The following is a 72,089-nucleotide window of genomic DNA, read 5'->3' as shown; positions in this document are numbered from 1 at the left end:
GAAGAATGCTCGTCGAACCACACCTGAAAGTTACGACGAGGAAATAAAATATAATAATATTTTACATAAAATAAATAAATGAAATGGGGTCTCTTTTGATGAACCAAAAAGTTTGTACAATCATTTTTCTATCAGTTTACCTAAATGTAAATTGCAGTGCATATTCACTTCGAAATTAAAAGTAAAAGGTATATCATAATGACCAAGTGTATTTACGGCCGCAATCTTATTTCTAAAGTGCTGGGCTCATAAAAGGCTTACTGGTCATCGGCCTTAATGCCCTACTTAATATGTTCCATTGGAACACTAAGATAAACGTTTAGCTGACATATTATGTATATTACATTGAAAGTTCTTAATAATACGATACGAAAATGAGCTGTTTTAAAAACCTGGAAAAGAGCTTCGATATCCTCGGGTCGCTTGATTTCACTCTTGAATTCAACATTACCCAAGCCAACCCACCACTCAAAGAAGTCATTGGATATCTGAAAATTTAGTAAAGTATAGTAAGGTATTATTATATAATTAAAGTGTAGCAAAACTTAATAGTTATCCTCAACTATATTACGAGAACTAATACGCTCATGCGGTACCCCCACACTTCTGTTTTCGTTGATATCTAAATTGTTCCGGAATGACCAAGTTTGGCGAAAACTATGTATGTATATTCTACGTAGTAAAACATGTTCTTCTAAAAATCTTAACAATCTGGACAAACTTACTTGTTTAGTCAAAATTTCCGCCCTCTTACTAAATTCATCGGAAGCAGACACTTCGAAAGTCTTTTGTTTGTATTTCGACTTCCATTTGATCATGTCTGTTTCAGATTCGTTGCAGTACAACATGTCAAAAAATGGATTTCCTCCCACTCGCGGGCGCCGATATCTGAAACGTAAAGTTGTCAGTTGATTAGCTTCTTCTGTGTCGGTACATTTACAGACTTTTTTTTTTGGAACTATATATTCATTTAATGTAGAGGTATAGACACAATCAGTTTTTTGTCAGTGCATAAGTGGTGTAATTTAATAAATTTAATAACATCTTCGAATTTAATCCGGGTATACTTTATTGGGCTGCTAATCGGATTCGAAAAACGAAATTTTTGACGCGATGGAAATCGACGAAGCTAAGCTAATTGATCACATTGTGCGCGAAATAATCTCCAAAGACGCATACTAATATGAATGCTAAGAAAATTCACAATGTTTTCGACATCCTGTTAGACTGTGTGTAGTATTTACTTACAAGACGTCCATAGCGGTTCCAGGACGCACATTCATGTCATCACTGGTGTTGGCTAAGGAATCTGGGATCGTTATTGAAGATTTTTGAGCAGCCAATTTTTCCGGGGCAGATTTTGCTGACTGCATTATCTTTGATAAGAATCTCGAGAAAGATTTGGACAACATTTTGGATACCGATTTCGATACTGTTAGTGATCTGGTCGATGTAAGGGATTTCATTCTTTTTTCTTCACTGACGTGGCTGTGCTCTGTACTGACGGTCCACTCGGATTCCTCTTCAGGCTGTATTTCTTCCTCCATTGAAGGTTCTCCTTCGGAGCCCATAGCAGAAAATAAACCTTTGATGCCTGAGAGCAAACCATGATATGATAAAAAAAATCTATGTTATCAATTATAAAAAGCGTGCAAGTATGAGCGCAGACTGGAAATGGAAGTTTAAGATATTCACGTTACTAACTTTTGAAACAAACAAGTCTTCGGACTTGACTTCCAGTGGAACATCTTCTGGTGGCACATACCTTCTCTTCCTGCGGCAGATCGAATATCTTGGCAATCCGCTGGAAGATCACGGGGCCCACCAAGTTGCGTACTGTGTCACAATTTGTATCCCAGAACTGAAAACAATGTATTGTTACAAAATCGGAATTAAAGTTTTGTTTCTACGAAGCCAGCATACATTTTGTAAGTGTTCATACCATACTTATATTTTGACTTTGACCATAAATAGAAATAATAAGAAAAATAAACATTTTGATTAGCAAGTACTTACTGTCTACTTAATATTTTTGAGCTGAAGAGTTTGTTTGTTTACAAGGACCCCCTAAGACGACTCACTGACTGCTGCATTTACAATATTTAATAAGGTAAGGTAAGTAATGATGGTCAGAATTAACAAAAAGCGCCTGCAGTGCTAAACTGCTTCCAAGGCTTCAAATTAAATGTTCTTAACAATTACCTGTTCATCTTTGTAGGACATTTCCAACTCCTTGATAACATTTTGCCAATGTACTTTAACGCAATCCAAAGTTTGCTCATATCGAGATGGTGTAATAACCCTTATGCGCCTAGGCTTGTCCCAGGTTTTGACAAGGGGTCGCTTCCCGCAGGGCATGGCGAATTATTACTTTAATATTTTTACGTTTTTATTATGTCCACTTGAGATGACAGGGTAAAAGAAATATGTTCTTTCAAAATCTTTTATTTTAACTGTCAACTATTTCTAAAAGATATGACGATGACAAATAGGAACTTTTTTTTGTATAATAATATTTCAACTTATTTACTAGTACATCATTTCATATCATGAAGAATAATATTTTAACTTATTGCTAAATAAATATCCAAAGTTTAATTTTATAGCAAATTACTAAACAACGCCATCTATTATGTTTTTCCAACATCACTCAAGCCCGTAGCGGCGTAGCGAGGTAAAATTTCTACTGAAAACTACGTAGCGGCGATCACGGTGACACACTACGCGAAGCATTAACATTTCGAAATGAAACGTAGAGGGCGCTGTTCCACAGCTAGGTGAGTATTATAAATATAAAAATGTTTTAATATGAAATATAGGTATTTTTAGGTAAATATATATATTTTTTAGTTTTTACCAAGGCGCTCTGCGTCTTCAATTGTATCTGGTACTTTTTGGCCAAAAGTTTCAGGTTGAGTAAGGACTAAAATAGCTGAAATTATCGCTGTACTTGCAAACATTATTGAAGGTATACCTGACCAGTAAATCATAAGAGCTGGGGTAAGTGGTGCCACTATAGATCCTATGCGCCCCAGCATTGAAGAAAAACCTAAAAATGAATGCCTGTACCGAGTAGGATACAGTTCGGCTGTGTACAAGTACAAAGAAGTCATCACTAAACCTATACAGAATTTTCCTATCAAATACAGGATCAGAGATAAAGAGTACATACTTTTTGGAATAAAAGCGAAAGCTGCACAACAGACTGCACAGACCATGAAACCACAGAACAGTGTTATTCTCCTTCCCATCCTGTCTAACAACAAGACTGCTGTCCAGAAGCCGGGTATCTCGATAGCAGCAATTGCAATGTAATTCAAGTACATATTTCCTGATAAACTAACTGAATTGATTGATAAGCCGTAGTAAATGAACACAGTTGTCATCCACATTATTGGCGTAGAACAACATCTCCGCAACAAGACGGGAGATTTTATTACTTTGAAGAAAAGACTCTCATCGTTAATCTGTTTATTTTCTTCCACCTGTTTGTGTATCGTTGTCAACAAGAAGTTCATGTTTTTCTCAGATATTTGCTTATTGTTCAATCGAGCAGCATATTCTAAGGTAGCTTTTCCTTCCTCTTGCTTATTTTCACTTAGTAACCAGCGGAAGCTTTCAGAGAGAATCCAGTAGTAAGAAACTAAAAGAAACACAGGTACATATAGCACCAGTGTGAGAGTTTTCCATGCAGGTATAGCATAGGCAAGTAGGCCAAGAACAACTTGTCCGAGCGCGAACATGCTGGATATGGTGGCGCTCGTTCTCACGCGGTACTGCGGCCCCACTATCTCTGCAGCCAATATGTAGGCAGCGCTAAATGCACCTCCGCCAATTGCAGTCTGCATAAATTGTAACGCTGTGTACATCGCAAAATTCACAGAAAATGCACGAATTACTCCTACTAAAGCAATATTGAACGAAAAGAAAACTATAGACATTCGTCTGCCGAGACGATCAGAAATAAATCCTGCAAGTATAAGAGCTACCATTCCTCCTGCACTGTTCAGCGTGCCAGGTAAAGTTCTCAACCACTCTTGGCATTCGATGTTGAAATCATACACGATAGTGTTTGTTCTCTCGTATACGTAACCGTCACATGGTACGATTATATCTCTGTCGAATAGGCTTGCAGAACAAAGTCCGTCGGGCGATATGACAGCGCTGCTGACGTTGGCGTATCGGTGACAGTTATCAAATCCGGATTCGGTGGTGGGAACTGCGTATGATAGCCAATCCGGTAAGTACTGCGGGGCTAGTCCGTCACACTCCGGCACCGCACACCGAGTGGGCAGGCTGCCGGCTGTAAATATGTAGTCTCCAGCCATGAAGGCACATATCAGAGAAGGTATAGCCAGTAGACCGATGGTTAGTAACTGATATTTCCCGAACTGCCCCACTTCACGGTACAACACAAAATCGAAATCCTCTTGTTTGGGTTCACTTTCACCGTGCTCCTTCTCCATATTGACAGATTACTAATGCATATGCTAAAAATATGTTAATAAGGTAATCTGAGACTTCTTACTGTTTTATATAGGCTATGATATGATCGTTATCAAGGAGGCAAATAAATGTTATCTGCTATCTAGTGTGACTTCACAGTTAGACGACAACTTATTACAATACTGCTATGAAAACTATGCATATATTTAATTTATCTGATACTTCATATAATGAAGTAGGATTAAAGGCTTAAAGAGACGTTTCAAGTTCCTTGTTATGCATATTTTATATGTATTATGTAGGTAAATATTATGAATGTGTGCTTCTTTATACAATAGTCTTTTTACAATGAGCATTACACAGCTGACGGAAGTTAAATATTAAATATTTTGTTATAATCGCACATACCTACAGCACTATTTTCTTAAAACCGTGGTGGTTATCTAAAGTTTTATATCAGACATTCACTAGACATTTAAGTAACTAGGGCCTTTGAAGGGTAATACCTACGCATATTGCTGTATCTAATCTTCTAATCATGAATCATTTTGTCGTTAGGTGAAAATAGCATAAAAATCTGCCTGCAGGGGACATTTTATTTGTTGGTGTGTAAGACGAACCTATTATTAGGGATATGGAATATTTAAAGCAACAAAGACTGGAATAAGTCATTAATTTAATTACGTATTTGTTGATATCAGATTTAACACAGTCTATTTTGAAGCTCAAGGCACGGATGCAAAACCATATACGTAGGTAAGTACCTCTACGTTCATTCCTTTTAAAATAAGATTATTTATTCTAATGTATAAGTAATATGCTTTTTTATCTAATGACTACAAATGTTTTCCAAAAGTTATAGAAGTGATAGTTCTAGCTAGCTGAACTCAAGAGATTGGCAGCGATCGATAGATATAACATGTTGTACAACATTGTATGATTAGATTAAAGATAATGTTGATTGTCATCTGTTTACGATAATTCTGCCAACTGCGATAATCGTTTACGAATATTCTCAATTGGGGCTTGAATGTCGTGCAGGGAGCCAGTAGGAGTCGTGGGCTGGTACTCTGCTTCGAAAGTAAGCCTTGCTTCCAAGACCGCAGGGTCAAAGAGGCCGAGGCTGCTCAAGTACGGAGGTCGTCGATGTTCGGGATGTTCGATCATCCACCGGCAGTATTCCTTCACACTCCTGAAATAATAGTTTTTTATCGATTTGGATTCGATTTTAGATAATCGTGAACTTGTATTGTCCTATAATTTTTATCTTATCTAAATCTGGTTAAATTAATGCCCATAATAAAGATTCGGACAAGATGTAACAAAGCAGGTGTGCTTTCGACCTATTGTGCAATCACCAGAATATCCACCTAATGCTCTAAAATCAAATCAAATAAAACAATAGGTGCTTAATACAACCACTCAATACAAACCTGAGGTTAGTAATTCCTTCCCAAACGGTTTTAAGAGTTACAAGTTCTTTAGGCACGTGTCTAGCAGTGCGCCATAGTTTCTTCGTATCATTCCGTGGTGCGTGATATTGGTCCTGCATGGGCAAACTCTGGCCAAACGCCATCACATTGAATGGTCGTCTTTCTGCTTGAATATCTTTAGAGATTTCGCGATCTAAAACTGCGTAGCGAGACAACTGTAAGAAATACGGCAATTATTCATAGTGACAGTGTAAGTAACATCTTTTCAATATGACACATAGATGGCGTTAATGACCACAAAACAAAAGCATCCTTGTAATAGAAAATTAAATAAACGTTGTTATTGTATAAGTATAAACCTCGATTATTTATATGTTAAAAAAACGTATGAATTACCTCAGGATTTCCAGTTGTGTTAGCTATTTTATCTTCAATACACGGCAGTTGTTTTGGAATAACTCTCAGACTTCGTGATACGTGAGTATCAAACTCGATCTGGAAAAAGTTGTTTGAGTGTTTTGTATAGTACCTAAAGAATATTAAAAAGCTAATTATTTAATTCAAATATCGAGATTTAATTTAATCATTGTAGCGAAAGAATCTTACTTGTGAGATGACGGCCCCAAACAAAATAGAGATAAGTTTAGGAGAATTATGTTGGTGAATGTTTAGACTTACTTGGAAGAGCTCCTTGATAGCTTTAGGAGTAAACAGTTTGGACTGCTGGTCGCCTCCCAGTTGTTTCATATATTCGCAGAACTCGTTTGCAATCTGTACAAGTTTTAATCTATTCATAACTTACTTCCTGATTGCATAATAATAACGGGGTATTTTAAGTTACAGTTCAACCTGCGGTTGTTAGAAAGTTTGCAATAATAACGCAAAATTTAACATTCTACACAATTCTACACGGATTTAAGGTAAAAATACCTACATATTTTCTTTTGTATGCGTATTAATATAAATTAATGCATTTTCGGCCACACAGTAAAGTAAGTTGTATTTTATTATATTTTTAGATTCAATTTTATTACATGACATTTGAGGCATAAATATGTATCCTAAACATTAAATTACCATTTAACATATTTTTTTTTTGTTTAGAGGTATACTTACCCGGTCGGTGAGATCATCAGCTTTCTTAACGAGGCTCTTCTCGTCTTCCTTCTCCGGCTGCAGGTAGCGCGTGGCCCATGTGATCTGTTCACGCACCGGCTTGCTCAACAACTCCAGGTGAATATTTGGCTTGTCTTCATCATCACTAAAACACCATTTGTCAGAAACCCACGAAATTACATTTTTAATCACATAATTTAATAACATTAATAAGTGAAATTGTTTAAAACAAAGGGAATCCTATTATGGGATCTAGGGCTCAAGCAACGTTCTTACATTTATTTCATGTCTTAAATAGTTTTATTTTCTCTTTTAAGCACCATGCTGCAATTCATACAAGTTACAAAAGAGGGTATCAAATTCATGACTTGCCGTTGGACAAAATACGTTCACTTATACTTAGATACTTAAAAAACAACCAAAACGTTTTTACCTACCTAATTTAAATTTAATATAAAAATAAGTATAAGATATGTGGGTAGTTTTCTAAATAATGTACCTGGGAGTATATTCTACGTCAGTGTCCGAGTCCAACTCTCTGTTTATGTACAGACATTTTCTGGAAGATATTTGCGGCTCTTTTATCAAACGTCTCGGTAGTTTTACTGAAACATAAAATATTTTGTACGATTTCGGAGAATATACTCGTATATTTAGAATAATATTTAGCCTATCTCGTGAAATAAGGGCTAAAAATTAATATACACATAAGTTACTTACCTTTAATATTTTCAGTTTGTTGTTCATCAATCTCAATTTTTGGAATCTTCAATGTTTCACAAACTCTGTCGTACAACTCTTTCGGCAGAACATCTGCTAACGCCTTACTTTCGTCTTCCTAGAAAACAAATTTAAATTAAAACAATATTTTTACCACAAACTAGGGAGAAGCTAGACTCACCGGTGTCTTTTTGTAATTATCCATTTGATTAAAAACTTCTTTCCAGTATTTCCTATTACTCCGCATGTAATCAGACGTTGTTATTCCATCATTAACTTTAATAAGCTTCCGTGGTTTTCTTTTGCTTTCTGTTCGAGCGCTGTTCATATTTACTGTTATTTACGAAGTTCGTGTGTCAATGGAATCCGCATAGATTTAATAAAAAGCTGTCGCCGTGAGCGCGGCGGCCGCGTCAAGTGATTTCAGTGTTCGACGCTACCGGCGAACAAATGCAGACTATTTCTCCACAGACTATGTAATTGGTTAGAGATGGCAAACTCCTATTCTTTTTTGGGCTACTTTTACAGTATACTGACATTGCATATTAAAGGGCTAATATCAAGTTAATCATATCTTAGTAGGTAAGTATGTGACATATGATATTTTATTTGAAACTAAATGTTTCCAATTAACACATTTTTTATGTGACCTTTAGTAAGCTTTATCTGGGTTTCTATAAAAAAACTGTGCAGTGAACTATTTCTGCAAGCTTTAAATACAAATTTAATGATGATGGATGTCAAAAGTGGAGTCTAAAAATAGCATTTAGAAAAAATCTAATTAAAGTAACAGGGATATAAAATAATCAAAACCTATATAAAAACCCTTAAATACAAATATTTAAATTATGTATTTACTTAGCTAAGGAAAACTACTATCTTTTGATTTTATTGAAATTTTTATCAATAGTTTATACGTCTCTAAGCTATTAGTATGTCTATGAATTGTTGACTCGTTTCCATGGGCAGGTGGCTATCATATAAGCAAGCGGAATTTGTTCATTCCAAAGTGATTCCAAACATACTTTCTATCAGATAAATTACGAATTAATTGGCAGTTGTGTCAAAATCTTCACGTGACTTCAATTTTAATAATTCTTCAATACATTTTGTTATCATCAAATAACGAAACTTCCAATTAACTTTTTTTTAAGTATTTACATTGTACTTTTTGTAATTTTAAGCCAGTCATGTTCTCATGAATCTTTTCTCTCGTTCACACTGTAGGGTAGGTAAAAGTTACATTGGCACTTGCCTGTTCTGGAATCGAACCCGCGCGCACTCGTACTTTTTAAAAAGCAGTAGCTCTAACCACTGAGTCACCACGACATAAGTATTAACTAATAATTGGTAAACTTTTATTTATATTTTTATAAATAAGTTCATGTTACTGTTTTGTACCTACACTCAATTGTAACTAAATATATCTGTGTTCAAACGAATACTATGCATTTATACCCAACACGTGGACCGAGAACTTAAATATACGGTTGTTTTGAACAGAGAGAAAAATAAACAAACATATATAACGCGTCTGGGTGTATATTTCAACGTGTAAGATTTAGTAGTGCAGTGTCGTGTAGTTTGATCAATAGTCGCTACTCGCTCGCCCCCAGTCGCCCCTCGCAGCTACCGATGTTACACTGTATGGGTTTCCCTAAATGTGCTCTATGATCATAATTCAATATGCTTTTGCCCCTTTTTATGAAGACTATATTTTGTTTTTATTTGAGTTGCAAGTTTTTAGAAGTGAACGTTAAAGTTTTAAAATTATTAGGTGGCTTTGTTGGCTGTATATTAATATTAAAGTAACTAGTGCACTTTTGTATTTATCTGTGTTTTTGAATTATCTGAATGAAGTTTATCCAAGCAGTTTTTTAACGGCGCAAAAGAAGAAAAGAATCCACAAGTTAAAATTCATCTGAAGTGCACAATTAACCTCAAAGCATTTTATCATTCGTTATCATAAACGTTGCTACATCGCGCAACCGACTAAAAGTAAATTAAGTTGAAAAGTAGTTTATATAAAATAGAAACAGAATCAAAAGATGAATGAACTCTTTACGTAGAAGTTGGCAAGTTTATTCAGACAGTGCAGTTGTGTCAGATTTCACGGGAACTGGCGCTTAACACAATATTATGGAATGGCAAAACGTCAACTTAGCATAACACTGTTTAACTTCGCCCGGCGATAGTAAAATTGGAATAAAAGTTACAGCCCGAGCAGCGATGACTAAGACTTTACCACTTATTCTGTAACAAGCTATATTCATTTATCAACTATCCACATTGCGCAAATTATGTTAAAAATAAGAATAACAAAGCCTTTAATTCAGAAACAATTAGGTATAAACCAGCAAAGTGTTTCGTAGGACGCTTTAATAAATAATTTATCGTCTCCAAGTTCTTTAGAAACTGAATTGCTTTTCGCTTGTATCGATAAGTTTAAAGTGAGACGCTTCTGCTCCGTAATATTGAAAGTATGCATGTACTCGCTGTAGCTGTGTCGGCAGCTCAAAGGGGCTTGTTGACGCCGTGGCCGATCAACCATTGTCGAAGTGAAATCGAACAGCAATTGATACAGATACCAATTATCTATGATATAACGTAAATGCTTTATTTTTGTTCATTGATCTGCGGTAAAATCTTGATTATAATGTTTAGGAAATTCACTCCTTGTCACTTTTGTTGCGTGTCTGTCGCATTTCTGAAATACGATAAAACAACTCCAATTGATACAATGTATTTACTACAAAGTAAACATAAAACACAAACGTAAAACCAAGTCAAATATTTAAATTGAATTTAATTACGAACCACTCTGTACAGCACATTTATTTTGCGCTTTCGTAATAAGGTTTTCATTTAATAATACAATAATGAAATGATACGACGACACGAGTAATGTTATGCTAAATGCTCGCTACGTTAGGAATGCGAGTCATCGCAGCGCGTCGCGTCGCCTCGCGTCGCGTCGTCACGCTGACGACTTAATAAGTTAACTTGTTACGGGACTTGTGTAAATTTACCTTTACACCCAATATACCCGTGCTCACCCGTCCCTACATTATTCTTAACTAACGATCTAATTTATATCATTGTAGAGTACATGTTTGTATAACGTTGCGTAATTGTAATATCTCCATGTATGTTTTTTATTGTGATGGGAAAAGTTTGATGCTTTTCCTATGCTATGCTTCAACTAGAATTTCACATAGATTGTAGAGTTTTACCATGGTTTACCTAATGATTTATAATTTTATGGTACTTAATAAGCAATAAATCATTTAATGAAAAACCGTTAAACCCTAATCGTAGAATTATTTTTAATGATTGAAATTGAATTTATTAATCGGGAAACTTTACGTATACTAAGTGCCAAACTTCGTGAACAGATACGATATAGCAAACAAGAACAAATGAATAGAGTTTAGCGAGTTACCGCAAAGATACATCTAGTAATTTGTGATCTCCGTCAGCAATATAAACTCACACCCGGTTCAATTAGATCTACGTATTGTTTATATTGGCGCGGAGATATATGCTAAACCCTTATTGAACTCCGTACACTAAACTTAAGTCATTAGCAGAAACTTAATAGTCATTTATTCGAAGTAAAATGGTTAACAATGGTTACAAGCTACATAAAATGTCTTGACTATTTTATTGTGTAAACAAAATCAAAATTTTCATCCGTGAACAATTTCAGTAAGTTAGGATGCTGATTTATTACTCTCCGGACCGAGTCTTGGCGTTTCATAATTATTTCTTTAATCTCCCTACTCTCAGACGTCTTGGGTTCAGATTCAGTCGCCTTCGGATGTTCTGGCATTTCACCTAAACACGGGCATATGATGTCAGTAGTGAGATCCTCTTGGCTAGAATATTGTGTACCCGTGTGATGGAAGCGCTCCTTGGTTGCAGCAAAAGGCAGTTCTTGAGTTGTCATGACTCGAGGATCAATAAGATCAGGCGGTGGATCTCTTTCTGGTAGCTTACCCAGTATGGTCTTTACCCTTTCATAATTCTCTTCAGTAAAATCCAAGTAATTAACCAACCATGGAAAACTGTATTTCTTAGCCCAATCTTTGCAACGTCTTACGGGACATTCTTGAAGTATCTCAATATTATCCATTAGTAAAGGCTCATAAACTTCTTCAGTTTCCACTTCTTTCTGTGGTTCTGTTGGTTCTGGTGGTATTATTACAGATTCACTCGATTTGGAAGAAGATTCAGGTTCAGTTTGTGAGTCTGCACATGTGCATTTTTGTGATTCAAGGAATGCTCTAACTTCATCCATTTTCCCACATTTGGCATACACGTACTTTCTGTCAAGTCTTATATATGGAAGATCGACATTAGAAGCTAAAGTCTCTCTACTTCCGTACTGAGGTGGAACAGCCTCTGTTGATCGCTGACCCTGGATCACAAATGGTTCTTTATCACATACAGACTCTTTTGATTCAGGTTCTTCAAATTTTAAAATATTATCATCATCTGTGTCAATTAAAATAGAAGCCTTCTGCATAGGAGATTTTTGCATTTCATTTAACTGCAATACCACCATTTTCTCTAAATCAAGTAAGAAAGTTGTCTGTTCAGGTAATAATTTTAGACTAAAGCTGACAAATTTCAAAAACAGTTGCAGTATTTTTTTTATTTTCTCTTCCCATTCCTTATTTATGTCAGATATATGTTTTTCCCTGGCTTTGAAGGCATCTATAATTTCTTGTCGTTCTTTGATTTTTTGAAGTTTTTCTGCTATTTCAGTACTTTGAATGTTCTCTAGAATGAATTTCCTAATTCTACATTTCTTTCTCTCTGTACACATAACGTACATGGTACTGGTAATATTTTGTGCTTCAATTTGTCTATAGAAAGCTTGCAACGCATCGTTTCTTTCATGAATAGCATGATTAATGAGTTTATTATTTCTGTAAATTTCATTGTCTAACAAAAGTTTATAATAGTGATTTATTTTCTTTATTTCACTGTCATATCTTTTCTGTAAAACATCTTCTAGAATAGCCTTTTCACGTTTTAAATTCTCTGTTATTTCGAAATTAAGATCGCTAATAATATTAGCGTGAGCAGTAACTAATACAGTTTGCACTTCGGATCGTAAATGGTCTTCTAATTCTTGCAGACTCTTTTCATAAAATATATTAATTTCTTTCATCAAAATCTTAGTTTTGTTTGTTAAGATATCATGGTAAATTGCCTTGACTTTTTTGGCTACTGCAGCTTTTTCATGTTCTAAGATGTAGTTCCAAGCAGCGTCGTTTTCATTTATTACATTTGTCATGTAGTTCAAAAACCTTGCGCGCTCTCTGTCCAGCACATCATCGCCTATATCAAGAATCCCTTGGTGAGTCTGACCTCTAGTTATTTTTGATGTAAATGGTGGTTTCAGATCTAAAATGCCTATTAACAAATCACTTGGTGATACCCACTCGTCTTCTTCCCAATCAGCTTTTTGAGGTTTTTCATTTTGATGGTCACTTTTCGTTTCAGTTACAGGTCTCTTGTAATCGCAGTGGTCGTCATTGTTGTAGGTGTCCGCATAAATACTAGATACACGCTGACCCTTCTTTGCTGTTCGAGCAATGTCGGTTTTCTTCATAATTATTTTAAAATACTTAAAAATTAAAAAAAGTCTATCTATTCAGTAGAAATGTCACATTTCATTTAAATTTAGTTTTTCTATGTGTCATGATGTGTCACAATATAAAATACTTCCAGCCTTAAAATAATCAATGAAAAATCCATTAATGTTGTACAAAGAGGCTGTAGTAGGTTATCGAGTACCTACCTGTCACTATTTTTGCATTTTACTTAAGTAGGCAAAAACACACAAGAGTATTAATAAGGTACAGATACAGTATTCCAGCACTTCATAGTAAAAGTGCAACAAATAGATAATAAAAAATAAAATTATACTTAACAGAAGCCAACCTGATTCTGTATTTGAATCTTAGCAATACATTTTCTAATATCTATATCTATATACATATAATAAATCTGTAAAAAAACTGTGTCTGTACATTGAATATATTAAAAAAATAATAATTGGGTGGGGTTTAGAAACAGTAATGGAGCACAAATCCAAAAAAAAAATTCTGTCTGTTTGTCTGTATGTCTGTATGTCTGCATGTCTGTATGTCTGTATGTCTGTTTGTTTGTACACGCTAATCTTCCGAACTACTGAACGGATTTCAATGATTTTTTCTTTGTTGTATCAGAATTAAGCCTGGTCAACATATAGGCTATAATTTATCTTCGAAACTTGAAGACCTGATGCAAAACAGCAACAGACCAACAAAACTATAAGAGATACAAAAATGGTGCCATAGCAAAAATTGTTTCATGTGATGAGCATTTTCAGCTGAGATAATAAATTTTAAGATCTGGAACACCTGATGTGGAACCCCAAGAGCCCAGCTTCTCTGTACCATATACAGGTATGACGTTTTAGCAAAAGTTGTTCAATTTGATAAGCACTTTCTATTGACTTATACAAATTGAAGATCTAAAACACCTGATGTGGAACTCCAGGGGCCCAGCTAGACTATAGCATATAGAGGTATGACGTTTTAGCAAAAGTTGTTCAATCTGATAAGCACTCTCTGTTGACTTATAAAAATTGAAGATGTAAAACACCTGATGTGGAACCCCAGGAGCCCAGCTAGACTATAGCATATAAAGATATGACGTTTTAGCAAAAGTTTTTCAATCTGATAAGCACTCTCTATTGACGTATAAACACCGAAGATCTGGAACACCTGATGTGGAACTTCAAGAGCAATACTAAACTTAAAATGCATAGAAATGAATGTTATGAAATAGGTGTGGTGAATCAAAAAAAGTAATTAGTCCGTCTTTTAGATAACCCTAAAATAATGGACACGTATTTTTTCTTTTCTCCTCACAAACAAATAATAACGAAGATATAACACGCTTGAATTTTGTGTTAGGTCACTGCTTAGTACAAATTTTACATACCTAGACGTGGCGTCATATCTCATTATTATTTTGTACGTCTCTTCCAGACCTCGGGACTACAGAGTTCCGAATTTTTGGTAGGCAAACGTGGGGCTGAAGCCAACACCCTGAAGCCCTTTTGAGACAACTTTAATGAAGTGGTGACACAAAACCAACGATTATCCCTTTATACACTATAGAAATGAACCCAAGGACAATCCCCGGTAGACGTCGTTAAAAAAAAAGACAATCCCCGGTTATGTGCTATACCATTCCTAACTGTGGATGAATACTACTTGGGCTATTTTGTAATGGGATGCTAATGGACTAGGAATGGGGAAACTACGGGAACTATGGCACCTGCCGATGACAATGTATTAGATACATGTAAAAATGGCAGGTGGAGACTCGCCAGCTCACTTACTAGGCCCCGGGAATCAGTCACTGAATAGCAACAAGAGGGCAACAGGGACATGAGCGGCTGAAGCGTGAGGATTCGGCGGATTTTAAACGCAGATTACGCGCTCCCTGTGCGTCACTTACCACGAGGCACCTATCCTCCGAGCAGGGCTACTAACCCTGCTCTAGCGACTCCACTCTGGTCGGCCAAGCCAAGCCAGAGGTGTGAGACCTACCCCCGTCATGGTTCACTCCGACCAGCCGGAGATGGGAGACATATACTCTCCCTGGAGAACTCAGTATATATAGTCCCGCGGGGTCGCTACTCCCCGTCATCAGCCTCAGATGTCATTATTATTGTCGTTATTATCTCAAGAGCCTTTGTCCCAATTATGTTAGGGTCGACTTCCAGTCACGATGCAACGGAGTAGCAGTGTTTTACAAGGAGCGACTGCCTATCTGACCTCCACAACTCGGTTACCCGCTCAACCCAACACCCCTTGGTGTTAACACTGGTCAGACTTACTGGCTTCTGACTACCCATAACGACTGCCAATAATGTTCAATGACAGCCGGAACCTACAGTTTAACATCCCCTCCTAATAACGGTCATTGGTATCCAAAATATACGTAGAAAGTACATACGAACTTAGAAAAGTTGCATTGGCAGGTACTTGCCAGACCTGGAATCAAAGACGCACGCTCATACTTGAGAGATTGGTTCTCTACCCACTAAACTTTTATCCCTATGGTCACGTCTATGGCGGTTCAGTTCTCAGCGTTTTGTTTAGTCTGCTGTGCTTTTGCCGTTGAAGTACAAAAATTAATTATATGGAACATTTCTAATGGCTATACGTATTCCATTGTTTTCAAGTCAACGGGCCCTTAAAATTCAATATTCATTCGATTGAGATCTTTGATTTTGCTGACCCTGTAGTCGCTGGCATAAGGGACAGGATCCGCGTACGAAGTCGCGGGCAGAAGCTAGTATTTTAATAATTGTGGTAGTGTTTCTCAATAAGACATTCAATTCAAGGCGAAACGTTGATAAATCTTCAAAATTGAGTGTGGCTTTAGCTTAGAAGCAAAAAATACTTTAAAGAGAAATGGGTATTATTTTATAGCTTTAAAACATTTTAAACGGCTATAGGGAGCTTAACTAAGCAGGTGGTTAATGAGTTTTCTGGTACTTACAAAATAACGGTTTGGTATTCAAATAGGCGAACGTGTTGACGGCCTACCTGTGATTAGCGGTGGTGATGTAAAGCGGCCTGGAGCCCCGCCGCTAGATTTAATTAAATACTTCCTTGTACCACCCACCTACCTACTATTTCACTTTATCTACTGCTCGCTTTATTGCTCTCTGACGCTACATTGTAAACGTTTAGCGCTCGGCATGAATAAGAGGTTATTCCACCATCAATGCACGAACAATTTTATCGTAAATACCATTTATAGTAAAAACGGTCAATTTTACAGAGCGGATTGCACGTTCACGGAGCATGTGATAATAAATTACGGACATATCTCGACTTCATTCTCATTACGGATGCGGCAATGTCCGACGGAGTTTTGTCATAATTCAGTCTCGGTTGAAATTATTTCCGTTGGGTCTGATGAGAAAACTAGAGGTGGAGAGCTCGAAATGTAAGTATTCGCGCAACAAGCCGTGGAATAACGACGGGCATATTTCATTCTTAACGAAGTTAAATTTCCGGAAGGTCCTGTAAGAGCGTGCGTAACTCTGATAAAAGGCTACACCGCCACAATACCGATTCCGTGTTTGTGTGACATTTTAGAAATGATAAATACACAACCCTCTAATAGAATATTAGTGATTTACATTCCCAACAGCATGCATATTTAAGGTCATTCAATACGAGAGCGAAGTTCTGGTACATGTAAGTATTCATTATGTATTTACGATAGAAAAACCGTAAAGTAAGTTTAAGGTAGCTGTCCAAGTTTGCAAACGTTTGACGTGCTTACAATATAACAACGACCATAATTCAGAAAGTGGGAACAAGTTGGATTGTTTTCTACACATCATATCGGCAAATAAATCTTTGGGCCGCTTATCTGCCGTCAAACTTAATTCTCATGCATAATTCATCGCGTCGATTTCGTGTGAAGAGGGAAAGTTGCTCAACTTCGTGCAACAACCTGGCGGGCTGACAGCCGACTGATAGTCGCTTCTGGACTTTACCATTAAATGTTCACTATCTTTCTGCACATTGACTTGTTTAGTTTACTGCAATTTGTCACTTGAACGAGTAAGCGTACCTTGTTATTTATAGGTATGCGTATGATGTTTAATAATGCAGTAGATTGATTGAAAAAACACGTATAGTTATGAAAATTCACTTTCTAGAATAATATTGTTGTGTCTATCTTACAACATATGCCTATGTGCTATTATAGATTTTATCGAGGAACAAAATTTTGTTCATATAATTTTTTATCATATCGAACATTTAATTACCCAATGACCAAACTTTTATTATGAAAGCCACACTACATACCTCACAGTATAAAATAGAGGCTCCAGTACTAAATACAAACAGTAGCTGGTCGTCGGCCAGACACATCTCTGCGTCGGCCCGCAGACAACCAGCACAATAACTCATACTTACTGAAAACAAGTTAGTAGAATAGTTGTGAGAAAACACAGCGTGCCGCTAACAGATAAAGAAGCTCCACACGACATACACCTCGAGACGGACGCACAACTGTTTTGATTAAACTTTCCTACATATTTTTATTATGTGTATTCTATGCAAATTCAAAGGTAGATTGAAAAATAATATTTACCTAAGTAATCTAGTGCACACTTTAGTAAATGAGTAGTATGTCTTTTATCAAGCTTTAGATTTATCTACATACCAAACATTTAAATCGATTCAGTAGTTTTGGCGTGCAAGCGTGACAGATAAACAGGCAAGTTGCTTTCGCATTTATAACATTAGTACTAACTATTGAGTTCTATTTTGATGACATTAATGATAGGATTGCTGTGTCATAAAATCATACAGATATGAATCTACTAAGTATTTCACAAAAAGTACAATAACACTTATACCACATAATTTCAGCTACAGAAGCAAGTTGAAAGGATAAAAAAGTGAAGGCTATGATGCGTCACTAATTGTGTTTCACTGAGGAACCGGATCGCTATGCATTGGAGTAGTTCCCACAAATTGGATATCGCGAATGAGTGATCAGGTGGAGAGCGCGCGAGGTGACGCGCGGGAATCAATTCCCCGTCACCATAAAACGCTGTGTCACTCTAAAATTGTGCTAAAATTTCACCATGTGGAACTGCATTCTAGTAGTTTTACGTGTTGAGAATATTTCAGTGATATTAATAAATAATAATGAATGTAAGCTCTTCAGATGGTTTGGTCCTGATTGTTGATGAATAAAACCAATCTTTGCATTAAGATTCACAAAGATGGTCTTTATGTTTTATTGTTTGTTATGTATGAAAAGATTAGGGAATACGACTTCCTATTTTTTTATTTAGTAACAGAAAATATATTTTTAATGCCAATATTTTGAAGCTATATACGAAAACGAAAATCCTATCATAAACATCGCTTTCAGATAGCTTACAATAACATTTTAAAGTGTAGATTATCATAAGGTACACGAACCACGAGAACGGCGTCCCGGTAATGACTAGTTATGTGGTAACTGGCGGACACCACGCCACCATGCTTTTTAATCCGAATATAAGCCGGGAATTTAAACCTCGATTCTTTTACCTTACAATTGCAAAATGATCAACCTCAAATCGTGAAGTCTGAATAATTTATTTTCAAATGTTGTTTAGGTATGTAGCTAACGTTTTTTTTATTTATTGACTCACTAGGTGTTTTCCCGTGATTTCACCAATGTAGTGACATAGATCATAGATGTGGTCACAGACAAAAAAAAAGTCAAATGGGTTCTGTAGTTTTGGATTTTTTTATGATAACAAACAAACAAAAAATGTTTTCTCTTTATTGAATAAGTAAATATAGAATTTTCTATAACTTTCGAAAAATGGATCGTTGACTTTGAATTTAAAAGCAAACATTGCAATTTTCAAGTCCCGGCGGTTTAGCTCAACACTGCAATACCAATAGATACATGTTTGAAAAAAAACTTGCAAACAATGTCCAGTATCTAAATAGTGAGCCATGTACGTATTGATACGTCCGGCGTATTTGTTTGCTTACGTCATTTGAATTCAGTGCACCAACTCGCACGGAAGAGTTTTACTATTTGTCCGGTGCAGCCGAACTGACATACGGAATTGTAAATTTTATCGTCTGTTTCTTAACTTGGACTTTGCACTCCATTTTCTTTTGGTGAGTTGGTGATTTGCCTGTGAATATACATTCAGATAGACTGTTTTATATTTGCTTGTGTTGTATTTTATACGAGAAAGACAGAAGTTGGTGGGTTTATACTTACTTGTATGACTTTGAAGAAACGCGACTGGACTCTGTAGTTCTATATTATGGTTTTACTTTCACACATAGGCAGTGGCGGATTAACCCTATAAGCACAACAAGCACGTGCTTGGGGCCCCTGTTCTCCAGGGGCCTCCATCCTCTGCTGGCGTTTCATTTTATACCTACATTTTATCGAGATTCATCCACAATATATCCGAAATCACAAGGCGCGAGCAGTTCGGGAGTGACCCTTCATACACCCCCGCCTCTAAACTTGATTGGTCGCAGTGCTGTTGATTGTTGTACGATCGCAGTGATTTTTTTTTTCAATTGTGCAGTTGTTATACAATTTTTTTTTCGGCTTCTACTCATCGTTGGGAAAGAATTGATAGGCAACGATAGCGTTCCGAAGTCGCTATCGTACAGTCGTTGGGAAGCTCACGCTGTAACTACGAGTGCAATATAACAAACATATCCGAAAATTTTGGATGCTTTAGATCAGTGGTCCTGGTGGTGGTGGGCTGGTGGTGCCTGGAGGCATTCCAAGTGGTTCGCGGACCACCGGTTAAGTCCGCGGACGTTGTTATCAATCTTACTTCTTGTCCAACAGAAAGAAATGAAGGTTTGAAATGTAGCCCTTTTACGAAATTTTAGTTCTGAGTCTTAAAACATAATCAAGATTTCCCGCTCGCTTCGCTCGCGTTTTCAAAAACTATATGTCCTCGTTTTTACATTTGTCAACAAATTAAAAGATAAGTACGTTTGGGCTACATTGTACGTAATTTTGGTTCTGAGTCTATAATAAAAATAATTAAAATTTCGCGCTCGCTTCGCTCGGTCAATTTCTTCAACCTTCTATTTCCATTTAAGTAATAGGGGGTCTACACAGGCTCTGTGCTTAGGGCCTCGGATACTCTTAATCCGCCACTGCACATAGGTATACTTATAACTAGACTTTATCCTCAGTGAGTAGGTACATTTGTGAAATAAATAATTTTCCGGACTGTTATAATTTTTGGAATAGGAAAACACCATAAATATGTACATACTAACACTACTACGTACAGAAAAACATACCATACTTACATCCGGAGAAGAAAGACATTGTAGGAGCTTCAGCTTAGTCCACAGACTTATAATAAATGTCTACCGCAGTCATCTTCACCATCCTTAAACTGTTCTGAATTCATAATTAACACTAAATTTGTGTCTAGATCCGGTGATAAAATAACCTACACTGTATCACTTACTATCGCACATACTCACCTTTATTACATTGTTGGTGTTTTAGATACTAACCTAGCGGTTTCCGTATTTACAGTTATTTACCATGCCGTGCAAACGGGCTGCGCTGGTGCTAGCAGGCATTCGGCTACAACTCGTTACTACGTGTTTATGAATTGTTGCGGTTTCAGCTTAACATACGATTACATGACAACTGTACTCACATTTAACAAAAATATTCAGACACTCATCCGTTAATAATCCTTTTGATAACAAGGAAGTTATATCTGAAGCGAAGTGATGATGACTAACAATAGACTTTGTACATTTGTCCAAAAGTCAGAAGACAATGAGCTGTAAACAATTACGCTATGATATTTTGGTCACGACGTCCGTTCGGTGATTGGGTGCGCTGTGTTATTGCTTCTAGACACGACACAAGAAGGTGTTGCTTATAATTTTGCCGGTGTAAGATTGCGCAGTAATGTAGGGTAAGGGCTGCTTGAATTGCTGTATTTCCTTAATAGTCTGCATTTACCCTCGCCGACAATTTGTGACAAGAGCGTGAGCTAAATTGTCGCCCAGAGGAAATAAACTAATTTACTTATATACGACATTCATAAACCAGAGCGTTAGTTGAAATACAAAGTGAGCACTGAAAAGTGAATAATAGAATGAAACGGAACAATACACATAGAAGCTCTTGTTAATTTATTTTTAAGACTGTGCATGGCAAGGGTAGAACTAGGGTGCCCATTAAACCTATTCGAAAAGTCTTCATAAACACGAAACAATTGCTAAGGTCGTATTTTTCTGTTAACGTAAAACCCTGCTGGTACATACATCCACAGCGTTCATAAGGAAAAAATATTTTTAATTTCATGGAACACGTACACCGTCTTAAATCTTAGCTCACATTAACTAAGACAGTTGTAGTCTCAGAGGTATTTTCATAATGAATTCTTCTAGCAGTCACGTAGTTAATACCGACGTTGCCATTTTAATGAAGGGCGTCATAAAACGTGTCATTGTTGGTGGGAAAGTGTAGGTGGTGCAGGCAGCGCGGCGCGGGCGCCTGAGTTTAATGCCTGGCATTAACACTATCGCTCGCGCGAGCCGGATTAGCGGTACACTTTATAAACTTGCATATGCATGCATCGCCTCACCGACACCACACATATTAAAGATACATCCCTGATTCAGAACAAAGTGTCATAAGTGTTCACCACTGGGCGGAGCTTACCGTCTTTAAATGTCAGATTAATTTGGACGGTAACGGTAAATTAATCTGAATGGCAGTTCGGAATATTAATCAGACCTATAACGCACCTTGCTATCATGCTCAAAGTGGATCTGTTATGCTTGTAGAGGCATTTGGTCGTAGCTAGATGTGTATGTAGAGATGAAACGTCCGGGACCCAAATGCTTGCTCGGAATCCGATTCTATCCCAGTGCCCACTGTCCGCAGTTTGGTTGCATTACATTAGATTAGACACTGCTCGCATTCCTGTTGCTCTAAATTCATCTGATTGCTACAATGTGTCTTTGGTACGATCTGCTGATGCTACTGCTGACAATGTTTACCCTTACTGCTTACTGTCGGTAATCTTTTATTGCCACTCGCTAGGAAAATGCAAGGGTCTGTGAGACTTGTTTTTGCAATCTGATAACTTACCAAGACCATCGCCACGACCATGGACGATGGTATACCAATCATAACGAGCAAGAATTGTAGGTAGAAGAAGGGCTTAGTCCCAATTGAAAAACAGTTCTGCTATCCGTAAGTAATTTTACCAAAATCAGACTTTACTTTCAGTTTTCGTCATTTTACCACAAGAATTTATACCCAAAAATGTGGAACACAAACTACATCAAACGTGGTTTTGTAAGTAAGCAGTTAAAGTCTAAACGTGTTAATTATATTGGTACGCGCTGACGTCTGGTGACGTGACGCAGGTCCGCTTGAAGACGGTCCGGTCACAGACAATTGAATCATAAAGGTGCACGTGACCCACAACACTGGGACCACGCTTTATTCCGTGAGGAAGTCCCTTTTTGTTGTTCCGCTTCACGAAGACACAGACCTTTTTGATGCGTTTGTTCTAGGAAGAGGAGAAACATGGGTTCTTGTCAAGATAGTGTTACAGTTACATGGTCAAATGTAGGTTGCTTTTTTGTTGTTAGAACTAATTTAGTCACTTATGTTTTGGATAACAAAACAAACAAATTCAAAATTGTCTACATTTATTTAACTACATGGCTAAAGGTTCAAATTATATAAGATATTTCAGTTTGAGTAATAAACCTAGTCTGAATTTAATTTTCATCCCTTCCGCATATAATTTAATGGCAGAGATGCAATCAGCACACACGAAGTACATTCATCATAACATACGTGATATTCTAACTCGGCTTCCTGTAATAATCCCTACTAGCTTCCGAGTGTCGTAATCAAATCCTGTCGGGGCGAGAGTCCTAATCGAGGCAGACCACGCTCGACCTCCGTCAAATCGGGCTAAGGAACACGACCTGAGTGTCACAGCGACACAGATAACTGCAGCCGACTGTACCCGACTGTCCCCGACCTCGCCCGACCTATCGTCCCGCCAGGATTACTATAATCACGATACAACTTAAATAAAAAATATCGGTATCTTGTTGCAACTAGTCTAATTGGAGTTTTCATTAGCTCGTACATTGAAGCGCACTTAAATCAATTGATTGCGAATAAACCGCTGCGACGCTTTGAGGTTGAAATACAGAAAATTACTTCCTTTCGCAACAGAATGTAATATATACGGTGCTTTAATAAGTTTCATCGAACAGATCAATATGGAGCTCGTAAATAATAAAGCCACTTACGTTTGGGCATACGCTTCGTTTCTAAGCAATTGTCTTCTCGTTTTGCTACGAATTTATATTGTCAACGACAGGAGGTGTCGGGCCGCTTAGAGCGCTGGCCTCCCCGAAACATATTTCACTACATAAATCATAACTTTATTTCCTCTCGCTCAGATGCCGAGGAGCGAGGTGTCTTTGAAATGGCTTTAAGAGTTCCCGCACGGCTATACCGCAACAAAGGACTCCAAAATTCAATTAGGTGTAGATGGTACTGAGAAACTTTTATTAAATACTAGCTTCTGCCCGCGACTTCGTACGCGGATCCTGTCCCTTATGCCAGCGACTACGGGGTCAGCAAAACCAAAGATCTTAATCGTCTGATATTGAATTTTAAGAGCCCGTTGACTTGAAAACAACGGAATACGCATTAGAAACTTTACATATATTTAATTTTTGTACTTCAACGGCAAAAGCACAGCAGACTAAACAAAACGCTGAGAACTGAACCGCAATAGACGCGACCATAGGGATAAAAGTACCTAGTGATTCTAATTAGTCCGCATTTAAGTTGTGTGTGGCAAAAATATTACACGTATTATTACGTAAAAACCATTAAATAGATAACAAAGTCGTGGTGACTTAGTGGAAGTCGTGGTGGTTTATAGGGTAGAGAACGTCTTTGATTCCAGGTCTGGCAAGTACCTGCCAATGCAACTTTTCTAAGTTCGTATGTACTTTCTACGTATATTTTGGATACCAATGACCGTTATTTGGAAGGCATGTTAAACTGTAGGTTCTGGCTGTCATTGAACATTCTTGGCAGTCGTTATGGGTAGTCAGACCAGTAAGTATGACCAGTTTTACCAAGGGGTGTTGGGTTGAGCGGGTAACCGGGTTGTGGAGGTCAGATAGGCAGTCGCTCCTTGTAAAACACTGGTACTCAGTTGCATCGTGACTGGAAGTCGACTCTAACATAATTGGGATAAAGGCTCTTGAGATAATAACGACAATAATAATGAGCTATAAGCACCGCAGGACATCTGAGGCTGATGACGGGGAGTAGCTACCCCGCGGGGCTATATATACTGAGTTCTCCAGGGAGAGTATACTGCCCCCATCTCCGGCCGGTCGGAGTGAACCATGACGGGGGTAGGTCTCAAGCCTCTGGCTTGGCTTAGCCGTCCAGAGTGGAGTCGCTAGAGCAGGGTTAGTAGCCCTGCTCGGAGGATGCCTCGTGGTAAGTGACCCACAGGGAGCGCGTAATCTGCGTTTAAAATCCGCCGAGGTATTCTCACACTTCAGCCGCTCATGTCCCTGTTGCCCTCTTTGACTGATTTGCTATTCAGTGACTGATCTGTACAGTAAGTGAGCTGGCGAAGTCTCCACCTGCAATTTTTACATGTATCTAATACATTGTCATCGGCAGGTGCCATAGTTCCCGTAGTTTCCCCATTCCTAGTCCATTAGCATCCCATCACAATAGCCCAAGTAGTTTTCATCCACAGTTAGCAATGGTATAGCACAGAACCGGGGATTGTCTTTTTTTAACGACGTCCACCGGGGATTGTCCTTGAGTTCATATTTCTATAGTGTATAAAGGGATAATCGTCGGTTTTGTGTCACCATACCTATTTCATAACATTCGTTTCTATACATTTCAAGTGTAGTATTGCTCTTGAAGTTCCACATCAGGTGTTCCAGATCTTCGATGTATATATGTCAATAGAGAGTGCTTATTAGATTGAACCACTTTTGCAAAAACGTCATATCTTTATATGCTATAGTATAGCTGGGCTCCTGGGGTTCCACATCAGGTGTTTTACATCTTCAATTTTTATAAGTCAACAGAGAGTGCTTATCAGATTGAACAACTTTGCTAAAACGTCACACCTCTATATGCTATAGTCTAGCTGGGCCCCTGGAGTTCCACATCAGGTGTTTTAGATCTTCAATTTGTATAAGTCAATAGAAAGTGCTTATCAAGTTGAACAACTTTTGCTAAAACGTCATACCTGTATATGGTACAGAGAAGCTGGGCTCTTGGGGTTCCACATCAGGTGTTCCAGATCTTCAAATTTATTATCTCAGCTGAAAATGCTCATCACATGAAACAATTTTTGCTATGGCACCATTTTGGTATCTCTTATAGTTTTGTTGGTCTGTTGGTGTTCTGCATCAGGTCTTCAAGTTTCGAAGATAAATTATAGCCTATATGTTGACCAGGCTTAATACTGATACAACAAAGAAAAAATCATTGAAATCCGTCCAGTAGTTCCGAAGATTAGCGTGTACAAACAAACAGACATACAGACATACAGACATACAGACATACAGACATACAGACAGATTTTTTTTTTGGATTTGTGCTCCATTACTGTTTCTAAACCCCACCCAATTAATATTTTTTTAATATATTCAATGTACAGACACAGTTTTTTTACAGATTTATTATATGTATAGATTATTTCTAAATATTATATTCAAAGTGGAAAACTTAATCACTGGGTTTTAGTGCGGTGTTATGAGATTTCATTACTTAATTATCCGACTTATCAAGTTAATGGTAATATACTCTTTGTAAAACGCGTAGACTATAATCAAATTTAATCTGGCGTAACTGTAACAAGGCTGAGACAAAAGGCAGTTTACACTAAACGAAGAAGATTTATGTGCCGCCTGTGTATGCTGGTAAACAACGAGCCACCTACTAATTTGCGATCATTTTAGCGGTGTTTCCTGCCAATTAGCCGCTTTAAAACATCGCGGCGCCAAACAAAGGGGGCTGGCTCATGAATTTATTGTTAGGTTACTGTCTTAAGTTATTTAAGTGTTCGTAGAACGTTATTCACGTGCGGCGCCGCGCAGAATGCAGCTTCCTGCGACAATTTATCATGAATCTTTAATTAAACTTTAGCCGCGACTGTTCACAGTCTCATTGAGCTTCACAATAAATCCGTCGTATCGATTGTACATTATTAATTATTTGTCTCGGCTCGTTATTTAGTAAGATGTGATGTTTAAATGTTTCTTGAGTACTTCACCAAGTCTTCAGTATTGAATATTAAAAAATAGGTTCCATCTTTTAGAAAAACCTATTTAATGGTAACGTTACACTGTAAACGAAAAAAATAATGTTATCTTCATATTTACTCGCAAAAATAAACAAACCCCATTGAAGCAAAATCCATGGAAATAGTTTGATATCAATAGTGTTCGAATATGACGAGTACACTAGCCCTACGTACGAGCAGATCCCGGGGGACTCACTAGTCAATAGACAATGTAAGCGCCACTGCAGCTGTTACAAAAGGACTATTATAAGAATATCTTGCTGAACTAAATACCACAAAGAGTGCAGCTGAATGGTAATTTCTTAGTGCACAGTTACAAAGATAGTGCTATGCTATCTTAACATAGCAATGTTTCGTGTATTTGTGATTATTACTTTTTATATAAGAGGTGTTTGTTTTTTATTTAGTGAGTTATTTAAATGATGAAAGATTTAAATGTTAAAAGAATTATGTATTTTATAATCTATATTTCATACCAAATTATTCGAATAGGAATTATGTTAAAGTATTTATATCTCAAGTCGGTAAATTAATCAAGAAGATAGGTAGTTTAGAAGGTAAACAGATGTTTTCTTAATAATATTATTGAAGCTTATTTTAGAAACTAAAACATGAAAAGTCCTCTTGTAAACCTAGATATATTTTCTGTTTACGACAGTGTAATCTGTCGAGCTACAATAAAAGTGCATAGAATCTCTGAAGCTCTGTTTGCGAAATCTGCCTTCAAAACCGAATTAAATGATGAAAGTTTCGCAGTTGTTCCAAGTTCGCTCTATAATAAAATTACCTGTGTCAGTTTGCCGGTAGAATTCAATTAATAAGTTTTTGAATATTTCATACTTTTACGTAATAGAGATGTCTTTAATAGTAGTTAACGTCTTAGCTTTTGTAAGGCTGGTTTCTTTGAGTAAGTTAAAAAGGCAAGAATGGAAAGTAGGTAATAAGACTTTCGTGCGTGTTTCCTTGTATCTTTTATATCCTCGAAACATTCTTGTTTGTTCATGTCTTGTTTTTCTCCGATATTGTTGATGACACACAAACTCAGTTTATAGGAACTTTTTCTTTGTGTATAACTGGCAAATGCGAGGATACTGCGAATTTCAACGGTTGCAGGTATGCGTCAAATTGCTCACAGGGGTCGTAGCGTACAAATGCAACAGATACTCATTTGTTTTCTATGAATTTGTATTGTACTATGCTAGTACTGAGCCTATCAATTCAGATGCTACCTGTAATTTCTACGATTTGTTCGAAATTGAGTTTGTTGGTAGGCAATAGATATTGTCAACAGTTAAATCAGTCTATTCCGTGTGTGTGTGATGGATTTAAAGGTCTTACTTATTGAAGTTAAACAAAAAATAAAGTCACATCGACATAATATGCGTATTTACTTAAGTAATTACATATATTTACAACAATATCAACAAATGTTTACGTCTAATATACATTTTCCTATGCGTAACAGATTAGCTATACATCATATAAATCTCTACACGAAGTCTATACATAATTGATTACTACAAGTATTGCGTATAATTGTTTATAATAATGTTCCCTATGACACGTCGACCCGTCAACTTACCCTTTTAGCCGAAAAATAAGACTTTATTACAATTGTAAACACACATTTCATTCTCATGAAGAAGTTCGTGACTTTCTCTGAATATTGTATACATTTCTTTAGAAAAGAATAAACCTTTTAGTGGTTTTACATCAAGGGAAGTCAACTATACGAATAGTGATAAATTAACGAGAACATTTTCACATGAAAATATAGAATTAGACTATTCAATAAAATATAGATAAGCGGAAAACGCTAAACAAATAACCAATTGTTTCGTTAACAAACTTCTATAAACAAAATTAACATTAACATTTCAAATATTACGTAAAACAAATTGATTTGTGAGTTCGCAAATACGTTCGGCAAACATCAGAAGTGGTGAACGTTAAAATCAGATGAAACTTTATTCAACACGCATAACAAAATATGAATTGAAGTTCGATCAGCCAATCGTTATTCTAAACGCGATCCAAAAGGCACTAGGTTTTATTATTATAATAGATTTGAATTGATACGTTTCCGAAAGTCGTTGTAGTTGTAATTCATGAGTTTAAAGTTATAGTAATAAGCTGAAAACTAAATACACATTTATACATAAACAAGTGAAGATTTCACATTAAATGTTACAAAATTTGTAAGCCTCGCTATTTGAACCATGAACGTGATACACAAACTTCGAAGAAATATCTGTAGCGATTGGCTACACAAACACATAATTATTCTGGTGCATACAGTGGGTGAAGCACAAGCCACGCCACCAATTTATGGCAATCTCTGTAAAGGGACTGCTTATACACCCACACATATAAATCAAGTATAACTCACTAACATGGGGCTCAAACATTACACCTATTTATAATTCGTTCTACGTTACAGTTATTTGACATCGTTGTTACCTAATATTATATTAAAACTCTTTGAGGGGATTATGTCCATCAAACATGTAAGATTCACGTGTTTCGTTAGTAACAATAACATTATTTCGAAGCAATTAACACAAGTTGTCACAGTTTATAACGATAAGCACAACCGGCTGAGACTTTACAAACCCATCGAGCGCATATTAAATGGACTTCAAATTGCAATCAGGTGATTAAAAATTAACAACTTGTCTAGCAATTTTTTTGAGTTGAGATAACGTGTTATTGGTTTATTGCTATCATGAGTTGTGTCATCATAAATATTTATCTAGCATTTCATTTTCATATCATATTTATCTAGCAATCGAAAACAAGCTGTGTCACGATTACAATTCAAAGTCCTTCGGCTTGATTCCTACATCCGTACCTATATCATGTAAATCCACTCATAGCTATAAAGTCTTGGAACACAACGTTGCCACATCAACTATAAACTAAGATCGTACAGACTTCTTAACATACATAGCGCATGTAAACCCGCGAAAGTAATACATAACAAGCGTCAATGAACAACAATGTCACAGGATCACAATATAAATTCATCATCGGCATATAAGGCTCTCTTCCCGAGCTGCGCAGACGCCGTGCGGCGGCGCGAGGAACAGCTTGCCGTTCGCGCATGCGCACAGCTGGTAAATGTTCTGGTGGTGGGGGTCGTGCGTGTGCGCCGCTGACGGGGGCAGCGGTAACGCCGATTTTAACTTTGGCATAAATATACTTGGTGCGTCGAGACGAATCTGGAAAAAAGATTGATATGACAAGAGTTCCTAATAACAGAGAGAAAAAATTTACGAACGTCTACAAATCTTAAGATCTTAAATTGGCAAGAAAAGGGCACTCATTTCCAAAACAATCGACTCTTTAATTTGTGCTTCCTATTTATATGGATGAAGGGGTTCTCACAGCGCCGGCGACGGATCTGATGCGGAAGGTGGTGAGGCAGCTGGCGCTGATGTCGCCGGCTCGTGACTCCAGCGCTATGTTCTGTGCCGCGTGCATCTCTAGCGAACGCGTCGGTGACTCCAGCCTGAGGACAATAAGTGAGCAGTCAAGTATTTGCTTGTTATGTATTAGAAAAAAAATGCAATTTTGGCGGCTTCTAAGGTGAGAAGCCTATGGTCTTGTCGATCTCATAGTTTTCATTATTACTGATACCTATTCAATTAAAGATCTCACATACGAAAATTAATTAAATATTCCTAAACAAGTTCTTCAATAAACGCCAAGCTCCAATAAGTCTAGAACTTGTGGTAAAGGCATGCTTCTATCGGACAACAAACTTCAGTAGGTGCGTTTGACATAACTGTATGTTCAAACTAACGAGTTCAAACTTCGTCTGCGACGAGGACAAAGCTCGTAAATTTGGTAAAGTACAAACACACAAATATACTTACACCAATGGTTTTGAAGGGGGGGCTTTGACTAGGGGTGTCTGCGCGGCGGCTTGTACGGTGACGCCGGCGGGGCTGACCACGGTCAGCGTGTCGGCGCCCACTGTCACCGAGTCCTGCCCCGCACCCAGCAGCAGTGCCCCCCGAGCGTCGCGCACCTCTAGCCGAGCAACATTCAGCTCTAAACGATCGTGACCTACAACATTTTGCGATATTAAAGCTAACAAACAAATGAAAACCATGTAGCTAGTTATTCCTTTGTAAAGTTTTCTAATGCAGCTAGCTTTGCCTGCAAAGAAGCAAAGGTAAAATTAGAACTCACCTAGATATAATCTACTCTGTAGCATTCCGTGCGAGTCTCTAGTAGAAACGGTAAAATTTCGAGAAGCTTCCATGTAAATTGGATATCCTCGACGTGACTTGATGGTGGACGCGAACAGAGAGTCCAACATTAGAGCTTGTCCCAATAGTTGTAAGCCTCCGGGCACGATGCGAAGTTGGCCCATTCCCTCCTAAAAATAGCTTAATTGATTAGTCATTGAAGACTAGCTAGTCTGATAAATGCTTTGGATAAAAGTCTTTATAAAATTCTTCCATTAGCAAAATATTAAGTCATAAATAACTACAAAATTATTATAGTGTCATATTTATTTACATCGTTTCAGAAAAATATGAACGGACATCAAACGAATTCAGCACTGATTTTGTTTTTGGAAACATTTTTCATCGAAAATTTATATTGTTTTGTAGAGGCAATAAAAACTTACCGAATTAAAATCCAGCACTTTAAGTACCCACAGCGTGAGCGCGAGATTGATGATCATCATGAGCATTAACGCAGTAACCAGAATGTAGAGGCATTTCTTCCTCCAGCCGTAGATGCCCACTTTGAACTGGCTGTTGTAGCTGTTCCTGATCGAGTCGGCCTTTGTGTCCCGACTCGTATTGTTGTGCAGGATCGGCTCGGGAGTGATTTTGTCAGCGTACGGTATTCTGCAAGAAAACTCCTTAGTTAAAACAATGCGCTATTGAAGGGAAAACGTAAATAACTGCCTGGAATTGATTGTCCGTTCTGCTGCCGATGTTAAAAAATTGTTTCATGGTATTTACTGTCAACTATTTTTTAATCTATTTCCTTCCTGTGTCATATAAGAAACTGATATTTTGCGATGATATATTTTACCAGTAAAACGAAAATAAATTTTCAACATCATGCGATTTATCGCGGAATAGTGCAGCACACGTATATATTGCACATATTATCATTATTAATTAATTCCTCCACACTATTAAATAAAAAACTAAAATTAATGTGCAACACAAACGTATAACAAACAAAGACATGAGATAACGAACCTTTTTATGGTAAAACTCCGGCTTGCTTGTTTATTAAAGTAAACCTGTGACTTTGTTTAAAACGAACGCGGCAAATATTGCTCTAAATATTTGGACATGAAAGGTAGCTTCATTGGTTCGGTTTTACATTCTGAATATTTCTGAATCAGGGTTGGAAGTCGTGGGCAGTCGCAGAGGGAACAAATATGCCGACGGCATGCCTTCAGCGCGTATTGGCGCCATTAAAAACGTCTGTTTTACTTCGACAGCAAATAAAATGCAGTTTTATTTTTGCATTCGCTTTATTGTTTTGTTTTAAAAACAAGGCTTTTATGGCCCGAAATAAACATTGCATATCGCATTCGTGTATGACATACTTAATCCGGCGATCGTAAATTCTTAATACCTACTATTTTACAATCGACGTTTGCCTAGTTGAAGGTGGTAATCATGTAAATATGATGTAGTATATTTCCTGACGTGTTTTTATTGTCAACATTTCAAACCAAAAATAGAGTACTTTTAATAAAATGCTTTGTTTCAAATGGCCTGATAATTCACACTAGCTGTAAGGATAGGTTATTCACACTCTTCTATTCTTTTTTATAAGGTCGGCCTACCGAGCGTTACCACAGTACAATGTACATAAAAGAAACGCACATCAGACTTTTCGTTTTTTTGTTTAAGATGGCTAAAATCGCTTGGGTCTGTGAAATCATAATAATACTGTTTTCTTCAACGAACTAATTGCCTAACATTTAAGAAAATAAAAATATCCATGTGTTCCAAAAATAGATAAAAATACCATAATAGAATGTTAAAAAGCAAAGTGGCTGTTGTATCAGATGTCTCCTAATGGCTTGGCACTTTCTGTTACGCCGCACCGTCAGCGTAGATATTACATTTTCTTTTACAGCTTAAAGCGAAACACAAAAATGTATGCAGGTGTATATATGTTATGGACCATGTGATTAATTCGGGCATTATTTATAATGCCCGAGCATTATGAATAATGTCTAGCTTTATCGGGCCAAGTGATTAATAACTATCTTAACTTCATTATTTATCACATTGCACGGGCATTATTATATTGCTACATGATAGTTGGGCAATTTGATAATAAAGCTATATTTTTAAATATTTTATGCGGTGCGAGGGTGGCAGTTGTTCTAATAAATAAATCCTGTTCCTTGCTACATATTTTATGATTATTGTTTTAAATTATATGTTCTATTTTAATGGGAAATTATAAGTCTAGCCACAAAATGATTAATTGGACAATTTTCATCTAATTTACTAACTCGGCCTCGTTTTTCTTGATCTCATTTTTCTTGGCTCGTTTTTTTATGGTAGAATTTAATTTGGATTCAAAACATTGTATTAAAAACTGAACTTAGTGACGAAAACGAATCGCTGCAAAACCGACTTCACGTAGTCTTGTCTGCCCTACCCCTAGAGTGCAATTCAAAACCGCGTAGGCACGGAGGGGCGAGGCGGCCTGCGAGCAGAGGCGCAGGTAGTTGAAGCGCTCGCCGCCGCGGCTGAGGCTGGCCGGCTCAGCCGGCCAGCAAGCCGAAGCTGCGGTGGTGAGCGTGAAAACCATCTGCGACGATAAGCTCGCATGGGACCGCCGGAGCCCCGCAGCGCCGGAGCCGTGACAGAAGCCATGCTTGCTGCATGTTGCATGCTTACTTCTATGCTCTGTCAATTGATATGGGATGTGTTATATTTAGTTTATTTTAAGTTAAATGTCAATAACAATAAAAAAAATGAAATTAAATATGTTTGTATTACTTTGCCTAAAAGGTCACGGGCAATATGTATAGTGCCCGGTCAATTTGATTATTTGAATAATTATTATCAAATCGCACTCTCATATTGGGCATTATTCATAATGACCGGGCATTGTGTATACTGCCCAATTTATCACTTGGTCCATAACATATACATGAGTAACGTCTCCACGAGGTGTGATATTTAACCGATATTAGCAAACTAATTATAATGCAGTGTTAGCAGGTGCAAGAGATTTGGTGCACGGAGCAGTTACGCCATTAACAAAATAAACAGTTTAACCTCGCGCGAGTATATTGAACAGTATCATACCTCCTCACTCGCGGAGTTCGTCAACACCAGTTATGTAAACTAGATCGAGTGTGCACTTTTCAAACGCAATACCAATCAGATTTTTATACCAAAGCAAACTAGAATAATAACGAGAACAGCGTTCAACACAACAGTTAAATGAATTAATAGATATTGTTTGGCCAATATATACTATTACAGCGGACCATATTTCTATGCGACGCATACAAAAGCACCCCATCCGATATTCGTGAACTGGCCACCGTCAGCGAGCGAGGGTCATAAATTTACAAGGATTCGAGCACGACAGGGCAATGCACACTGAAAAATTCTAGTAAGCTCCCTCGGAGGATGTAAGGGATATATTTACAAGTGCATCACGGGAAGGAACGGAGGGGATTACCCTCCTGTGTCTCGGCGCGGCCGGCGACGATCACGACGGAGTACCTGTGTGATAGCTTCGTCTTCCGGACCCATCATACAGTCTACGTTAAAATAAGAATAACTCTATTACCGCTGGGCAGTATTTTATGAACGTTTTACTTATTAAATTAAGTTATTTCCAAAAAGGCTGAAAAGATGGCAATTAGCTAAAGAAAACTTAACATTGTTATCAAGCAGGTCAGCTACTTTAAGTGAAATCAAAATCTAGCAGTGTAATGTACACTGGCTGCTCACTGATATAAAGCGGATTCTGGCAGTCAGCCAAGAAAACTCTCAAAAGAAGAAGACATCATAATATTACAATACAAAATAACAAACCTAAAATAACTGAGAGTTTTAAAAAGTATATAATGCTAGGTTCATTCTATTAGGGTTTGTCTGTCGTTGCATTTTATAACAGTGTCGGAGAGACAATGTTATTTATAATGTGAAATGTACTTAACAGAAAATGCATTCTCACTGCAAACTTGAGTGAGTTGACACGCAGAGTGCTCTGACCACATGGGATTCCGATCCGGGCGAGTTCCTTCTGTGTGTTTATATTTTGTTAATTCTGTTTGTTGTGTTACGAAATGTGATTATTGTTATTTTTGGTTTGAATACTCGGAGTGTGAATAAACTTAAATATTTGAAGATATTAAACCAGCCTTAGGTACCATATTCAATTATGTTATTGTAGATCGTTTGAGCGTCAAAAAATATAAAAGTGTGATCATAAGTTTAACTTTGTGGCGAAAGTTCGTTTAGAATTTTGGCTACCTTCGCTTGAAATAAAAAAAAAGTTAAAGTATTTTGATTCCAAGTTGTCTAGCTACAAGTATGTATCAATATATGTATGCACGTAACATCATGTTGCAAATAAGTATAGGTATAATAGCATGGTATTAAAACATGTTACACAATAGTTAACTATTAATCTCACTATATATAGCATTTGATATTAACATTAAAATGCTGGAACACAATACCAAATATTTTACTTTTCAGATAGAAAAATGCTAGTTTTTTTGTCAGCTAACAATATTCATAGAAAACCAAAAGCTCAGTGATCCAGTAAGTACGTTATATACCTATTTGCAACATGATGTTACGTGCATAATACTCGAACTTTTGACTGTTATAATAAATAATCCCCCACCATTTTTCACAACAAAAAATAAAACAGAAACGATCATCACAAATTGATGCAATTTTTGTAAATCCGCACATTTTTTTGGTAAGACTCGGGAAAATAAAAAGGTGAAATCTGTGCGAGGAGGTTCGTGCACTTTATCTCCCGGTCCAGTCTCCCAACACGTTTGGAGGGTTTACGCGGCATTAGAAACCAATTACACGAATAATACCTACTGCCTGCCCCCACCGCCAGTACTTTTTACTTTAGATCAACGTTAAAACACCGCACGATCATATTATACAAGACAGAATTATACCAACACTCTTACTTGTAATTTCTCATTTACTTCATGGTAGGCACTATAACAGGTAAATAATGCTAATACTGATTAATGCAGTGTTCCGCTTACGATTAGTTAACGTTACGATGTGTCGGGTATGTTATATTATTGCATTAAATACATAATAGAGATAAAAGGTAGAAATGGGGTGGAATCTAATAAATTCTCAGTGCGGAAGCGTAAACGATGTACGCAGAGACGGGCACGTAGCATCGCCTCGTAGCGGCGCTCCGTAGCCTCGTAGCTCGTAGCCGTGCTCGTAGCCGGAGGGGTGGCCACCGCAAATGAGCCATATTAATCATCCCCCATCACGGCAGCTCGACTTTTGAGCTTCCTCTGTTGCCAGATTCTCCATAATAAGGCAAGTTTTCCTCCTCCCAACAATAAATGGAGATAATGAAATAGTACTTAAGGAAACTGAGGAATGTGATCATGTGCATTCTGAAATGCTTAACTATCATAATAGATATTATGAGAGGTCACGCATGCCATTTCATCTCTATAATAATTGATGTAAATGTAAATACAGCCATTAAAAGATTTTTGATCAAAATAGTTGTTAAATATAAAAATGTTTTCGTTTTGAATGGAAACTAAATATGCAAAAGGTTATAACAGTCGGTTATTTGAAAGCACCTATATATATCGTGCGATCTAGTTTTAGTTCGTGAACATAGATGTCGAATATTTTATGGACTTGTACGACTAAAATTAGTTTATATGACTGTAACATAAAATAGTTAAGCATGGTTTAGTTATAGAATTCAAATATATTAAGGTAATTTAAGCAAAGTAATAACCATAGAAACTTTAATAAAATTGACAACGTCCCGTACATCTTTTCCTCAGTAGGGTAATATTTTTTCTTCTGTCAGAGTTTTGAACATTTCGGTAACTCACAAAAGTTTTACACTCTTAGCATATAAGCGTATCAGTTTCACCTGTCATATAAATAGCAATATAGCTTTTTCCTTTTAATGACTCCAGGTTTAAACTTCATAAAACAAGCCGGCCGCAGGTTGCACAAAGGCACATTTCACTTTGGCTTTTCACATTCGAATGCAGTAATAATGGCGTAAAGCCTCTCCTTATGAAACCGAGAATATATCCTATTATTTAAAGAGATTGATCCCACCAAATATAAATTCGTAACGTAGAGGAGCGGTTCTTTTCAAAATTTTGATGAACAAATGTCAAAATGTACAAAAAATAGGACTATGTTTAGCTATACATATGTACGAAATGATTTGTGAGATTCGAGGCCTGAACCTCTAAAGATAGGGACGCGTTTAGACGTATATATTCTTGAGGCTAAAGAGGTTATTTTTTAAACGGCGCCCTTGAGCGGGTCAGACGAGGGTTTGAAGTTTCGCATGCGAGAGTCGACTTAACTTTACTACTGATACACATGTAATGTAACGAGTACTACGATTTGTTTAACAATAGCAGTAAACAGTTGTTTGCGCGTTGTGACAGATCCTGTGTATATGAAATGACTGGTATTTTATAGAAGCGCGAGGTGGGATAGTTTAGCGGCGTGTGCTAATTGAGCGTTTCAGCACGCGCCGCGCTCGGGTCCGCGGCCGCCGCACATTCGTTAGCAATATTCCGCTAACGAACCAAACTAATGGCTATTAAGTTGAATAACGTAGCACTTTGCGCCACGAATACCGTACACACTCACTGACAGATGTTTCGAGAATCATACACGCCCGGCCTTTTCACAAACTACATTTTTCACAACCTTTTTGCATGTCATCCGTATTGGCAAAATATACCATTCAGTGAGGACGAATATTTCACTGCGTATACCTTTGTCATTTCAGGGGCAGCGGAGCAATGCGCCGGAATATGCAATTCATCTTGCAGTTCACACGAAGCTAAATTTACGGCAGCTCGCTACAGGAATGGTTTCAAACTGCTTCTGACTTCCACGAAAAATCAACGTAACACCCGCAATTGCACATTTACTATTCATTCGCGGTTCTATTCATCGTTACAATTTGCTATTATAAAGATGAAATTGGTGATATTGAATACATATTATAATCAAAATCAATGAACCACTTCAACTGCGTGTCACCTTTTGACTATTTATTTTATATATTTATTAGCTTCTAAAAAATAAAACCTAACCCATCCGAAAACCCCTTTACATTTTCTGTAAGGAAGTCAGGTTTAATTCATTGAAAGAAGTCAGTGAATGTTTTCCCTTAACATTGAAGTGAGCGCGGCGGGTGTAGGCCGCGGCGGCTTGGAAATAAGAAAATCCGCAGCACTCAGGCTGTCACCCCACTGTAAGCTGTGTAAGCTCACACGATGGGAGACCTATAAATTAACTTTTCAATTTGCCAATGACGCATCGCTAAGACTCGGAACCGAGCACCCTTTGATAATATAATTTGGAGATGGTCGCTTTTCTGCTACGCCAGATATTTTAACCGAAACGTGCAAAACGCTATTAATAATTTAACTCCACTAAATACATCAATAATAACGCTAACTACTGGAACAATTTGCACAGAAATCAAACGCTAGTACATCAGCGCTATTACGTATTTAAATGATCAAATTATGTTTAGTTGTGTACATTTCATAAATACAGAGGATGTTTAGCGTGGAGGGCCGACGCCGGCGGTTGGTTGCATGCAGCAAAATGCAGCGTAGCGCTCCATTATGTGGGTCATAAATCAAGTGCATTGAAATCTCCTTCCTCCTTCGTGTCGGTGAGCCATCGCCGAGCGACGGATATTTGAACCAATGCACCGCCGAACCGACAGCGCTACGCCGCTACGCCGTAGCTGTTTGTAGCTACGTGGCTACGACGAAACTACGCGCCCTATCTACGCTGCATCTTAAACTTTGCGCGCCCAATATTGGCTGGACTGTAAAAGTTTCTTGCCCTGGAGTAGTGTTGATATCAAAATGTTTGTTTTTCTTTATCTGTCCTTGTTTCTCACTTAAATTAAAACTTTAACATATGCTAATAGGCCTAAACCAACTAAAATTAACAACAAAGTTAATAAATACATACTAACCACACACATATCAGCACTATTCTATAGCCATCTTATATAAGTGCATATTGTTTTATTTAGACAAGAATGTCGGCAACTACAACAAAGTTATGTGACATTGTACGGGGGCACAATGGGTCGGACGGCCGCCACCTCGCGCTCCGAGGACACCCATTCACTCACTGCTACTCAATGGCTTTTGCATGTTGCATTCTGTGGCGCATTCTCCCGAACTCGCGAACGCTCTCATATTTCTATCGGCGCCGCCAAATTGTGGCCTATTGACTGTGGAGGTCGGGTGTTAATCTGCATACATTATCGTGCATTACTTATATGTTTTACGACTGTCACATGGCTTGGAATAGAAGTCAGTTCTAGAACAATGTTCTAGTAGTGTCTTTAGTTTTCGCTTTAATTAATACAAGTGCTATATTTTCTCATTCACACTCGTAATTTCACAAAAACTCTCTGCTTTTCATGACCTTAAGTTTGTAAGTCCAATAAACACATTTCACTATATTCCTTAAATTCTGTTAACCCCGACGACCAGTATCCCTATTTCTTCTCTTCCAAATCTCATTCAACCGTGCAACATTTTTGCAGCAACAAGCGCCTGACAGCCAGCATCGTTTCACAGCATCAGCACCGAGCACAACGCGATGGGTGCATCGAATAGGCACCGCGTGTCATGTATGGGGTAATACCTTCTCCGGGAGACATGTCGCCCGGCTCAGCGAAACGTCAAAGGGAAATTGAAAATTAATTTATGCCTTAAACCTCATACCAGCTCGGAGATTGTAAATCACCGGCTTGCCACTCTTCGTGAACTGCTTCGTGTTATATGCGTTAATGGGATATATGAAGTACCTACGTATTTCTAAAACATAACACTACATACACCTATAGTTCCAACAATGCACCACAATTATTTTCGTACATTCAACATCTGCCTGCCTTTTCACAACTATGTCGGGGTCGGCTTCCAGTTTTCCCGGATACAGCTGAGTAGGCAACAGTGTTTTTTGAATTATTTATTATAGAGTTATTAGTATTAAAAATACAATTTTGTTTGTATTATTTTTGTATAAATTTAACAAGTGGTCACCTATAGGCCATATTTTTACCACTGCAAAAGTTTAAAATAAAATATCGCACGGCACATTGTAGCGATCATATATTTTAAGCAGCTGTGCATTTTACGTGAGAGCGCTTTGAAGCTCAATTTATTAAATATACTAGCCCACTACATAATACTTTACGTACACTGATACTTTACGTCGTAAAAGGAATATTTACTATCAAAAGTATATTAATTCATTTAAATGATGCATGTAGATTTTGCAATAAATTCAAAAGATTTTGGTAAAATTCACTATATTTTTTACGTGGGTAGTCGACTAGAAAGTGTGCTAATAAAAGAATCCCGTGTAATTTAGGACCTTAAGTCAGTTATTGCAAATACACTACTCATTATATTGAAATCACACACATAAAAGGCCAATCAACCATCAATTGAACGAGCACATCGGCATCATAGAACATTAAGCCCCCACTCCACTTACTACACGCCATTGAAACATTTGACGAACGCACAGCCTCGCTCGTCCTCAAACAGTCGTCTGCGTACATGTAATGCGAGCCGGAACGCACTCGTGGGACAACTCCAAAAAGAGTCGTAAATACTCCCGACGCCGCTCACTTATAAATTAGGATCATAAAGCAGTTGCCGAACTTTGTTGGCGGCACGACGATCATAAAACAACGCTTACTCGGCGGGATCGGCGCTGCTCATGCATCGCTACTGATCTTTCAATTCTTTGGATTATAATACTGAGCAGACACATTAATTTTTAATGGCTGAGTTTGAGTTAATCGTTAAAACACGTTAAAATCGTTAAGACAGAAAGGAAGAGAAGTTGCAATTTCAGTTAAAGAGAACTATTTAAAAAAAAAATTGATCAGTGTTTTTGAAGAATAATTTTTAAGTTGTAAGGTCCAGTTTATGCATTTTATTTATGTCTATCTTTTAAATATGGTTTTCAACTAGACATGGACAGTCCCTCACGTTACAAATAGAAATTGATAAATTCTTTCACTCTCAAATTATAACCAATTTTCCTATGCAGTTACCGGATTGGCCGGAACACTTCAGTTATATGGAAGGTGCGACCCTTGCGTCAATGGGTTATTGTGGTATTAAGTAATTGAGCTCAGGGAATTTATGATTTTGTGGTGCCTATAAAAATACCATTCCGCCTCTATTAATTCTTTAAAAACTTTTAAATATAGGTACACGTAAATCGGTTTAGGTATCATTGATCAAATCTAGATAATGCAGCAAAAAATACTCCTATATTATCATAAACGGAAGTTTTCAAGAAAAGATTTAAGAACGGTAATTTACGAGAAACATTAATCAAAACAGCACCTCGAATATCCATAAAAGATCCTTGGCCTAAAGTGTGAAACCGAAACGTTGTATTAATTAACATAATTAGTAGATTCATTGTGAAATACTGCAGCGAGCCAATACGTAACATCATTACACACTGAATGAAATGAATCATTAAGTCTGTCAGCATTCCATCAATTAGCATTTCATGGATTGTAAAATTGAATTATATTCATATTAACAGGTGACCACAATTTTATAATTAGTTTACCCAAAACTTCGCTTTCAATGCGTTTTAGCTGGTAAATTGATAAATTGAGCACGCTAACATTGTGGAATATTCGAAACATTTTGTGGACACTATATTTAGTGATTACTTTGAAAAGCTTTGTATTGATTTATAAAACCAAATAGGCACACCATGTTACAAACAATGCCCACTAAAGTACATATATTTTAAGGAATGGTCCGTCCTTTTTACTAACACGGAGGGAGATAAGATAAAATAAGAAATTCCAGAAAATATATACATACTTATAACATTTGCACAGCAATGTTTTGAATATCAAAGTTAACCTTTAAATATGTTATGGCCTTTGATAAAAATACGTCAAATTTTCGTAGCAATTCCAACGTTTATAGAAAGCCTTCGATTTCTGTAAAAGTGTTTGTGGTCAATTTTGTGCTCGTAGCAAAATATATTTTTTATTTTATCTAGTGCACCACGCACGTTTGCCAACAGGCGAACGAATTTGAGAACTCAGTTTTTTGGTTCATCACAAAGCAGAAGAATATTTCACATACTATTCATGCCGATGTTAGAGTACCTATGCTCTGTTATACCTCTGGATAACTCACAGTTACTCAGTAAGGCAACGATTTTTTTTATGAAATATTTTTTTTCGTTAATATATTTTAGTAGAACAAGTTGTAGCCAAAAATACAACAGCCTAAATAAAAATGTAAAAGAAGCTTTTCACATACTCGTAATATCATAACATGTACCACCATGCCAGCAAGCGGTCCCAATCCCACTATTGTAAATAAACTTATCAGTTTATTCAGCGGCGGCAGATGTGGAAGTTTAACTGATCATTTCGAGATCGCGAAATCGCTTGGAAGTAATTCGCGAAGGCGAGTTCCCCGCAGACGCTTTACTTACAAGCACTTGAAGTTAGTTGGGACCAAGTTGGCCGGCTTTCCACTCATACACTCCGTAACGACAACTTACTCACTTTTGCTCACTCGAGGTTCTACGTTCGCGGATATCAAGGGTTTTAAAATTTGTGTCTGCTTTATTTTGTGTTTTTGTTAATTTCTTTGTTTAATTTTTAATGAAATATTAGAATACAGCGATTCTTGTCATGGTACGGCTGCCTGGCTGGTTAGTTTTTATATTTTTTCTCCCAACAAACATTATGAATGTTGTTTTTCTATCTACCTACATGTAAAATAAAGTCTGTGAACTGATTTGGCTGAAAATTGTTGATGAGGTAGCTTAAAGGATACTTTTATCCTCATCTGGGTAAATAAGTTGTTTCTTCGGTACGTGGTTGAAACCGCGGGCTAGAAGTTTTCCTATAAAAGGTTATCGATATCATGTAGTCTCCTTTTGAAATATTTAAAAAACCCTTTTAGAGCTGAATTTGTTCAAATTGGAACTTATCTTCTCATTATCACTAATATAAAGAACCACAAAAATTATATTTCTATGCACGTATGCAGCTGTACCTTCACAAGCCGCATTCCTCCAAGAGTAACGTGGGTGTAAATAATTCAGTCGATGCGAAGCCTGCTCTCCGGGGCTTTGCTCCGAATACCAACATCTGATCTGTGATTGCGCACGATAAATCTATTCCTCTCAGCACACCGATTGTTGTTTATCCCCCGTAAATATTCTATTGCAAATAAATATATTCACATCTCATTTAGAGGGCATAACATTTGTTTGGTTGGATGCAAAGTTTGGTTAAAATTTTCACGTATAAAAGTCAAAAGAGAATGGAAGGCGACAATAATGTCTAGGTATGGAATGTTCGGGCCGTGGCTGCGCGGGCAAACAAGCCAAAGCCGTGCGACTACGTGACACGCAATACAAATCGCAGCGACTGCGCTGCACGCTAAACTCGCGCTACGGTTCACACCTATTCAATTGTTATTTTGACAATTATACCATATGCGATCGGTATGTGACAAATATTTTAGCATTAGCATTTGTAACATACCGATATGTGGCGTTTTATGTTGTCTAATTCCGAAAACAATGCCCAAATGATCATGATGTGGTCACATACCATTATCACGCGGTTCAAATTTTCAATAGGAATTTGTTTGGTGTCGATTAGCTATAACTTGGTGGTAATAACATATCTACATTATGTTGTAATTTATTACAACAATGTTAGTATAAAAGCGTATAAGTATTATCATTTTGACAAACATTGGACTAACAATTAAAGTTGTTCTAAAACTTTTGTCATCCTCTTTACGAAAGGTTTTAATAAAAACTAAGCACTCTAACACTTTTTATTTTTAACGTACAATAATATACATAAGGCTATTTAAATATTTTCACTACATTAAACTAAGGAATATAATAATGCGTTGCAATTTGCAATCTTTTGTGGAGTTCGATTCGAGTAATCAAATAAACCGCTACTGAAATGATTTCGTGATTCCAAATATTTTAATTGACAAACAGAAATGCCGGGAAAATAGCGCTTAAATTGTGCTTGCATTTGCGGGATGTTAATTCAATGAATAAACATCACGTCAGAACAACATCAAAATCCACTTCCTACTAGCTATGGCGATGCCTCACTTGCCATGCAATTCAATTAAGCTCACTTTTTATGCAGACAGAATACACGTTGGCGCGTCAATCTGAAAGTCAATAACGCTATTATTGCCACCATAATCATTCCGTGGTATAATGTGACTATGTTACATCATTCCCATTACCACGTCTATTGTCCCACCAAGAAAATTCATTATACCGGGATCCATAACATCTAAAGCACAGTTTGCGTGACTTTACATAATTATCGCGTTTACTTGGATACTATACAGTCAGATTTCATAAAACAAATTGTTGGTTTTACTAAAACTTTCCTTCAATAGTATATTAGTTGAAAATTGATCTGTAATGTAGTTCGAAATTTTTGATCGTTAACCTAATTTAGTCGATCGACCGCGGTATACACACGCATGAACAAGTACACGCTCGTAATTGACTCGGCGCTGTAAGAGGCTTCAGTGAGTCTGTACCTACAAGCGTTTGTTTCAACGGAACATAAAATTTACATGTACATAAGTTATTTGCGCCGGAGGTGCGTCGGCTCGTAAATCTCGCGACAAGGGGATTTCTGTTTGTGAAGTTTCTTTTTTATTTCCACTTTATCTGTGTAACGCAAAGGACTGTGAATACTCAGGCGCAACTCTAAACCCGCTCAACTTCAATAAATCAATTTGTGCACTTACCCGTACTTATAATGTTCTCAGAGAGTTCGGCACGTGTCGAGACCGACTCTGAATATGTTACACTTTCATCGCATAAAGATGTGTGCGTAATTTTATATTTTTATTTCACAGAGCACTTATGAAAGCTCTTGCTTTAACTACTTTTCTTTCTCGCGAATAGTTATTTTGAATGTGTTATATCTGTGAAACATATTTCAACTCCAGTAAATTTTGTCGTTTCAAAATAATTATCTATCCACTGAATTCGTGAAATGTTTAGCTGTCTTTGTCATTCCCCCATACCCTATTTAAGCCTTTTAAGAATCACTTAAATGCTGCGGAGCCTTTTCAACCAAAATAAAATAACCAGTCGAAACGGTTTGTCCGGTTCGTCGTGTTCATTTTGCATCACAAAGTTAGATGTGTTTGTCGTTCTATTTTAAACGCGATAACGCCAACTTTCCAGTCCTCGAAATGTGAATACCTTGTTGCGAAAATGTGACTAACGGAAACTGTGTACAAGTAACTCGACTGTCCTTCGGTGGCTCACAGTGCTCACACCGCGCGCTCCCCTGTCCCCCGCCGCGCCAGCTCGCGCCACATACTAGCGCGCCGCCCGGCGCCGCCCGTGCACCGGCCACCGGCGGCACTCGGCACATTCAGATCTCTTTATTATTATAACAAACAACGTTATTCACTTCTTACTACACGTTTTTATGATACTTACACATTATACGCATTACACAAAGGAAAGTTGCCAACATACAAGTTAACGCCTGCGGTATTTGAATTTACATGCACAACAATAGCATAACGAATGCTTTCTGAGGTTGACAAGATTTATGGCGACCAAAATTATTTTCCGTGTGGGTGCATCTAAATATATAAAACTCAAAGGTGACTGACTGACTTAGTGATCTATCAACGCACAGCTGAAACCACTGGACGGATCGGGCTGAAATTTGGCATGCAGGTAGATGTTATGACGTAGGCATCCGCTAAGAAAGGATTTTGATCAATTCTACCCCCAAGGGGATAAAATAGGGGATGAAAGTTTGTATGAAACTTTGTCAATTTTAAACCGATCGGACTGAGACTTTGCATGCATAAAGCTACTATGGCGTAGGCAACCCTTAAGAAAGGATTTTGATACATGTACATGTACAAATGACAGCTTTGTCAGACTCAAAGCATATATACCTTGATTTTAGCTGTTTCCTGTGAGAATTACTTACGCACCATACGTAATAATTTTCCAAATTGGCTGACTAGATCCAGAGATATTCACAACATCACAAACTTTACTTCTTTTGTTTAGATAAATGGTCGCATCCACAACACAACCTTGATCATTGAATCTATGCGACTGCTAAGTGCTAATCCTAATTATACTGTCACGTGAAAGAATGCACCTACGGGATAAGTAGTATTTTGACGATTCTATATTGCCCACGCAGACAAAGTTGCGGGCAACAGCTAGTTTGTTAACTAAGAGTCTGGGCTTGTTTTTGCCATTGCACCTAAAACAATACATACATATTTACTTTAAATTGAATAACTGATTCAAAATACCTAATGGTTATTGCAATACTTGATCTAAAATTATCATTTTTTTGGTTCATTTATTTCTGACACTTAAGCAAATATTAGACATTTCAATTTAGTTATATTGGTCATGTGATGACCTTAGTCTGCCGTGGCCATGGATGCTGTATAGGAACGAAAGATTAAATAATCGTCGAGATTAAAAAATATTAATAACGGGTGATTTTTTAAGAGGTATAGGATTTGATTTTCAAAAAAAACACAGAAAAATTGAAAAATTTGATAAAATCTTTATTGGAATCAGTAGAACGATCAATATAATTTAATGTTTGAAGATGATTTCATGCAAATACTGGCCGCGGCTCCGGTTTAGATGCCCCATTCGCAAGGCTCAATTTCGGCACTCTCTCCAACATATCAGACGGTATATTACGAATAAATGCTTCAATATTGGCTCCCAGTGCGTCAATCGTTACTGGCTCTACAAGAAATGGTCCAAAGGCGTTGGATCACACGATCTAGGCGGCCAACTGACGGGCCCAAAACGTGAGATAAACTGTTCACCGAAGGCTGCTCTCAATTAGGCCATGGTTTCGCGTGCCGTGTGGCATGTGGCACCGTCTTGTTGATACCACATGTCAGGCATGTTCAATTCTTCCATTTTGAGCAAAAAAAGTCGCCAATCATCACACGGTAGCGCTCGCCATTCACAGTAACGTTTCGGCCATTGTCGTCTTTGATAGTAAAATTCAATAATTTGCAAGCGTTGTTCGTTCGTAAGTCGATTCATGGTTAAATTATAGACCATACTGAACAAGTTTGACAATGACACAAGACACGATTCACGCGTGATCTGCCAAAAACAGTGTTCCCAAAAAGATACCAGCTAAAAAATCACCCTTTATAACCGCGATAAAATCCGTAAAATTCTGTAAAATATTTAAAATCCACTAGGGAAGCCACAAAATCTTATATCTAGCCCAATTCTCTATAATATCACAGAAACAGGGTACCAGTAGGTACCTATATTAAAGTCAGGAATTGGGTTTCGGTCTAGTTTTCCTAGAACATGGAAACATAACCCACTCCTGCATAATAGAATTCATATTTATCAAAATATGTTCTCATTGCTGGATTTCAGGATTAGGAACAAAACTTATTTCCATCTAAACTGTATTTACGCCTAACTCCGAGTCAATTACTTTCTCAATTGATTCAGCTATTTTGGCGTAAATACTTGCGCATTTATGTATTATATTAAACTATAAATGAGAATATTATCATTTTTTTAAATAATAGCACAAGAAAGGAAATTAAAGGGTAATAAATAATTTTCTTAAAACAGGCAGAATTTAAAATTAAGATGGATATCATACACATCCACTTGGAACATATACCTTGGAATGTATTACATAAAGATTTCAATGGAGAATTTTATCATCCGAATATTAATTTACGGTACACAGAAGTAAAATAAATCAAATTAACTTTTCGCTCCCGAAGGAACAGAACAAGGTGTAAGAAAATATATTGCCCACAAGCTGCCCAGCGTCATGGGCCATTCGATGACGTCAACTGCTTTATTTCACGAAAAACATAAGATGATAAGAAAATACCTCTACAAACCTCTATACATACATACGTCTTTAAGAATGTGTTTTTGATTTTTCCGTCAATAATGTTTATCAAAGATCATTGAAAACTAAGCACAGAAAAATGCAACGGTGGGCATGACCACTGCACATCATAAAAGAGCTACTAGTGAATTTAAATATTTCTACAAAAGTTCAGTCGGTCCTATTTCCTTACCGACCGCGGCCACAAACTTTATACACTTAATTTATATGAAAATTTCTTTGGTTACGACTTTAACATATGATTCGTTAAAATGTAAAGGCGTAGAAGAACGAGGTATAAACCTTATTTTAAAACTTTAATAAACTTCTATGATGTAACTTATCTGCTAATTCCGCCGCTTAAAGTGTAAACCTGACACTTTTAAGGAAAAAGACATTAAACATAATTTCGCATATTTTCCCAAAGTTATGCCTTCGTGAGCTGAATAAAAATTGTAAAACTGAACCATAAACATTACACAATGTTATTTTGAAAGAGTCAAGCTAAATTAACAGGAACAAAAGTAGGAAGGGCGAAAGTTAACTTTCAGTTGAAATTAATGAAGATTACAAAATTCACGGCCATTGAGTTCCCCGCCTCGTCGAACCTTTGACTCTAAGTTGCTTGTTAGACTAAATTGAGAGAAATAATAGGACTCATTTGTTTGGTTTAAAGGTTTCCAGTCGCACCCGGCGGGCGACGGAAGTTATTATTTCACCGCAATCCCAACGGCCAATAAAATAATTGTCGTGTTATTAAATTGCGAATTAATAAAACGTCAATATGTTTTATAATATCGATTTAATATAAGAAATGTCATATCAAAAATCATAAACTTTTACCGAGTTAATATTTAGGGGCCACTAGGCAACTATGTGAGGCGTGTGCTGTTTGTGAACATGAGATGAAGGCTGTATTGTGTACGAAACATGCATGTATTCAACACTTGGTTTAGAAGCTGAATTTAACGACTGGTATTACGTTTTGGCCTTTTTACGGAAGTTGTTTAAAATTATACGGATATAACAATAGTTTTTGGCAAAAATTGCCTTCATTATACATATGTAGGTACATACATAAGTAAATTAAAAGTTTAGCTGATGAGCAAAAATTTTTCAAAGCGTTGCTGGTTGAAAATCATTGTAAAAAAATGCGATCAATTTCATACACAATATGATTCCTAATTTTTGAGTTTAAAAAATGCTACTTTTTAAATATACATTTTTATCGAAAACAGATTTGTATCAAAGTGATAACAAATTATGCTGCTGGCTATTCCATGAAATAATAACGAAAAAAAACATTTATTACTAATCGCACAAACATAAAATGAGTAGGTACATAGTTAAACAAAATTTAAAACTGCGATTCTTGGCTAAGGACTTTTTACTTATTCATATTTACAAATACCATTAACTAACTTTTCCATCAGATTATAATAAAATATACCTACACTCAAGCAACCAAAATTAATGTAAGAAAGTTAATAGTCAGTTAAATTGTGGAAAAAGTACTTGTACAAGTATAGTTTGTACTGTAGAGTACTGTGTTGGGAGCATTGGGTATATTTTTACCACTTTACTGATTATTATATTTCTACATAAAAAAAGTCTGTTTTTAATTAGTTTTTTACAATACCAAAAAAAAGTAACCATTCAGTTTTTAAATCCTTATCTTTTAATTTTTACTTCATTATAGGAAGCCTTTAAGATTTCGACAAAACTCTACCTTGTAAAAAGCTCTGATTCGTGTAGAAGAACCTTAAAGGATTTCACCCCCGTTTTAACAAGGTCGTCAGAAAAAATCCAGTGAAAAGTGTACAAAGGCTGAAGTTCAAAGCAGACACGTAAAAAGAGCATACTCACTTTCGTCCTTTATGGTCGGTGTAGACAATGTGGTTCCTCGCGGCGGGCGCCTGGCGAGCCCGGCCCAGCGGCTGCGCCTCCATCATCCACGGGCCGGGCGGCGCGCGTCACCAGCACTGCGGCCTGCCATGCAGAAACAAATCTGTGCTCCCAGCCTTGCCACACACAGCCGCGAACGCCCCCAAACTGTCTGAGTGTTCAGTTAGAGACCGCTTCGGTGAATTACTCCCCGGCCACGTTTAACAAGTTCGGATGGCCGGCTTGTTAGAGCTCGCTGCTCTCCACCGACATTGTATACACAGTTTCGACTTCTTAGCTGTGAAAGTTTCACCCGCTCTGTTGATTTTGTTTGTTAACATTGTCCTGTTCAAGAACTGTTCTAGATTTATCTCCTTTGTGTTTGCTCACTTTGTAAAATCAAGCGCAGCATGGACAGTTCGTTTTGTTTCGGTTTTCGTCTGTTATGTATTTACTGTCCAAACTTTGCTTTAAGTTTTATTACGTTAAATTGTTCATCTGTTACAAAAATCTAGTTAAGAAAGTGGTCTTTTTTATTTGTTTGTATTTTTAACAAAAAGTTAAAAATTAAAAGAGTATGACACATACTCCACTTGTCTTACAATTAACTACAAAGAATAAAGCCGACTTATACTGAAAAGTAATAGATACTTTAGAACGTATCTCAAAGGTACAATAGACTACATCTCAAGACAACAGTTGACAATCTTGTGGCAGATTATGTAACCATTACCCAGATGTATATTGGAGGACAATGTACCTGTATACAAGGGAGTATATAAAACTGTTTACATAAGCACTTATTTATCTTCTACGGGTAGGCGGAGCTTGGGATCGAGGCGGGCTTATTTGGAATCGACAAGGAGGTGGAGTGGAGGCATCTACTTGTTTATCAATACCTTCTGTGCTTAGTTATATTGTGGGGAACAATAGCAAAAATTGCGGAAGAATTATTATGTATATCAGGGGATCTAGAATATTAATTAAGTCACAAAAAAATGCCTATAAATTATTACGTAAATTAAGAACCTGCTCACTAATAGGAATAGATACTTTAAGATCCAAATATTTCCTAAAGGTTAAAGGTTTTCTCGTTTCATAAATTATATTTCGCAAGACAGTGTACAAATGGGCTTTAATTAACTGGGGAATGTCGGCGAAACAGCAAATATGCCAGGATCGGCCGGCCACCCCGCGCCCGCCGCCCGGCCACGCTAACTACGATTTACATTCCCTCTTATTTATTTACAAGATACAGCAACACAATTTAATTTAATTTACAGACTGGGGTTATTTTATTCCGTAACAGGAGGAATTGCAATATTAATCAATATGCAAATAGATACATGTCTACAGTTCGTATTAGTTAGCTAAAGTTTTAAGGAAACGTAACTTAGATAGAACTATCGAATGTTGAAAATTTAGATAAAGTTTGAACAAATTAAATTCTAAATACTCACTACTATTTATTCCACCAATATCTAAATCGGACTTAGCCCTAGGTGGGAAATAGTAACAAAGTTCACTGTAATGCCATTTAATAAATGCATAACTTTGTATTGTAGTGGTAAATATTTCGGTAAAGATTTTTAAGCATGTTGGAATACATTTACTAACCACAAGTGTAAAATGACAATAGAATTGAATCTACATTCTCCCGCGTTACGAACTAAGTTACGCTCGCGGCGCGGATCCGGGCAGAGTGCTCAGTGCACTCACCTTCAAGGCTCACAGCCGACTGAACGCTGTACTCTTTACTCTAAAACATTATCCTTCCAACTGAAACGCGAACAACCAAATACTAACCATGGCACGCACAAAATAAAGTCCAGTTTCCTTTTCACCACATCCCTGAAGCCTTTCCCGACGATGGAGTGAGAATTCGGGAGAATACGTCACGAAAATCTAATTCTTCGTACGCGAACATAATGACGGCTTTAGAACTGAAGATGACGGGAGCATCAAAATTTCGCGAGATGACGAGTCTGCGGAGTAGAAACCTTTATGTTTAAGATCTGAGGGTTCATATTGCAGGTAATGTGCCCGCCAGAGAGGCGGTCGTAAGGTTTCGAGGGGTGGCGCGTAAAACAGGCGCATGCGTAAATCTCTTGAATTATTTCTCAAACTCTGTACTAAGTTGGACTGATTAGTGTTTGAGTAGCAAGTAAAAAATATTATCAACAGATTGAGCTGATCAATTATGTATTACATTTTCGGTAAGAACCATTGGATTGAAGATTAGTTTAAAAGTTTCAAATGAGTGGTGTCAATAATAAATGTACAATATTTATATGACTTTTATTTTTGGGCATCGAAAGATTTATATTTAATTCTTTACCTAAGGTTGGATACCCCTGGTTTAGGTGCATGAAAAACATAATATGATAAGTTTTTTGTACCTCTTTTATTAGCTTAAAGACTCAAAAGACGAGAATGTCTTCAAATTTCGATCTAACTATTCGATCGACTAATATTATTTACCTGAAGAGTTTGTTTGTTTGCTTGATTGCGCTAACCTCAGAAACTACAAAACCAATTTAATAAATTATTTCAATGGTGATTAGCCCATTTATGAAGGAAAGCTATAGGCCTGTTTTTATCCAGTTGCGCGATTATGTTTCCTCGGAAAAGCGGGTGAGAGTCGGAGTGTGTGAAAATCTATCAACTACTTATTACTCTATAATTTTTAAGATTTCAAATGAACACTAAAACAACCTGAAAATAAAACGATAATATTTCGTGTAGGTTACAATTTTGTTCCAACAGTACAAATTACCGTAATAAGTATTAATTAACTTCCCACGACATCGTAATCGTTTATTTTTCTATAAATATATAACCGAACAGCTCACTTTCATAATTTTAAGTAAGCCAGGTAGTATTGTGATATTATTAAATTACATGTTTGAAGAAGACAATTCATTTTATTTCTTAAAAAATATATAAATATTGTGAATCGATGGTTACTATTTTTTTATTTTATGAGTATTCTAAAAAAGGATTCCCTTTAAAAACTTGTTTAAAAATGGGAAATTCAAATCATACTTGAAACTATATATTTTTAAATTATGTTATTCTCATTATATAAATCTTGTTTCAAAATGGGGTCCAGGCTGTCATTTGGACATGTCCGGCAATCAGAACCCAAGAAGTCTGACAACTGGTCTTCCCATAAGAATGTCAGATAAGCTCCATGATCCATGCAAAAAACTGGAATATAAATACAATTAATTAAACATAACTGAAAAAAGGCTGGTGTTATTTTTATTATTAGTAATTTTTAAAATCATGCTTATTCCTAGGCATTTCATACATTTTTGCTGACAAAATTACTGTGAAAATTCGTGTAGTTTCACAAAGATCAATAATTATGGGGTAAGTAATTTACTATCCTACAACTTTACTCAGTAATATACAAACTCTTCACATAAGATTCTACTTTAAAAGAGGATTCAAAATTAAGAAAAACTAACCTAGTAAAGAACATTACAAAAATTAAACGAAATTGGATGTGTAAATTAAATTAATAAAATAGTTCGATAAAAAAATAGTATAAAATGTAGGTAATTCGATTTACTCTGAATGAGACAATGTTTAGAAATTGTCTTCAATGTAGGCAGGTAGAGAAACAAATTATTTGTGTAATCGAAATAAAAAATCTTCAACGAGAAATAGCTTGAATGATATAAATTAGTAGGTATGTACTTAAAAAGCACTGTGAATCGAATTGTTGTCGTGTTTTCATCAATATCTACGTCCTTTTAAAAAACGAATTTATTGTCCAGATCATTAAGAAAAGATAATCTAAGTGTTGAGTTTTCAATAATTGTAGATTTAGATATCTTTTTGTGTAAGTTATTCTGTAGTTCACACACGGAGAAGGAGTTATTCTGATTCTTAATTATTGTTTGACATCTTGAAGCCATGAAAAAAATGCATCGTAATCCTGATTATATAAAGTCGCAATATGTCAAAGTACCTATTTACGATTTACTGATCATTAAATTTTTTACAATTATTCTGAAACTAAAAGTTTATCTTGACAATACAAGTATAGTTTATTTCATAATTCCCTTATAATATTTCTGTGGTGCTAATTAAAAGTAAGTACTTCAAAAGACTAAGAAAACTTTAAAAAATACCTACATCCACTAATGTTACCCATGTTTACCCATGTTTAAAATCTAAATAGTTGTTGGTTTGTAAAATTCAACGCACAGATCTAAAAACAAATTTTATCATTAGTACTTCCCACGGACACGGGTGAGACTACTGGCTAAAGCTTTTTATTAAAAACTAAAAGGCACAACAGAAAACATTAAAGTAATTAATCATAAAAGATTAGAGAGCAGTCTTTCATTTCCGTCGTTACCCATAATAACGTGAAAAAGCGTACAAACAACTCCAATAATAATACAGTATCAATATTAATGAGAGATAATGAACAAGCACGACATCGGCTGACTATTAATAAAATGTAAGAGGTAAAATATTAGTGGTGTGTCCGCGGGCGGAGCGGCGGACGCGCGCCGTGTAACTCTCAATATGAGCTTTGTTACCGCTTTGTGCCGCCATTTCTTATGTCACTGCATTGAATATATCGGGTGCTTTCCTTTGTGCACGGAATATTGCTCGTCTTTTGTCGAAATGAACGTTACCTTCCCAAGAGTTGTTTCAGCGAAGAATTTCGCGATTGCAAAGTAATATTTCCCCTTAAGAATTTCGATGTGTTTCTTTCATGTCGGAGATGACTTTACTTCAGATTATATTGTGTTGGGAAATGTTGTTTCAAGTTCGATTTTCAATATCAGCGGTTCTTTTACAAGTTGTTTGGGAATATACTTTGGAACTATCAATCATTTTTCTTTTCTTTGCGCGTATTTTTATTTTCGTTGAACAATTTTTTTTTGCAAAACTGAAATTTTAGCAAGCTTTGAAATTACTTTTAAATTAAGCGGTGTCCTGGGCAGATAAATACAATTATTATTATAGAGTAAATCCTTTGTCCCAGTAATTGCATTGGCTTTGCCGTTTCAAGTCCAATAGCCATCTGACCACCAATTAGAGTGGGATTAGCGACGGTGGGAGATCGCCCGTGTAATATACTCTTGAGATTGTTTGTTAATTATTTCAAAGTTCTTGGCAACTTTTATTATACTGTTTATTTAATCATACTTAATTACAATCAAAATAAACTTCTAAGTAAATTATATGATATCATGTAATTAAAGACTGGATACTGGGAGGTTATGTTTTCCGTTTAAAAGTAAAGTATTATTTGGCCACTCACATTACAAGCCGTCAAAGGAGGAATTAGCTCAGCGTTATTTCACTCGCCAACAAATAACTCTATGGTTGAAATAAGCCCATACTTATGAGGTGCATTTTTATTATTTTACATTGAATTAGGTTTTCAAACTTTTATTTGATAGTTTTGGGATACAATTCATAATTAGGTATAACGGCCACAATACCTCGACTGCAGCACCCAAATTTGATATTTAAATTAGTTAATACCCAAAAATTATACCAAAATTAACCGCCAATTAGAAATTAAACACTAAACAATAGATAATCCCTATTAATATAATTTGTTCTTAAAGTAATTATGCGTTGTAGAAGCCGCGTATGGCGTGATAAAAGCCGTGGCAGTGGGATCGTATGCCGTCCACGTTGGTTCACATTAGGCCGCACAGCGTACGCGCGCCAACCGACCTCGGCACGACACACGGACTACAAACTCGCACTGCAAATACTGTTTGTAACAGATAGCTGTTGTTTCAAGAATACTGGTTTGGTAATATGTTTGGAAAATGTTTTAGTTAGTGTTCTATTTTTTTTTTGGTAATATGTAACTGAAATTAATTACACCTGCATGACCAGTTAAGTAAATGTAAGTATACCTATCAATATAAAAATAAAAGTCAGTTCCTTCTTCTTACTTTTGATATGCCATGCCATGCCATGCCAACATGCCATGTCTATTCAGCTATTTATGCATTGGAAACCTAAATATTTTTTGGCATTTCCTTAATATGGTAATACAACCTCTATCTTTCTATTCCTAAAAAAACATGCCATCTTTTTCAATAAAATTGTGCGTCAAAAATACGTGCTAACCCAAAACGAACTCAACAATATCGATGAACACGGAGAGAAACTCGGCATGACAACAACGTGCCGACCGATCCCGGGTTAGCTGGGCCGAGTGTTTGCTCGTCCGTACGTCTATTCGCCACCGCGCTCAACCAACTGCTAATTAACCCTGGATTACCGGACCCGGCCACCGCTACTTACTGTTTACAACTAGATTTGAAGACAAAGGAAATAATGTGCCGAACAATACCTTTAATTAACAGTAAATAGTTTCCTTCCAGGTGCTAATGCACTGTGTTTTACGGTTACACTTAACGCTGTGTTAATATTTGAGTGAGTGGGAAAGTTTCGCTATGATAGTATTGTTCTGTTATTTATATAAGCTGTGAAACTTGTGAGTATTTGTGTGAGTAATTTTACATACTCATATTTACTCTCCTTCTCCATCAACCTTCCTGTGTTGTAACTTTCTTGTAAATAAAAAGAATCAAGTTTTGTTTCCAATATTGTTTTTTATTGATTAGTACAAATATATCATCCTTATCTTGAAATCTTTAATTTAGGTTATACTTATACCCTATAACGTTAAAAATCTAGCTTACATATTTCTATAAGAATCTTTAGATTACTTTACATTTTTAAATCATAAAACAACTTAACACAAACACGAACCAGAGCGCATTAAATATTCATAAATTGAAAAAGTTCTTAAACTTACCAGAGCTTATTATACAAATGGAACATTAGACCTTTGAGCATTGGTACATAAATAAGAGTGGAACAAGGCGATAATATCAATATCGAACGTTAATACAGCACGCTACACTGAATGTAGTTGTTTATTCTCGCAACGTCTGCGGTACTACCCGCAAATAACAGAAAGAGCAAGTCCTCAGGGCATCGCTTTAGCTTTTCAATTTCCCTTTCGGAATTATTCGTGCTAATCGAATACGACCGCCGGGGTCTGGGGACGCGGTCGCAATGATTCATTCATGAGACTAATGTCGCAATCCCACTCAGATATCAGGTATTATTGTGGTCAATAGCACTTACGTCGCCGTCGTCGTCTGCCGCCGACGCTCTCACTACGACCATGTGCAAACATTCACTGGGTACTTACTTGATTTTTTTAACAAACTATTTTTGCCTATGTTTAGCTACGGCAATGAGTATGAATGTGTAAAACATTTGGGTAGTTCTGTATTGTTTAGAGGTAACGGATAAATTTTGATAAGGCAATAATATTATAATTCACATATCAAAATAACACAAATGCTACTTTTGATCTATGTTTGGGAAGTGGTTCTCTCGATATGCTAGCAAAACCGCGGACGAAAGCAAATACAATATAGGTTTTGTGGAAAGAAAAAAATGTGCTTCTATGATAAGAAAATAGTTCATCTTTTGTCTACACATTATTCCAAATGTTAGCTTACACATTGCAAACTATATCAGTGTATGCTGCTTGCTGCTGTCATATATATTTTAGTTGACATAATTCCTATTACAGTATTTACGATGCCATATTTCCATAAATGCCGTTACTGAAACTGTTTTTAATGTAACTTGACACACCACACGCTCACATAAATCAAAATATAAGCATAACAACAGAAGTACCCGATACGTAAACAATGTCCATAGAAAGTTTGAACGCATTGTTCGATATGAGGGTATGAAGGCGTTGCATCGTCGCGCTGCAAATGATGAGGCGCGAGGTATTGTCGCAGCATTAATGAGCGCGGCCCCGGCCGGCCGGGACAGCCGCGCGGAAGAGGAAAATTAAACTCCTGGGCCCCCGGCTCGTGTTCATTACTCCACACCCGATTACTCCACCGCTGTTTGTGAATGCAGCTCTAAAGTACCACTGAAAGAGCTGTATGGCTACATTGGAATTAGAAACTGCGATAATTAGTGCTCAACTAGAATAATATACTTGCCACTTTTAATGCACGAGTGCAGCTATAACTTGTACATAAATATGTGCTGCAGTGTTTTGTTGTTTGTAATACGGCGACTGTTCAGAGAGGGTGGTAGCCTCTATTTGTTTTTCATTTTATTCTTCATTCAGAGCAGTGGTAGAAACATAAAGTCCGTGGGGTATTGCTTTAAGATTTCAATTTCCTTTCCGGAATTACTTGTACTCTAATCGAACACGCGTCAGGGGACACGGGGGGTGGCGGGCGCATCGCAACCGCAAATTACTCCAGCACTCTGCGTACGAATGTTTAAAATGTATTATTGAGACATTTACAATGTCGCTCTAACTGCACGAGGGGTTAATGTCTAATGGCCTTAAAATATTTATTCTTTTAGACAAAACGATTTTTGTACCAGATTGTGTTTATCACGAACATTAAACTATAATTAATTATTGTCATAAGTACCTAAGGATCTACAATTTAATAAGATTAGGTGCACAATCATGTCCGCTTCGGGTCCGATTTAATTGAAGTGAAATAATAGATTTAAAATAAGTAGTTATGCATGGTAACGTCAGTAAGTTATGTCGGGGCGGGCGGAGGCGCGCGACAGGCGGCTGCTGATTGTAAAGCGCTCACAGACGGAGCCTATTCGATTTCACGGCTCGCCGCGTTCGATATTTATTGTCATCGGTGCAGTTGTACGACACGGCGCCTACTGAACCGCGCTGAAAAATCTCCATTCCCCGAAATCGGACGAAAACATTCCGCTGATACCCGAACCATCAGCTTTGACTAAAAAAAGTTTCGGACCATGTAAAACGACAAAAACATGACATCAACGCGGCCTTAACAATCGTTACTTGTATATGTTTGCAAGCAGCTACACGACACCTTGTCTCGTTAGTAAAAAGTGATGTTACGTACGATTTATCACCTGCACACGACACGGAAGGCCCCCGGAGCCGAGCTTCCTTTAAAACCTGTCAGCGCTGAGAACTGAAATGAAAACAAACGCATGGATTTACACACTTGAAATATTATAGTGGCGATGGCGAATGTACCGTCCGCGGCCGAGTGATCGTCGCCCGTTTAAATTTATTTTAATTAAAAGTTCATGAGTTATTTGACGTTCAATGAGGGCTATAGAACAGTATGCGTCCTTTATCATCACTATGCTTACATCACATTAATTATACCGTGGTCAATTTTATTTTATTCCAACTTCAAAATAAAACCAGCTTAATACAACTCAACTTCTGAATAGACAAATAATGCAAAAATCAAACACCAACCTGCAGCTATCTGTAAGACAATCTCGGAAAAGCCATCAAATCGCCCGCAGTTGGCGACTTATTATTCCGTCGATAGCCACCGCTCGCCAAAAGGGTTAACTACTGACCTCCGGTCATGTTTGGCGGGACAATTAAACTGGTCAGCGAGTACATTAAAAAGCTGCCAATGCCGGAACAAAACTGAATAGACTATAAAGTCATTTTCAGCTAAAAGCGTAAATTGTACGGTGGTAACTCAATAGCAGAGAGATAGTTAATTGGTACAATGCCAACTCGCTGGATATCTTTGTTTTAATTCAATTGTCTCGCAGCTAATGCACTCGGTAGAGCAATCTTAACCGTGTCCCGCCTGATTATGGTAACTTTTCAGGTTACATTACAACTGGTTATTCGGTTAAAAAACCTGTCAATTTTCTGTTTTCAGTTTGCAGTTATTTTGAGTAAGTGCGTTGTTATGTTCATGCTGTTTTCTTCTATTGGTTGGTTTTGATACAGTTTCTCTTCGTTGCGAATGGGTTAAAATAAATTAAGAGAGACAGTTCTGCTGCATTCCTTTTCGGAAAAAATATAAAAGAAATGGTTGCACGCTTTCTATTGTCATCATCAGCACGAATAGAGTTTGTTTGCGTTATAGTGCTTCATCAATGCCAATGCAGCGACTGTGGGAACACAAGATACGCTAGTTGCATACCAAGTCATGGTTTAGCGGTGATTGGCGTATTTTTGCAACTTTAAAATTCACAACGTTGCAAATTCTGATAACAACCTCGCATGAGCACGAAGCCCGAACAGATTCAGAGTTCAGCCGGGGTGTATTGAGCAGACGGCGACATGGCTGTGTGCTTAGCTAGTACAAATGTCGACAGTTGCGATGCGTGGCAGTGAATACGGTCCCCGCATCTCCGCGCTTATTGACACGCCGGGAGGAATATGTTTAGGCCCGTGATTACCGCCTGGCTTAGGTTAATCATTCCCTTTATAACTGCCGCTGTCAAATACTGCACCGAACTGATTTGTGTTACCTCATTGGACATTCATTGGTTATTGACTTGCACTCAATTATGCGCTCGCGGTTTGTAATTTCTTATTAATGGTGTTAGTTTTCGGAAAGGTGGTTCAATAGTAGGTGGATCTGTGGAATTCTACATGTTTACTGATGTTTTTTGTTGATGTGTTTTGAGCGCTGGTACAAACATGATTAGTGAATAATAAAACCTACGAAAGCATTTTTTTTACATTCCTCCGAATAATAATACATTGCATTTATGTAAATTAATTTGGTAAAAATTACGTACCTACAATAGGGGTGTTCAGAAGATGTATGTATACCTACTTAATATTTTTAGTTAACAATACTTGCTTGTAATTTCGATCACGGGACAACGCATGCACATTGCACATTTTTCAATTACGAAGAGAGAACATTCACAGGGACTACCACAAATATTTTTATTCATGTTCTCCTCCTGAATCAGTTTTCAAAGGAACAAACAACACTGAATAAATTAAATTCGAATAATTTCATATTATTTATTCTATGTTCTCCAATTGCGATTAAAGTACCTAATACTAATTTCAATAAAATTTCAATCCACTTAAAGCTATGAAGCGTAATAAAATAGCACGTGCTATAAAATAAAGCTTCACGTTACATAATCCGGAAAATTTATGACTACCTTCGAGACAATAATAAGAGTCGTCGACTTACATCGTGATTAAATTATCATTGCAAAGTCAGACTGGCTACAGCTGAAGTTATATCAGCTCATCGCTTACACTGGATTACTTTAAACGTTTTATTATGGTATTATTTAAATGTACATACATATTATATAATTAAAATATAAAACTTAAGTACTTATCTAGCCATACCATGTGATGTTACTCACTTAATACGACAAACCTGCCGAAAAAACCGCCTAAAACTGACATAGCACTTGTCAGGGTTCACACTTTATCCCCCTCTCTTTCGTAGTATGTAACTTTTCCTATTTTTATAAATACACGCACACGAACTTACAAAGTGGAAGTGTTAATTCGCTTGAAACTTGTAAATTACTTCAGTAATAAGACCAAAATGAAATATGATGTCATTTCAATTTGAAATGTAACGAAGCCTTACGTATCCTTAGTTGGTGCTCAAAATAAATTATTTTAATATTTTAGCTGGTGCAAAATAATGTTGTTAGCTGTTTTCCGGCGAGATTACGAACTAATAACATTACCAAACAAGCTCTTTGCGGCTAAATTATGCATGCACTCTCGGATCATTACCGAGGTTCTGTTGGCCTCCGTTCAAAATCTTACGATTGCTTCGTGAACCAAATACTTCACAGCATTTTAATATGTACTGCTATTAAAGCTACATTAATCCAGTACATAACTGTTTCTGACACACTGAAAATAATTAAGCTAAGGGAAATTACGTAAAGAGTATGCGCAGTTTTGAGATAAAAATCGTTAACGAAATTATTGTTTTCATAAGTATTTTTTTTTCAAATATTCGATAGTTAATCACAAGTTAATAAAAAATGACCTGCAAAATTAAACAGTTGACTGTTTAGTTCCGATGAAAGAACCATATGAGACTTGCACACCCTGATTTGGGTTTACCCCATATTACCCAATCAATGTGTGTCGCAACAACACGAAAAGTAATTGTAGGAGGGCAGAGAGCCGGGTAACATATCAGAAGAGGTGCCCCTCGGGGAGAGCGCGGATTAGCGCGATCTTTTCCGAATTGAGGGTAAACATCCGAGAGATGCGATCCCCAGAGCCCACGCTAAGGTGAGCGCCTGTTTGTTACTTGAAAATCGCATTACTTCTCACTCGCTAACTATCAGACAAGTAGGTACATAGTATGGTTGCAGATTTTACTTCATTTTGTAGTGAGAGAAAGAGAAAAGTGTAATATCGCCTATTTTAGGTATTTCGTATCTTCTACTTTGTTAACAAAAGACTGCTAAGTAATTTAAAAAAATATTTTAATGCATTACCAGTTTCCAAAGTACTGTTCTAAGAGGATAGTAAAGCACAAACAATGTTTTTTTTTATACTCTATGTACAAAATTGGTACATTGGCGGACTGACAAACAAATCTTATAAAGGACTGTTTGCTATGCAACTTTTTTAAGATAACAAAACAAATCGATGCCAATTCGGCATACGTCGAAGTTTAAAACAAATAATTTGCATTGAGATCGCTTACCATTCTACTCAGAACTGCTAAGATAAAAGCCAGAGAAATCCTCGTGGGCGCTCAAATTCTTGGAGCGCAGTGGCGAACCGTCTTTGCCCGACGGGCGGTAATAAAAACGGCTTAAATAGGATTTTAACCGCGAGTTCCTCGCCTTAATTAAATTGGATTTGCGAGTGAAAGAAATATACGTGAAAAATTCGTGTCGATTATGTCAGGGGAACGAGTTTTGAAATCCCTTTTAGTAAGCGGATTATGTTCCGTCTCCCAGAGATTATATTTGTATTACAGTTGTTTCAATGCGAGCACTGTTGATAAAGAATGTCTTTTCTCCAGTTTAAACGATCTGGCGCCGAGAGCAGCTTTGTGCGCTGCTCGGAGGCGCGACGGAAGTAACAGCCGCGCGCCCATGCTCCGACGCGCGCCCAACCCGACATCCTTCTGCGCCTTGCTTTGAGCACAGGTACTCGCGCGTCGACACAATGTCTTACTCTCGATACAATATATTACAAGAACGTCATAAAATATCGTAATACAAGCGAATATTCTACATTATATGCACTTAATCGCTTTTTCATGGTATTGTACGTGGTTGTAGAAATATTAAAACTCTGAAATAACGCCAGTAACAGCTGCAGTAACGGGGTTTTAATTATCACTTACAACGCCTTTCAGCCGCGGAAAATTACTGCCATAAACCATTTAGAACAGAGAATAGCTAAACGATTTAGGATGCCAGTTATTAGAATATAGCTGGCAGTTTTCTGTTTGACGCCTTGTGGCCGCTTTACGAACGTTGTTAACAAAGTGGAAGATGTCTAAGTGGCCAATATTTATTGGCTTTTTCTTATCTTGTGCCTAATGAAATCAGTGGTGCTCCAGTATTGAATAACATTATCCCTCAATTAACATTCGAGGGTCGATTTTTAAAGCGGCTACAAAGGCGGGCCGGTGTAGGCAATAAAACGGCTCGTCCCTTATCCGTCATTCAGCCCTTGGAGATTTCTTCTGGGGGAATAATTTACGTTGATCGCACGGAAGGGGAGCGTAACTGCCTCACTGAAACTTTAAGCTTTCACTCAGAATGGTTGCGATTTGCAGTGTCTCAACTTTAACTAATAAATTGGTTTCGATAGAATAAGTAACGATCTAAAATCGATCTTCAATTAGTTCTTTAATTTATAATGCGTAACAAGTAGTTTGGACTGAATAACGAGTTTAACCGATGCTCTAACTTCACAGTCTATAAAATAATTGAAGCAAATATTAAACGTGCGTAATTGCTATGAAGCTGTGTATTATGCGCACGTAGTATTTACCTAGTGTTAAAAAGTTCTTTAAATATTTTCAGCAGCATGTGTTCAGAGCTTTTTTAAATTCTGTGCAAAGGGCGATGATGACGTCACGTGTCGATGAGTGTGAATAAAGCCTTTGACGCCTTTCGCCGCATGCATTTGAAGCCAGCCGCTTCAATTCCAGTTTACACGCAACCCTTGCCAAGAATCACTTTGCAATAAAAATGCAAAGCCTTTTGAACTAATAAATTACAAAGGGGTATTTTTTTCATAAAACGTACGAAACGAATAATTTACCATTTCAAGCTGTTGCATAATAGGTGATTATTTTAAAAGCTACATATATACGAATAACCAAACGAGTTACCAAATCTGAATAGTATTTAACAAGGGACAAGCCAAATCGATATCGTTACGCTACTCGTTTTATTTTTACTTATTTTTCTTTACTTATCAAGTCCTTGTTTGTTTACATCTCAGTTATTATTTCCACTGTGGGCAAAGAAGTGAAAGTGCCCTAAAGTTACTAACGAGGGAAGGCATTTAACATTCCGTGAGGCTCGTGAGGCCCGGAGGGACGTCTTGTTAAGAGAAGCTGCCCTCTGCGACACATCACTCGTAAAACATGGCCTGCGTGGACCTTCTGCCTGCCACGTGATATTTACGATAACAAAAACACAAAGAGGTGAACCACTTTTATGATTTTTATAATCATTGTTATCAAAAACTGGCAAGTTCGTTTAGTATATTCCTAATTAAAGAAAGTTTGTATCAAGTTTCTGTAGTGTAAAATATACATGAAGTGAAACACTTTATGTACCTCCTTCGAAAAAGTTAAACACTTTCCTTTACCACAAAAATTTAAACATCTGTTGAACATTTGTCCAAAAAAGTGTGACTGCAAAACGGACCTTATTTCAACGTCATAATCTGTAATTTTTTTAGACAAGAGTTCAACTGACGTTTAATCGTTTTTGTGGTGCGACGGTTTATGCATATTTTACATAGAGTAATTGGACACTAATTCATTATATTTATTGACAAATCGAACATTGTTTAAAAGAAAAATGACACTATTGGAAGTACTTGTAGACCTCTCCTACTCAGTCCAGTCAGCATTCTAATAAATCCTGAAATATACTGTTTCACCGCCTGGTACAAAAGAGTGCAGCCGTTATCAAACCATGGGTAGGCACTGAGAATGGTGTTATCGTTCGACCATAAAAGGGTGTGCGGTGAACACAGAGCTACACTAATTCCTCTTTACGAGCGTCGATGGGTCGATTCGATATAGATACTCGCGCGATATAATAAATATTTTTTTCTCAGTGTAGTGGACAAAAAGGATCGTGCAATTCGGCCAGCAATTTTTAAGCCATTACAAAGGACATGTAATAATTTTATTTATTGTGCAACCACTGTTTTTTTATGTACAAATATATACTAAAAATAGCTAGAGAAAAACTCAAGACATAGTCTACATACCTATTTAGTTACTCACAAAAACCTGTACCTTTGATAATGTTTTCTGTTAGTATCTGCAGTTGTGTAGCTGTGTAGTTCTCACTTCATCCGACTTTTTAATTAATGTCAAAACAATACTGGTACTCTCATGCATATAACAAAAAAGTAGTGCGTATAGGTATTTCACATTGTGAACTCGACAGTTACAGACATTTTACTGTCAATCAAAACGGACAAAGTACAAGATTTTATTGTAAAACTATACATACTTCCCCGTACTATAACGTACGTTTGCTCTCAAAACGGAGAGCTTTTATCATGTCACCATAAAGGAGAGTGCAGTGGTCGATGCAGGTTTGGCGTTAATTCTTGTTTACGGCGAATCGCTTTTAGTGGCCCTGTTCAAAGCGCGCCGACCGAAGCTCCGTGGCGCGTGAGCCTCGATAGATTGCATTCACGCTTCTGCTTGGCTGGACCAACAACACGACAAGATCGCCCACCAAAAACAATAATTGATGACATGTGATGTGTGTATCACATATGCGCTTGCACGTGCTGAATCTGGTTGATACTTCATTTACTGAGTTGTTTCCAATCTTGTACTTATGGTACATTTAAATATAACGTGTCGTTTGAATGAATACTGTTTGAAGATTGCTCCGACTTGTATAACTATTGACATAGTTTAGAACTTCGGAATGGGTATGACATAATCAGATTAGGTATATATTCACACAAAGTACCCAATCGACACATTCAATATAATATCCTCGATAAAAAACGCAAGTCGTAACTAGAGCCTATTCCATAAAACAAAGGTTTTTATTTTTATCTAAGAATATTAACAAAATTCATTCCAGTTTCATTTGGGTCATGATATTTTAAAAGGTTGCTAGATAGAAAAACAACAGCTGAAAATATTTTCGCTCCTAATCCGTAATTTAATATTAATTTATAGTCGAAAATCACCGTCTCGCCGTCATCGAGTCGGAAAATAACGGAAGTCTTTAAAAGAATAAGGCGGTGTTTTGAAGAGGTCGGAGAAACAATTAATCATTCCACTCTTTTATGGAGCTAAAGGTTGGAGGACACGATTGTTTGGTAATACTAGGGCTGTTCTTTTGTTGCCATAAAAGCGAATGTATCACAATCAAACACTCGCAGTCAGAATAATAGTTTAGTAAAGACCACTAGGCAACCCTCGGCGCGCCGATGCCTATTATTAAATGCTGAAAATGAAAGTGACGGAATATACCGTCCGTGTTTAGATAATACCTCCAAATAATGGACGCCGCGATGCGCATTAATATTGAGGTAAATCTTATTAGGACCGCCTAAACGCCGCGATAATATCATATTGTTTTGGAACTCACCATCCGCGATTCCTCTCTTATGCTTGGAAGGGTTCCATCCTCAGGGACGACCGAAGGCTCTGAATATTCATAGTATTATCACAAACCGACTTACAGAACTGAGCAGCGTCGTAAATACATAATACCTCTCATTCCGAGATAAGAATCATTTACGTAGCTTTCGCGTTTGTAGTGCGGGTGTCGGTTTGTGTGGAACAAAGCAATATTTCATGTGAGTGTAATAGGAGCACGTCGTTCGGTTTTTAAAGGTTTGGCGGGTGTTATTGGAAGTAGGTCTGCGCTGTAATTGTTGTGCTGATTTCCCCCGGGACCGGCGGCTCTCCGACGTAGATGCTACCTGTAGTGCCCACTAGCGTCCTCTGTAAACAATTACCGACCAAATCATTATTGTTACAATTACATCTCCACTTTATTACACGTAAACAATACCTGAGTAGAAAGCAGTTATAATTTCTAAAACATATTTTTTTTTTATCTCATATTGCACGATTTGTTAGAAAACCCTTTTGAATGATTAAAAATTGTCCTATAAATGGGAAATGTATCCGTTATCAAATACTTTTTATTCGTAAAACATTAGTCCGCGTCAAAGTATCACAAACTGTTGTTAATTCCGCCTAATATCGTCGGCAACCTCTACGCGGCTGTCACACCGGGGTCCGATATAAACATGATGGATATCCCCATATAAAATGAATAAGCTTTATGTACGAAGGCCATGTAAGTGCGCCCTTGTTTACATTGTACAGCACACCGCTTATAACGGATGATTCCAATATTTCATTCATAAATACGCTACTAAATACCTACTGACATTTTACCTGCATGCTTTTTTGGGAACACCATTTGTGTGCCGCCATATTTAAATGAATATTTTTTTTTTGTTGTAATTTTATCTGGCTTTTATAAGATAACATGCTTTTTTAGCTTGATTCAAATTATACCTTGATAATCATCAACAAACTGCAGCAAATGATTCAGTGTTTCATCGTTCTGGAATAACTAACCATGTTCGGTAGTGCAATATCCAAATTATTAGTGTTCGCGGGTTCTAAAACAGCCAACATTTTGCGTTGATGTCACTTGGCGGCCTGCCAGCCCTGTAACGCGAACAAAATATCAAAGTGATAATAAACAATATGTTAGCGCCTGACTATACAAAAGGCAATCATTCTTTAACAAAAGATCCATGTAAACTGCAGAAAAGATTAAAAAGGAAACGTTTGTCGGCTCGCTATCAACACTATCAATCATGCGTATAATAGCCCACGTCCCCTAACACACGTTCTTAAATAATTTGTCAAAACTCGCTCCCTGCCCATACTGCCGCCGTTTTCCACTACCTACTTATTCCCGTTTTTCTTGACACTTGTATGGGCAATTTTTCACTTAAATGACACAAACAAAATCAGAAAATGTTACTCGTGATGTACGATTCTGCCATAAATATGAATCGAATGTTTCCCTATTCTATGACACAATTATATAAACCATTTAAATCTCAGTAATACATGCTAGTAATAGGCGCTTTGGCTGAGCAACAAATAATCAACGCTTGACGCGGACAGACCATAGATGGGTGTAGTTGCGGATCGCTCCTGTAGCATCTACCTAGTCAGTCAAAAAAATGTTGGTGCAAAATGTGATTCAATTTAGTTATATTGCAGTATACCTACTAATAAAACTGTTAATTCTGGATAAAATCAACCATTAACTTTTGGTGCAATAGCTACACGACATTGATCGATGAAAATACCCTAGCGTATCTATCAACACCTAGTAAATTGAGAAAGGAGTAAAAACGTTAAGTGGATCTTGTAAAATTAATTACTTGAGAGTGTAGAATGTTTCGCGCCGTTTTGTTACCCAATACAAGGAATACTGTATTGCACTCAAACAAACACGAACGAACGTTGAATTCAATAAAACGAGTCGTGTGTGTCCTGAATAGGCAGGTGGTATAATATTTTTTCCAATTTAGAATCGGTCTGGATTCTAACTCATAGATCAAGCGCGCGCTAGCACGAAACCATTACACTTTGTTGACATCAACGAATGCCCTTTTACATATTCACCCCGAGCACACAAAGATTGAGCCGTGAAATTGAAAATGGTTTCTATGAACAAAAATTTATTCCACGCACGTCCTCGACATATCGTCACAACACGACTGCAGCTTGTTATATCTCTGTCAGTGTTATGTCATTATTGATAGCCTTTATGCTGATCGATCCATATCCAATAACATTTTAGCCTAATTTCTAGTTAATGCATTTTCATAGAACTACCTTCAACATAGTACGTGCTAAGAGCAATTGCTCACAGAATAAATTGCCTTGACGTACATTGAAAAGAGTAAAAAATCTTTAACTCACTTTGAAAGCGTTGCTCGCGCCTTATCTTGAAATCGGGAACTTTTTGAAACGTTAACCGAACAGCTTACACTCCACCAAAGCAGTGCTGTATTTTTATTAAACTAAACTTTGTTGATAATTGTGTAATCTACTAAAATATATGTAACAAACGAAGAAAAAGCTATAAACAAATATAAACAAAGTATGTTCATAAATTACTGGAAGAGGTAGTCTCTAAAATTATTTCACACTGTCACAATAGGCTAGTTTCCTAAAAAATAATAATTAGTCCGTCTTGTAGATTGGCCAAAATTAAGCGATACGTATTTTTTCTTTTTTAAATTGGATCAGAACTTGTTAAGATATAGCGTGTTAAAGTTGAGTGTGACGTCACAAGTTGCTACAATTTTCAGGACACTGTGACGTAAAAGGCCCCCACTCCTAATTTTTGAAGTGTATTATCTTTGTCATTTTATGTTTAATTAAAAAAAGAAAAAATACGTATCCAATATTTTTTAATTATCTAAAAAGCGGACTAAATATTATTTCATGATTTCGACACTGGAAACTACCCTATTCCACGCTGTGCCATAAATATTTTGCATACAATTGAAATCCTTGTAGGTGTGTAAGTCACAAAAAGTTAGGAATTTATTATTAAAAAACTAATTTCTCTCTCTCGGCTCGCTATGAATGAGCCATCGTATAATCTAGTCGACAGACGCTGCAAAGCCTGCATTCGGCAAAATTTTATAAGCATTTCCACTTCATAATAATGAAGTGCCCACTATATTTAAAGTTCTAGTTAGTTTGCGTATTTAACACCTTTGATGGAACTTTTGCGTGGAATTGGCAGCGTTTCATTTACACTGCAGTCATAGCGCATTATTTTTCAAAAAAGAACATTGCTTTTAACATGCTTATGCAGTAAAATCAAAGGAGGTTTTTTTTTTTGTTTTCAATTCATAATCTGTAGTGCAAGCACAAACTTTCTTAGTTCCAAAAAAATATGTTTGAAGAGTATCCCGCTTGTTATCTTTGCCGGTAGTTATGTGGGGCAGCGCGGCGCGGGCGGCGGCGCCGAACTGTTTACCCTGTAAGTATTGCGAAAAGATCGAACTTAATCCCAGCGGGCCCGCGCCATCCAGCGCTGGATGTGATAGATACTGAAAATTGCATAAAATCCATCAACACTACTACTTTGTGCCGAAGCTTAGCTTTTCGACGGTTACAAAACGAACACGAGGGAAATAGATTTACTAGTTAATAAAATTTTGTTTCTTCAAACTGTTGGAAGACTTCGTTTTCTGTTTCAGTATCAAGTTTAGCATTCGATTATTTATTTATTATCAGAAATGAATATTGTTTCGCAATTAAATCAGTTTACAAACTTTCCACTTCACTGAAAAAAACACGGTCGCATATTAATATTGGTTTCACTTTGAACTGAAGTAAAGAAAAATAATAAGTTTTGCCCTAAGTAAGATATTTGTAACAAGAGGCGGATCAATAACATCATATTTCAGGAGTCACACTCCGAGAATAACATATTTTTCTAACCGCTTGAGCAGCAAAATAGAATCAGTATGTCAGCATTTTGCCCGAGGTCGAGGACTGGCGGCCATATGTGACCGTGTTGTGGCTTCCCTGGCCTATCTATGACTATACACATGTATGTGTATATCACTAGTATAGCTATCCCGCATCGTACTTACATTTATGTACTACGAAGATGGCAGTAAGTTCTGGTGTGTTTTATTCTTATGGTGTCTTGAAAATTATTGATGCTCTTTTGTTGATTTTTGGAAAATCATGAAGCCTTCTTTGATAAATTATTTTTTCTCCCCTAACCTTAGTCTAATACTCACTTGTATGTTTATAAAAATATCTGATGGACAGGCTACTATTTTAGAAAACTTCCAAACTAAACGAACTAAAGAAACTGTTTCAATTCAACTGGTCACAATCAAAATGAGATTTCTCCCAACATAATTTCCTAAACAAACAAACGAAGAAGTACAGGCAACAGTATAATTCCAACATAAACGTACTTCCAGACCATGAATCTGAACTGCAAATACAAGGCTAGAATTCAGTTAATAAAAGATGATATATTCACATAATACATCACGAATGCAAGTTGCATTAGCAATAATTCCCTGGCCACCAGAGTGAGCCATTATAACTAAAACAACAGCAAAAGCAAAGTTAGAGAGAACACATTCAGGATTAAGCTCCACTTGGAAATTTGGATTTCACTTACTTATATCCAAACGCGCAGGTGAGGTTTGTGTCTCATCGTTATAACACTTTTATTCAAGTCTCCAAATGTCTCTCTCTTTCTCTCTCTTCTGAATGGGTAAATCGATCGCAATTTTATAATTCTATGGAAACTATACTGCAAGATATGTCTTCCTATTGTTTTTTTTTTGTATAAAAGTTTAGAGTTTTATATCAATGAAACAGGTTTTCTAATCACACATGCTGATCACACACAAACATTAAAGCAACACAAATGTTATTATATGTCAAAAGTTAATTAGATTAGTTTCTTTTTCTCTTTCGGATTACTAAAAATAGTTCAACAAAGTAGAGAACTATAAATTAACGTGTTTTTGTAAATAAATATACGTGATTCGCAAAAGTAATTTTAATTCCCCTAGGCATTAGGGTCTCAATTTGCCCTCTGTCCTAATGTATGTTTAATAAATATAATTTTCTTTTTTTCAACTTGCTTTCCAAAACTGAACCTAAGACATATTTTTTTTTATTCTCATTAAAAACTTACCCTTGTTAAAACCAAGTTTCACTAAAGGGCGTGTTTGATACATACCAGTACAAAAGGTCGACGTATAAAATGTTTATTATACATAACACACCAAGTTAAAAGATGTACAACTGCTTTCTTTATATCACGTAACTTATATCTTTATTGGTAGCAATGCATCTTAAAGAACTACAAACACACACAAAAGTTTGGAACTTAATTAAAGTGGAACAAGTTTGACTTAACTCTAGCACGTGTTCTATCCGCATCTACAAGAGAAAACTACGTACAAACCAGTACTATTAAGTTAGGATGATTGATACCCTAACTTCACTCTGCTGATACACATTATTGACACTGGGCGTGATGGATAGCGAACAGAAACTGCCTTTTAAACTTCATAAATAATATCCTTTCGGGTCACCGCTAATAAATGACCGATATTAACGACGCACCATACACAAAAGCTGTAAATAACATGTGTTTTCTGTCAAAGTATCCTCGATAAAAAGTTCAAATATCGGGAAATACGAATACTGTTTAAGCATAAA

The 72,089-nt window shown here is 36.9% G+C and overlaps 5 protein-coding genes across 10 annotated transcripts in view; all 5 read right to left on the bottom strand.

The window, feature by feature from the left end:
• LOC110372334 (uncharacterized) overlaps nucleotides 1-2,453 on the bottom strand; it is a 3,446-nt gene extending 993 nt beyond the window's left edge. Inside the window, 7 exon segments of the mRNA XM_064036630.1 lie at nucleotides 1-23; nucleotides 393-488; nucleotides 726-888; nucleotides 1,249-1,626; nucleotides 1,658-1,765; nucleotides 1,767-1,861; nucleotides 2,203-2,453. The exon segment at nucleotides 1-23 is cut by the window's left edge and continues 76 nt beyond it. Coding sequence (XP_063892700.1) covers nucleotides 1-23; nucleotides 393-488; nucleotides 726-888; nucleotides 1,249-1,626; nucleotides 1,658-1,765; nucleotides 1,767-1,861; nucleotides 2,203-2,358 — 1,019 coding nt within the window. The 5' untranslated portion in view covers nucleotides 2,359-2,453.
• Nucleotides 2,454-2,649: 196 nt separating this feature from the next.
• Nucleotides 2,650-4,532, bottom strand: LOC110372333 (organic cation transporter protein). The gene has a single exon (XM_021328956.3). It carries the CDS (start codon nucleotides 4,464-4,466, stop codon nucleotides 2,847-2,849), a length of 1,620 nt encoding a protein of 539 aa, XP_021184631.3. The 5' UTR covers nucleotides 4,467-4,532; the 3' UTR covers nucleotides 2,650-2,846.
• A 753-nt stretch (nucleotides 4,533-5,285) lies between these two features.
• Nucleotides 5,286-8,143, bottom strand: LOC110372335 (uncharacterized). The gene is made up of 8 exons (XM_021328959.3): nucleotides 7,897-8,143; nucleotides 7,716-7,833; nucleotides 7,495-7,600; nucleotides 6,996-7,140; nucleotides 6,558-6,650; nucleotides 6,276-6,374; nucleotides 5,880-6,094; nucleotides 5,286-5,638 (listed from the first exon to the last, which is right to left on the bottom strand). Exons 1-8 carry the CDS (start codon nucleotides 8,041-8,043, stop codon nucleotides 5,419-5,421), a joined length of 1,143 nt encoding a protein of 380 aa, XP_021184634.3. The 5' UTR covers nucleotides 8,044-8,143; the 3' UTR covers nucleotides 5,286-5,418.
• Nucleotides 8,144-11,298: 3,155 nt separating this feature from the next.
• On the bottom strand, nucleotides 11,299-13,418 carry LOC110372316 (uncharacterized). The gene has a single exon (XM_021328932.3). The coding sequence runs from the start codon at nucleotides 13,336-13,338 to the stop codon at nucleotides 11,374-11,376; it is 1,965 nt and encodes a 654-aa protein (XP_021184607.3). The 5' UTR covers nucleotides 13,339-13,418; the 3' UTR covers nucleotides 11,299-11,373.
• A 15,452-nt stretch (nucleotides 13,419-28,870) lies between these two features.
• On the bottom strand, nucleotides 28,871-51,524 carry LOC110372338 (delta-sarcoglycan). 6 transcript variants are annotated; one of them, XM_021328963.3, is made up of 7 exons: nucleotides 51,394-51,524; nucleotides 49,759-50,274; nucleotides 31,313-31,538; nucleotides 30,868-31,057; nucleotides 30,549-30,741; nucleotides 30,058-30,181; nucleotides 28,871-29,891 (listed from the first exon to the last, which is right to left on the bottom strand). In XM_021328963.3, the coding sequence occupies exons 2-7, from the start codon at nucleotides 49,842-49,844 to the stop codon at nucleotides 29,697-29,699; spliced, it is 1,014 nt and encodes a 337-aa protein (XP_021184638.1). In that variant the 5' UTR covers nucleotides 49,845-50,274; nucleotides 51,394-51,524; the 3' UTR covers nucleotides 28,871-29,696. The 6 variants fall into 6 exon arrangements, with proteins under 6 accessions (XP_021184638.1, XP_049697008.1, XP_049697014.1 ...); XM_049841051.2 differs by having other exon boundaries at nucleotides 49,759-50,287; nucleotides 51,394-51,514; XM_049841057.2 differs by having other exon boundaries at nucleotides 49,759-49,881; nucleotides 51,394-51,513.
• Nucleotides 51,525-72,089: the final 20,565 nt, after the last annotated feature.

This window comes from Helicoverpa armigera, chromosome 10, assembly GCF_030705265.1.
Source record: "Helicoverpa armigera isolate CAAS_96S chromosome 10, ASM3070526v1, whole genome shotgun sequence".
NCBI classification, from domain to species: Eukaryota; Metazoa; Arthropoda; class Insecta; order Lepidoptera; family Noctuidae; genus Helicoverpa; species Helicoverpa armigera.
This window is presented reverse-complemented; position numbering and strand designations above follow the sequence as displayed.

What these genes read in the sequence shown, in the direction of transcription:
- LOC110372333 (XM_021328956.3), bottom strand. Translation starts at nt 4,466, where the DNA reads ATGGAGAAGGAGCACGGTGAAAGTGAACCCAAACAAGAGGATTTCGAT.
- LOC110372335 (XM_021328959.3), bottom strand. Translation starts at nt 8,043, where the DNA reads ATGAACAGCGCTCGAACAGAAAGCAAAAGAAAACCACGGAAGCTTATT. An exon ending in ACAAACTGAAAATATTAAAG is followed by an intron (nt 7,601 to 7,715) that starts GTAAGTAACTTA and finishes TTTATGTTTCAG; the next exon opens with TAAAACTACCGAGACGTTTG. An exon ending in ACACAACTGGAAATCCTGAG is followed by an intron (nt 6,095 to 6,275) that starts GTAATTCATACG and finishes TATTTCTTACAG; the next exon opens with TTGTCTCGCTACGCAGTTTT.
- LOC110372316 (XM_021328932.3), bottom strand. Translation starts at nt 13,338, where the DNA reads ATGAAGAAAACCGACATTGCTCGAACAGCAAAGAAGGGTCAGCGTGTA.
- LOC110372338 (XM_021328963.3), bottom strand. Translation starts at nt 49,844, where the DNA reads ATGATGGAGGCGCAGCCGCTGGGCCGGGCTCGCCAGGCGCCCGCCGCG. An exon ending in CCCCCTTCAAAACCATTGGT is followed by an intron (nt 30,182 to 30,548) that starts GTAAGTATATTT and finishes TATTGTCCTCAG; the next exon opens with GCTGGAGTCACCGACGCGTT. An exon ending in TCAGATCCGTCGCCGGCGCT is followed by an intron (nt 29,892 to 30,057) that starts GTGAGAACCCCT and finishes TCTTTTTTCCAG; the next exon opens with ATTCGTCTCGACGCACCAAG.